The 72,089-nt window shown below is 45.3% G+C and overlaps 2 protein-coding genes and 3 pseudogenes across 2 annotated transcripts; 3 read left to right on the plus strand and 2 right to left on the minus strand.

Moving 5' to 3' along the window:
* Positions 1 to 14,593: 14,593 nt before the first annotated feature.
* On the minus strand, positions 14,594 to 39,761 carry LOC123157582 (protein TRACHEARY ELEMENT DIFFERENTIATION-RELATED 7A). The gene is made up of 5 exons (XM_044575858.1): positions 39,729 to 39,761; positions 17,493 to 17,989; positions 16,267 to 16,435; positions 16,000 to 16,099; positions 14,594 to 14,919 (listed from the first exon to the last, which is right to left on the minus strand). The coding sequence occupies exons 1-5, from the start codon at positions 39,759 to 39,761 to the stop codon at positions 14,831 to 14,833; spliced, it is 888 nt and encodes a 295-aa protein (XP_044431793.1). The 3' UTR covers positions 14,594 to 14,830.
* Positions 36,937 to 44,831, plus strand: LOC123162217 (disease resistance protein RGA2-like; annotated as a pseudogene).
* A 619-nt stretch (positions 44,832 to 45,450) lies between these two features.
* LOC123157583 (putative disease resistance protein RGA1) lies at positions 45,451 to 48,880 on the plus strand. The gene is made up of 5 exons (XM_044575859.1): positions 45,451 to 46,050; positions 46,087 to 46,899; positions 47,020 to 47,124; positions 47,370 to 48,636; positions 48,849 to 48,880. Exons 1-5 carry the CDS (start codon positions 45,451 to 45,453, stop codon positions 48,878 to 48,880), a joined length of 2,817 nt encoding a protein of 938 aa, XP_044431794.1.
* A 5,818-nt stretch (positions 48,881 to 54,698) lies between these two features.
* LOC123163381 (uncharacterized) lies at positions 54,699 to 54,837 on the minus strand (annotated as a pseudogene).
* Positions 54,838 to 64,661: 9,824 nt separating this feature from the next.
* LOC123157584 (putative disease resistance protein RGA3) lies at positions 64,662 to 67,827 on the plus strand (annotated as a pseudogene).
* Positions 67,828 to 72,089: the final 4,262 nt, after the last annotated feature.

A 72,089-nucleotide genomic window follows, 5' to 3' on the forward strand; every position in this document is an offset into this window, starting at 1 on the left:
GACTTGACAAGATCCTAACTCATCAATCGAAGGGTGCACCGAAATAAGGACTAGGTAGCACGATCAGTCTTAGAAGGATGATTCAAAAACCAACATACTAAGAATGAAATTATTATCCTTTAACTACCAAGCAACGAGGTTGCTGGGAGTATTGATTTCACACATCACAATTCATTTGTCGGTATTCCGGTTGCATCAACACGAGGGCCGAGGAATGACTAATGATGGTGAGAAGTATCACTGTACCAAGAGTTCATAGGATGGTGTGCAATTCCTATAACAATCTCGATATAGAATAAGGTAATACTCCAAGGTAGAACAGAACCAAAAGCTGGATTGGCATTTGATCTGCGGAATACAACTACTTTGACCCAATCCTAGATATGGATGAGGTACTGGAGTTTGTTTCTCCTAGTCATTCCGCGATAGAATGGCTTGACGGACCACAAAAGTAGTAGGCATCGATAAACGAACGCACGCATACTCTTGACTATCAATTGATAGACGAAGGTCAGTAGACAACTAAAGAGGGACAACTCAAAGGAACATATAACTTTCTGAGTTGTGGATGCATAGACTAGTATGTCGAACCAAGTTCAACATAATTCTTCCGGATAACCCATGCAGAAGGGTTGAGCTGGCAGAGTCACAATATAGCATGGAGAACTCATCGACAGCACTCTTGTTGTCATCTTTTGGTTCAGAAGAACTCCTGCCAAGAATGGTTCATGGTAATTGGAAGAAGGATGTACCACGAACCTCGAGGACTATCGCAAAGGTTACTACTATCCTAAAGGGACTAGCAAACACTATCAACATGAAGTAAGTAGAGTGAATCTCGGGTTCAAGAACCCAGGAATAGAATGCCTACTAACTAAATGGCATCACAGGATGCTTTCGATAATAAAGGCCAGAATCTTCACACTGGGAACACAAAACGTTGCTAGATTACTAGGTGACTCCCTAAAACACCTAGGGTCATAATAATTATTCCAACATATATGTCGAGGCAATAAAGTACCTCAACTCACTAATTTGTGTGATTAATCTGACCAAAGGCACATCGGAAACAGAAGGAAGGGATTTGCAAATGCATCGGACTATTTAGAAACCTGGGATGACTCCGATAGCATAACGGCTGTAAATGCTCAAAGGATTGGAGACATGCTACAAAATGGTGGCATAGCCACTCAGAAGCACAATATCAAGGTTTCGAGATCAACAATTAACATACGGAAGTAGAAACTGAACTCAAGCTTAGAACCATCAATCCTACAAGTCTGCAGATTAGTAACACGTGATCCTGATAGAAAGAAGAGATAGCCTAGTTCTTAATCCCCGTAGGAAAGATAAGATGACTCAGATCAGAAGGGCATGAGGTAAAGGAGTAAAAAGAGCCTTACGTTCCATCCCACAATCAATTCCCTTATATAACTAAAGAATTTCTAGACTCAACTTCGATCAGTTTGGCTTGGTAATCCTACAGGCAGTCAAGCTCTGATACCAACGCTGTCAGGACCCCGACTCAATGCCACATCGATCTAGCATGTAACACCTCATATCACTTTGCGGCCTCACGCACGGTATTCCCACGGGTGTCGCCTTACCTTTGCCCGGGACCGTTTGCGCCTTTTGGCACACGTATATGACAGTGTCGCTAGCATCCATATGATAAGGAGCCCGGGGCTGACATGGCTAGTCGTAAACCCAAAGTGGCACAGACTTACAGGGACAGGCATCCATGACCCAGCATCGAACGTGTCGGTCATCAGCGAGTGAATCCAGGCTGTAGCACTGGGCTAGCAGGACTCCGGTGAACCGGGCTGTAGCGGGCTAACAGGACTCCGGTATTCATCGCGTGACATTTCCCCGAAGGGACAGACACAGGAACGAAGAAGGACACATGCCGGCCAGCCTAAGTGTTCCGGAGCAGTAGCAAGCTACCATGGCTCGGTGGAAACACTAGGAGACATTTCCCGATAAGAGAGGCTACTAAAGATAAACAACTAGATAGTCAGATCCCACACATACCAAGCATTTCAATAACATACACACAATATGCTCGATATGTGCAAACACAACATGGCATCACAACATGACTCTACGACTCAAGTAATTTATTCAATAGGCTCCGAGGAGCGAGATATTACAAACAGGGGTCTCATGACCCAACATTCAGAGCATACAAATCAAAGCACAAGCGGAAGCTATCATGTCTGGGTACAGACATCTATAAATGAAAAAGGCTGAGAAGCCTGACTATCTATCAGATCCTGCCGAGGGCACAAGATCGTAGCTGAGGTAACAAGCTAAACGTCGAAGTCCACGTGGAACTACTAGTGAGACTGAAGTCTCTCTGCAAAAACATAAAATAGGCAAACGTGAGTACAAATGTACCCAGCAAGACTTACATCAGAACTAACTACATATGCATCATTTTCAACAAGGGGATGGTGGGGTTTAACTGCAGCAAGCCAGCTTTGACTCGGTGGCTATCCTAAACTACGACTGCAAGCGACTCTTTTGAGGTGGCGCACACGAGTCCACATATTCACCATATCAATACACCACTATGGATCCGCTCCCGTCTCCCTACGAGAACGCCATCCATAGCACTCACGCTTATCTTGCGCATTTTAAAGTATCCACTTTCACTTGTCTATGAACTGATATAAGCAATCCAGAAGTCCTTTTCCGCGGACACGGCTATTCGAATAGATGATGTTAACCCTGCAGGGGTGTACTTCTTCATACATGTTTCCACCACTTAGCGTCTGCACACGACATGTGCTCGGCAGACTTCAAGCGAAAGCCGACGTGGGTGTAGACCACGACCTACCTAAACACTCAAGTCTCTAGTCCAGGTTTATCGCCTATTCGGGTTCCATCCATGAGGAGATCCGGCCGGAGTTTCGCTCACAGCCCCAAACGATGTGAACAGGGTTCCCGAGATACCAAACGGGCATCCGGTACACCGTGCCACGTACCTACCGCATCACAGCCCACCCCTACGGTCAGCGCTGTCCACGGCCTCCAGTAAGCTACAAACACCAGAAACTACTTGCAACTCCTGGACAGAGGACTAGGGTGAATAAGAAGTCGAGCGGGGTCATATTTCAGGGCCCAATGCATGGTAGTAGCTGAATCATGGATCACAAACACAGAACTCAGTTCCTAAGGACGGCTTCAATGAGACAACCCACCATGTACTCCTACATGGCCTCTCACCGACACCTTTTACCAAATCGTGTTCACACACTTAGCTCACACATAGTAGGACATGTTCACACACCTCTGATTCATCCTCGATGAATCAGACCTGACTCAACTCTAAGCAGTAGCAGGCATGACAAACAAGCATGAATGAGTAGGCACATCAGGGCTCAAACAACTCCTACTCATGCTAGTGGGTTTCATCTATTTACTGTGGCAATGACAGGTCATGCAAAGGATAAAGGGGTTCAGCTACCGCAGCAAGTAACAGATGAATCGGTGTTGTCCTAATGCAGTAAAAGAGAGCAGGAGCGAGAGAGTAGGATTGTATCGGAATGAACAAGGGGGTTTTGCTTGCCTGGCACTTCTGAAGATAACATTGAGTCTTCATCAGTGTCAACGATCACATCATCGGTATCACGTCTATCGAGAGGGGACAAATACCGGCAACACAGAAGGGAACACAATCAATGCAATGCACAATATGATGCATGATCATGACATGGCAAAATGAATGTGTTTTGGGCTAATGCAACTAGCAACAGATTAAATGAAGTTGGTTTGAATACAAGATTCAAATTCAAACTCCATATGTGATTATTCAAATGCCATTTAATTGATTTGTGCTAAACAGCAGCTATAAGTTGTTCTAACATGCATGAAAATGGTACAGATGGATTCCTTGAATTTTTCTGATAATTTTTCATATATAAATTATCTAATTTGGAGTTACGGTTGAATTTCTATGATTTTTAGAAGTTTTTACAAATTTCTGGAATTTCCTGAATATTTATAAAATGAACTAAATTCCAGAAAAGGAATATTGCGTCAGCATGGCGTAAGGCTGAGGTCAGCAGGTCAACTGGGTCGCCCAGAGTCAAACCTGACGTGTGGGGGCCACACGTCAGTGACACAGGTTAGACAGGGGGGGTTAGTTTAGTTTAATTAAAGATTAGGGGCACTAGGGCCCACATGTCAGTGTCAGGGGGTTAGCTTAGGTGGTGATTAGCTTAAACTAATCACCTGATGGCGGGGGCCCACCTGTCATAGACCCAGGGGAGGTCAAACCCCTGGTCAAACGACTCAATCCCGCCGGCGTTGAGTCGCCGGCGAGGCCGAGGCGGCGGAGGCCTTCGGGTTTCTTGCTCCGGCGACCAAATGGCCGGCGGAGGGCATCTACGGAATGCCCAGGCTCGCGCGCATCTAACAGGGCAAACGGGAGAAGCTAGGGCGGCCGTAATCCTCGCCGGCGTCGAGCTCAGCGGCTGCCGGACCTCGGGCGTTGGCGGGAACGGCGCTACGGTGCACAAGAGGGGAAACGGAAGGGCGCTGCGGCCTCCTGGGGTTGCGGTGAGCACGACGGTGGGCTCGGGAGCGAGCTGCGGTGGCTGTGGCCACGGCCACGCCATGGCCGGCGGCGAGAAGCTCTCGGCCGCGGTGGATAACCTAGCTACGGCGCGCGAACGACGAAACAGAGAGGGGGAAACGGACGGAGAGCTCACGTAGACCCTGTAGAGGTGGACGGCGAGCTTGAGGGAGGCCGGACGGGGGCGGATTTGACGGCGGCGATCCGCGGTGGCCGAGGAGGGGAACGGCGAAGCTGGCAGCATCCAGGGCTTCCGGAGGGCCGTGGATCGGTGGGGAGGAAGAGGGGGTCGAGGCGGAGCCTTTGAGCGCATCGGCGAGGCTAGGGGGTGGCGGTGGCCGCGAGGGAGCTCGTCGGTGGCGGCGGCTCCGTTCGGGCGAGTGAGGGAGAGAGGAAGCAGAGGAGGGGGGAGAGTTCGGGAGAGTGAGGGAGTTCCAGGGGGTGGCGTGGCACGCATGGAGGCGTCCGGGGTGTCGAGGTGGAGCGGCAAGCAGGAGGTGGCCGGGGCGTGCGCCGGCGTGCGTCGGCCACGCGCCTGTGCCTACTGGCGCGAGGAGGAAGGCGACAGGGGGGGGGAAGTGGAGATGGGCTGGGCCGCACAGGAGCTGGGCCGGCTGGCTACCGGGTGAGCGCCAGATAAGTCCTTCTCTCTCTCTTTCATTTCTATTTAATTCTGTTTTCTATTTTCTGTAGTTTGTTTTGATTTAGTTTTAGACACTAAACCATTTTATAAAATCCTGGAAATAGTTATGTGGCTAGGACTAAAATATACCAAACCACATAAAATGTTCCAGTAATTATTGGACATATATTATTTATATATCAAATATATATCCAATGCAAATAGCTATTTATTTAATTCAAAGGCCCAAAATAATTAACTCTGAGATACCAAAAATATTGTTTTGAGTTTTACCTCTTTGCAATATTTTCAGAGACTAAGAGGAACATTTTCTTGGACTTCTTTGAGGAGATTTTAATGTTGATCATTTTTAGAAGGTTTCTGAGGCTTTGAAAATTCCTCAATTCAAATTTCATTTGAATTAAAACATGATACTCACATGAGGTCTAGCCTAGTGCATAACAGGACCAGGGATGTGACACCAAATTTTCCAAAATGCCCCTGGATTCTATTTTGGTGGTCCAGCAACTTTTATCTTGCCTTATTTAATTTCTAAAAATACCTAGTCACTTCCAAATGCCTTGAAACATTTTGTGGCAGTTTCATAATGCACAAAGTATTTATGTGGCCTAGTACCACATCGATCAAAAGTGTTTTTGCAGCCCTAATTATTTCTAGACAACTTCTGTTAATAAAGAAAAGAAAAACACCCCCCCCCCTTCACTGGGCCAACCGTGGCCCAGCTGCCCAGCCCAACTGGGCATCCAGGCCACCAGGCCGGCCCACCTCTCCCTCCTTATCCCCACCCCGACCAGAACCCTAGCCCGTAACCCCCCACTCCTTCCCCTGATCCCTCTCGTCTCCCCATCCCGCCCCCGAGTGGATCTGGATCAGGAGCGGGCACTCCCGCGCCTCCCATCGCCGCCGTGCTCCGCCACTAACGCCGCCGCTCGGACCCCCCCCCCCCCATGCCGGACTGCCTCCTCGACCCCGCCCCGCCTCTCCAGCGCCGACGCCTGCCTCTCCGTCTCCTCCCGCGCGGTGCCTCCCCCTCGACATGGACTGGATCGACGGCTCGACCCCGCGGCACCCCGAGCCCTGACGTCGTGCCGTCGCTGCTCACCACCACCTCGTCGGCGTCCCCTCGTCTTCGTCCTCCTCCCCATCGGACGCCCCCACGCCTCAATGCCCCCTTGCAAAACAACACCGATGAGAACCCCAGTCGTCCTTCCCTTCCCCTGTCCGTCGCGGTGCCTCGCAAGCCCCCTAGACGTGCGCCCGCCTCCTCGTTGCTGCTACCTCCGCTCGTGCCCGACCACTGCCGACCGCCGTTGTACACGCCCGCTACCCCGTTGTCGAGTTGCTCCACCGGCCCTACCAAAGCCCACTTCCAGCCGCCGCCCCAGCCACCTCCGGCTATCGCCGCGCCGGCGCCCTGGCATTTTCCCTCGCACGTGTCCTGTTTGGGCGGGCGACCATGCCCCCTGCGCCCATTAGACCGCTCCAGTGGCCTTTGTACCACTGGTAGCTGGGGCTATATCTGGCCATGAGCCGGGCCGGGCCGGGCTTGGGCCGGGCCTGAAAAAGCCCACGGCAAAAAATTGAGGCCCAGGCCCTCCCAGGCCCTATCACTGGGCCTACTTTTCAAGCACAAGCCCGGCCCATCTGGTAAAAAGCCCTAGAAAGCCCTTAGGGCTTAGGGCCGTGGGCCGGGCCTCTTCCTTAAAATGCCAATATGCCAAGCCCAAGCCCGTCCAGGCCCTACTTGTGGGCTCAAAACTCAGGCCCAAGCCCGGCCCATGGGCAAGCCCATCAGGCCTAGGCCCTGGATTTTAGGGCCAGGCTTGGGTGGGCCGACAGGGCCGGGCCTGAGATGGCCAGGACTAGCTGGGGCCCTCCCGTGTAAAAAAAATGTGCGTCAAAAAAGAATAAAAATAACAAATAACTTAATCAATAGGTTAATTAATTAACTTAAACCTAATTAGTCTAATGAATTTGTTAGTTAGTTAAAATAGCCTATAACTCAAACGTTGACTGGTCAACCGGGACCCCCTGGCCCACCTGTCAACCACTGGTACACTTCTGTGTACACTGTGCTGGGTGCGCCTAGCATTTTAGCTTTTATTTTCGAATTAAAATTAATTTCAGAATAGTACTAAAACTTCTAAAATTCATAGAAAATTAATCGTAGCTCGGATGAAAATGTTTTCTACATGGAAGTTGCTCAGAACGACGAGACGAATATGAACACGCGGTCCGTTCACCCGCCACACGTCCCTAGCATAGCAAATGTTAAACTTTTCCCCTTCGATTCATTTGTCTCACAAACGTCCGAAACCGGGAAAACTTTCCGGGATGTTTTCCCCCTTCGCCAGTATCGCCTAGCACTGCGTTAGAACACCTCTAGCCTCTCTTATTGTCATGTTATGCATATGTTTGCGTGTATTTACTGTTTCTTCCCCCTCTTCTTCTCCGATAGACTTCGAGACCACTGCTGATGCCCCTGTGATCGACTACGTCACCGACGACCCTCCTTCTTGTCTGAGCAACCAGGCAAGCCCCCCCTTTGATCATCCCGATATCGCCCATTCTATACTCTCATGCTTGCATTAGATTTTGCTACTGTTATTGTTTGCTCCTATTTTGATGCATAGCTTGCTTTTGTACCTGCTATTGTTACCTACCTGCTTATCCTAAATTGCTTAGTATAGGTTGGTTAGTGATCCATCAGTGACCCCCAGTACTTGTCCTTGTTGCCCCTGCTTCATCATCGACGACTCGATCAACATGATCAACGACCAGAGCCTGACACCTCACATCACATCACGCCCCTTTAGTTGCTCACGACTCTGCAGAGCTACTATCGAGTGCCGAGGGTGATCCCTCATAATGCACTCCTGATGATAATTATGTGGTGTAGCTATTCGGTCGTGGTCATCGAGGGTGATTTCCTCTTTCACCATTCCTGATACTGCTCGGTCGTTCAACATCTCAAGTGTGAACCTCGAGGGTGGTCCCTCTTACATTCACCTTGATGATTACATTGAGTGGAATCCTCCGGGGGTGATTCCTCGGGTTTTCCCCTTGATGTTTGGACACACAGTTACCATGACTTTACTTGAGACCTTGGTGAAAGTCGGGCAGGCCCAGAGAGCGCCCGCAAGATAATGACGTGGCATGGCCGGGCATTCTAGGCCCTTGTCGTAAGTCCCCGAGACGGGGCGACGGGGTCACTTTCGATCGTGAGTCTCTGCTCGTCTCCGCAAGCTAATAATACACTATGGTTTGGGTATTTGTTCTGAGTTGGCCTCTGGCCTTTACGCACCAACCACCACATGAGAATAGTTATGGGCCTCGACGTTGCATTATCAGCCGAAGCTTTGTCAGACGTCCAGTTCAGCAGTGCAGCACGGCTGGGCCGACACCATCCATGTAGAGGTGGAGCCTGGACCCGCCCTGCGCGCAACGACCCGGAGTGCAACGGGCGATGGGCCCAGACCCTGGAGTGCTTAGGAGGTAGACCGGCGGGGACCTCTCTGCTGAGCCTAGGTAGGGCTGCGACGTGTTGATCTTCCGAGGCCGGGCATTGACCCCAGAAAGGTGTGTCCGGCCAGAGTGATCGAGCGTGTTGGAAAACGTGGTGCACCCCTACAGGGAAGATTATCTATTAGTAGCCGTGTCCACGGTAACGGACGTTCAGACTTATATCCTGATCTTATACAACTATAAATGGATACTTGAGATATGTGGCTCCGGGATTGCTTTCTCGCAGGGAGTCGAGGAAGGATCTCTGGGCTTTAGTGCTACAACATGTTTGTTAATTATAAACTGCTATTCTTTACTCTTCTACATGCTGCAAGATGCTCGGAGCTGCATGAAGATGCTAGTCTTCGATAGGCTAGGCCTTCCCCATCTATTCTGGCATTCTGCAATTCAGTTCACAGATATAGCCTTCCATTTGATACCAATGCATACTTAGTATAGATCTGATGCTTGCGAGTACTTTGAATGAGTACTCACGGTTGCTTTGCTACCCCCTTTTCCCCCTTCTTTCTTCTTTCCGGTTGATGCAACCAGATGGTGGATCCCTGGGGCCAGATGCCACCACCGACGGATACTGCTACGTGGAGACCGCCGAAGACCAGGAGTAGTTAGGAGGTCCTAGGCAGGAGGCCTTGCCTCTTCGATCGTTATTGCTTCTGTGCTAGCCTTCTTAAGGCATCCTTGTTTAACTTATGTATGTACTCAGATATTGTTGCTTCCGCTGACTCTTGTGTATCGAGCTATGTATTCGAGCCCTCGAGGCTCCTGGCTTGTAATATAAAGCTTGTATTATTTTATTTGTGTTTAGAGTTGTGTTGTGATATCTTCCCGTAAGTCTCTGATCTTGATCGTACACATTTGCGTGTATGATTAGTGTACGATTGAATCGGGGACGTCACAGTATGCCACAACCCACGAGTCCCTCCTCGTGCTATTATAGTTAACTATCTATAATGTACTATTTTTTTGTTGCCATTTTTAAGGATCCGCTCCCTGATTATGAAATCTTTTGATCTTTGGTCTCATTGCCACATACTTTACACGTTTTTTGGATAAGTATATCTCGTTGCTTACTGCTCTGTGCTAGCATCAACAATCACCAAAATTAGTACTCCCTCTATAAACTAATATAAGAGTGTTTAGATTACTAAAGTAGTGATCTAAACGCTCTTATATTAGTTTACAGAGGAGTATAAAGAGATAACTTCCAATCCGATGGCATCAACAATCTAGTACTTCCTGCTAATGCCTAGTGTTAATCTGTTAAGTGTGATGCTTCTATCACAAATCCTTTCAGGCTGGAATAGTTAAGTGTGATTCCTAATGATAATTTGCCAATCCTTTCAGGCTGGAATAATTAAAATCCATCAAACCTCTGTATGTTGGAGTTAGTGCTGTGCTGTGGAATCCACGAAGGCCACGAGCATGACCGACGAAGAGGCAAATCTGATCACATTCTTCTAATACTGCAAACCCATATAGCACCATGAATGACAGAGTGTTTCAGGTAAATTTGATGGAGACAAAACTCAACTTTGTACTTTCCTCGTGCATGCATATAGCACTCTCATAATCTATATATTATGCTTGATTTTTTTTCTAGCCTGGCCGCAACCCCCATTTTTATTAGCTTTTGGTAAACGAAAGTAATATCTCAAGATCTATTATCCTTGATTACTTACCTGCTAATTCTCTCAAGCAGGACAACCAGAAGTATGGTAGCAGCGGTCACCGCTGGTTCCTCTTAGGTTTGCAGGAGGGCGCTCCGCAAAATCCCGCAAAACAGCCAGCTAGCACACAGCTAGTACAAATTGATGTGACGTAGTTTAATTTTTCTATAACTGACTTTTTTAGCTTTGAATAGGAAGCGGGCCGGATTCGGGCGCCGCCTTGCACCCCTAGTTCCTCTTGAGATGAGGTTACGTCGACCCAACCTACGGGCTGTGAGCTCGGTTAGGAAAAATCTTTTAGTTTACGTTCCTCATTTATCCAACCAACGGCCCTTCAACAAATATATTTCCTCCAAGCTCTCGAGGTGATTGGTCTATTTGGAAGGTATGCTCTGTTTAATTTTATTCCAGAAACTATGCTCAAAACAAACGAGCAAAGTACTTAAGCTAGCCAAACCTCTGTTCTGCTTCATAAGTGATACGTGAATTGCTTTGGTGACACTACTTAATCTGAGGCAGAGGGAAAAAAAGGCTTCCATCTTCTCCCCTCTCTGTATTTGCCAAGGAAATTGGTTATCACACTAACACTGATTCCGTGTCTGTCAGGAATCAAGTGATGGATGACGTCAGCTGCAGCACCGTTTTGTTCTTAAGGAAACGAGAGTAAGCAGATAACCACTCGTTCGGCTGCTCACTAATTTATGGATACCCTCTTGTGTGTATAGAGTACTTCTTTGGTATTCCGAAAATTATCTTGATTTGAACTCTCATAATCTACTCCCTTCGTTCCTAAATATTTGTCTTTCTAGAGATTTTAAACGGCTACCACATACGGATGTATATAGACATATTTTAGAGTGTAGATTCATTCATTTTGCTTCGTATGTAGCCACTTGTTAAAATATCTAGAAAGACAAATATTTTGGAACGGAGGGAGTATGATGTAGGGTGGAACCCTATGTGGACGATCTTTCACGTTTGGAGTGGATCCTACGGGAAAACACGAAGAACGCGCGGAAGAACACGAGGAAATCACGGGAGGAACGAGGGAAAACACTCAACCAACAAGGAATCGGTCACACAAGTGCTAGATCAAAGAACACAAAGAGATACATGAGATCCAAAGTCAACAAAGGTAAGGATACAAAGGTAACCGATCTTCTCCGTGAGGAGGTCTTGAATCCACAAGGGGATCTTCCCACGAGGGGGTCTTGAATCCGATAGGATCTTCTCCGAGGAGGCCGCGATCTCTCACGAGGAGGAGATCCGATGGATGAGCGAAGCTCTATCTCTAACTTGAGCTAAATCAACGCTAACCCTAACTAGGAGGAGGTGGAGGAGTATATATAGTTATGGGCCACGAAGGGGTAAGTGAAGGGGTACATGGGCTGCGGCCCAACACATGGCAGCGCACAGGCGCCGGTCGTCCGACGGGTACCGGACGTCCGGTGGCTCGCGAGGGTCCGGACGTCCGGTACTTGTCGGACGTCCGGCGATTTGGCTCGGGTGTGGATTTGTCGGATTTCCGGACGTTGTCGGTCGTCCGGTGGCTGATGGTCGTCGGACGTCCGGCCTTGGTCGGTCGTCCGGAGCCTGGGAGTCGTCAGACGTCCGGTCCTGGTCGGACGTCCGGCCGCTGTAGCTTCGGGCAGCTTCTTCTCTTGGTCCTTGTACTTGGTGTCCTCGTCGTCTTGTCCATGGTCTTCCTCCTTGTTCCTGGTCATGCATAGCACATATATTTGAGGTAGTAACCATGTCTCACATGTGGGAAGTGAAGGTTCGGAGAGGAGCGAGTTCACTTTGTGTCCAATGGCGTTTGTTTGAGGTCTCGTCATATGTCCACTTGGGGTTTGGAGAGTAGTCGGAGTGTACATGGGGATGAACGTGGGATGCTCCACATCATCTCCCCCCCCCCTTGGGAAAGATCCGACCTCGGATCGTGATCCTCATCACCATGGAAACGGTTGTCGTAGACGGACTTGTAATTGGACGAAGTTGAAGACATGGCGCCATCCGAGTAGTCCAAGGTGTCGCCGGAGTGATAGACATGCAAAAAGAGCAAACACAAGCAACACTCGGAAATACAATGGTTAGCGCACACAAAGTGTCCATCATGTAAGAATGAGTCCATGCGGCAAGATTGGTCGTGACAAAACGCATGAAGCTTATCAAGATGATCTAGAATGAGATGCAAAGCATTCATGGGAGGAAATGCAATCATTGTGCACACAAATGTGTTGTAAATATGATCAATGCAACCACGGTGCAAAATGATGTCATAGTGAGACGGTTTGTCAATAGCATGAATATAGCAATGGATGCTCAATATGTGTATGTTATCATGCAATTGATGATGGACAATATGATCATGATGTATGAATATGCCATCAAGGAAGATCACAACAAATTTGCTAAGGAAACGCACAAGCTCATATATCATGGATGACATGGAAATAGATGCAACAAGGCAATCATAATGTGAGTCAATCCATGCATAGGGTGCAAACTTGTGGTGAGTATGATAAGTCCATCGAGCATGACATGTATGAGCACAATCAACAAATATGGAGGTGTTGGTGTACTAAAGCTCGATGTCGAGGCATGAGTGGAGTTCCGAAGATGCATCCAATAAGTGCGAGCGCTCCTCAATGTGAAGGTCCATGTAGCCAATCTCCAATGTCGCTCCTCCGTTCAAGAGATGTATCATGTAGACAACAAGAAGGAAACAACAATGAAAGAGTGACCCATCCAATATGCGTATTTGAGGATGTCTCAAAAAGAAGGAGTTCACCTCAAGAAAGTTCCCAAAGATGTTGGAGTTGTACATCATGTATGCCTTCACATAACCAATATGTCGCATAACGGCACCGCCTTGTGAATCCTCCAAAATGAAAGAACATGACAAACACTTGGAAAAACAAATGAGGTTAGCGGACATGCAAAACCTATCATTCGAGTGGTAATATACCCAACAAGTGTATGCATCATGCTCATCATAAGAAAGTAAAAGGGAGCATTTCATAGTATGCAGGCATATGATGTAAGAACAACCAAATACAAGAGGCTCAATCAAACAATCATGCATCACAAGTAAAGTGTCCAAGTCTCCAAGATCAATAAGCATAGCAAGTTGCACTCAATAAAAGGTGATATGAGAGATGCAACTAATGGAGACAAGAGGCAATGATCATGAAAAATCAAGTGAGAGGCATCAACATCTATGTCATCAAGCCAAGAAAGCGAGTAAGAGTGGAACATGGGTGATGCAACATAGCAAGCAATCATAGCGATCAAGTCAAGCATGCTAGTAGTGCGAAGATGTAACATACTAGAAGAAATCATGGCAAGCATGTTATGTGTGCAAATAGTGGGCATGAATAATTCACATGTCATAGCACAAGCATGAAAGCAAGATATGAGGAAAGTAGGTTCATGGTGTTGGCAAGAAGTCCTATGTGAATAGCAATGTAACATCATGACTCTCCCAACACAAGAATCAACAATAGTATGAGGCACATGATAAACATGGCAATAGCAACAGTGATCTCCACCAAGCATGCAAATACACATAGAAGTATCATAATGGTGAATCATGGGTAGATGCAAGCAAGGGTCACAATTGCATGGCAAATGCATAGAAGCAAGTATAACATGCAAAGTGAACACGGAAAAATGAGCATAAGGTGACAAGTGGTAAATAGCCCATAGCCGTGTGAGAGCCAAATAGCAGAGACACTACACCACAACATGGATGTAATGGCATACAATCTGCCGGGAGAAAGCACTTAAGAGGGTAGATAAACTACCGGGATGCTGGTTCTCCCGGCAGATAGAACTACCACAAGAACGGCTGTCGGGGATTACTTCTCCCGGCAGATAAACTATTCCCAGCAGTTTATCTGCCCGGACCCATGAATAAGCCGGCAGTTCATTTTCTCCCGGCGGATTGGCCATGGCATCAGAATGAACACTTACCGGCAGTGAAGGCAGCTTCACTGCCGGCAAAAACATGTTCACCAGACAGTTAATATGCCCCACGCTGTGTTTCACTAGCAAGCCGTTCTAGGCAATATATACCTGATTTATTATCCATTCATCGAGCAACATATACCTGATTTAATATCCATTCATTCTCCTCGGGCAATCAGGAAAGACCACAGAACTTGCACATACATACACTTCAACCAACCTTAAACTTCATTCAATAACACATGCCAGACCAAATACATATGTTTCTAGATACATGTATGAAACGACCATATACAAGGAGGTTGTGCCACAAAAGGTTCTGTACATATGTTTTTAGATGTGTCACACAACCAAAATGAAAATAAAATGGCTTATGTACCAAAACAACCACCAAATAAGCATAGTAAAACTTGCCAATGTCTCTGGGTTCAGCAACCGAGGCATATATCACTTGACCAAATTAACTGTAGGTCTTCCAAACCTCCAGCAGCTTGCAGATCTTCCAGAACTCATCAACTTGTGTACCCTTGGGAAACCTGCAACGGATAGGAAACTCAAAATGGGGCTCTTATTTCAGATTTTAAATTGACACATCAAAGATTTTGACATGCTGCAGTTTAACTCATCAGCATAAATAAAAATCTTCTAAATGTGTAACACTTCATCACAGCAAGCAATCATTATTATATAATTAGAATAATCATATTAATTGAGAGGACTTCTTCAATCAGATCAAGTATTGTTTACATACTAGAGGCTACGATTTGTATCCGTAAGCTGGCCATGTGGTAAAGGTAATGAAATAGGACCTGGAACCTGGATATGAGGTGATGAGAGAACCCATGAAATACATCTTTATCTGAACTGAAGTAGATAAATATGACCATATCTCAACTAATTTTGGAAAGCAGGCCAAATGTCATATCTAGCACTAGTAGACAATAGCTAGTGTAACCATTGAGATTTCCTTGAAATATCAAAAAAGAATCTCCCACAAATTCTGAAGAGCGGCATGTGGCCCTTTTTATCGAAAATGGGGGCCATGTGGCCCCTTTTATCGAAAAAATAACAAATTATGTTACCCTATTTTTGAGATATGGAAAACTAATAGAAAGAAATACTATATTAAAACCGTATTAAAAACCATGGAGTTATTGCCAATACAGATTATTTTGAACCAATCAGATAAAGCATAACTGCAAAAACAAAGAGGAAGTGGTACCTAAAGACAGAGCATGTAACCACGTGGCATATGTGGTTAGCAACTCAAAACTTGATAAACGATTTAAAACAGAATATGTGGCCTTTGGTCGTAGCTGGCTAGTGGCTACAAAGAACACAAACCAATGCATCTTATAAGCTTGCTTGTGGTAGCATTGCTACAAACAGAAATCAATCATTATACATGATATAGTTATGGAAAGAAATGCATCAATTATACATGATATGGAAGAAAACGTATCATTCTACATAATATGGTTATTGAAAGAAATGGATCGATTAGTACTCAAATGTTGACATCAAAGTAACTGAGCAAAGTAAAAGCAACTATATCACTTCTGTTTATGACTAGAACTGAACCAATAGACATCCTATAGGAAGAGCCTGACACTTATCTGCTTCCAACTGCATACACAGAAGCTTTTGCCACTGGGCTACCATGCTCCCGATAAACATTATACAGTAGCACATCCCTTCCTTGCTGAGTAAATCAGACTTCAAGAAACACAAACAAACACCTGAGAATAATCACACAATTTCAACACTATATAACATAATTTCTACATCCGAAACAGCTGAGCGTAAGAAAATTGTAACACTATATTAGTGCCCATTACAAGATTACTAATGGCTGAATGATAAAAATAGCAAAGAAATCTCACCGTTGGTTGAGAAGTACAGGAGGCGGTGAAGCCGATACCGTAGGTGTCACTGCTCAGGCGGGGAAGTAGAGGTGAGGCGACACTGCTTGGGGGCGGGGATGGAGATGAGGTGCTATCCAGACGTAGTCTACACAGCACTGCTTGGTGCAGAGGACGAATAGGAGGCATGCTGCGAGAAAGAGAGGAGTACCAATTACACAACATAACATACAAATCGAAGGACCAAATCAAGGGTGCAGACTGAAATAATGTACTGTACATAATAGAGTTAACACTGAGTTCTAGCTCCAAGTCAAATATCTTTCAGGTGCAAATAGGCAAACATGCTCAGTTCAAAAACAATGCATTGAGTTAAACATTTGTACAGAGTCTCTAGGAATGACATAGAAGATTTCTTGCACATGCTCATGCTCATTTTGTACATGCTCATTTTGTAAACTGCATTACTGTACTTTACAGAGTTGAGGGCATGCAAATTATTGGACAGAGTCTCATTCCATTTTGTACAGACTCCAGTTTTTGTACAACATCTCCAGAATTTTTGCACATGCTCATTTAGTAAACTTCAGTACTGTAGAGAGCTGAGGGCATGAAAATTCTTGGAAACATAAAAACAAAGATACAAAATATGTTTATGTCGTCCACCACTCTACCTCAACGACCCAGCTGGCGTGAAAGAATAAGAAACTATATTAGTAACCACAACCGACAGCATTCTTTTCTAATTGATTTGCTTTTGTGGTGAGAGTGTGAAGCATGATTGCAAATATTAAAAAGCATCATCTCTGGAGAACATAGCGCAGTAGACTAAACAAGTGGGCTGATGACGTAAAATAATTAGCTTTCTTTCATCTCACAACTGAACTACAAAGCTCAACTAAACAACTTAGTTCGGTGTCAACGAATCTAGTTAAGGTATGCACTTGTTAATCACCAGACTTCCCTGTCCTTCGATCTGAAGGGCTACTAATAGTACTTAGTTTTCATCTATGTTTATTTTCAAGTTCTGTTTTCAAACAATGCAAATAACCTTTGAAGGTGTTTGGATCGTGGTTTTGTTGTCATTGTCAGATCAAATTAATTAAAAAGGATGATTTGTTCTAACTGCTAGAATAGTTAAGTGCTACTGTTCGAGATTTTTTTTTGAGGGATGCTACTGTTCGAGATTACATACATGTGTAGCTGCACATTCAGATGTTAAAAAGAGACAGGAGTTGAAATCTCACCTATGAAGAGGATTAGAGGACTCTGGTGAAAGGAAGTATAGGACGCAGCTGCCTAGGGAAAGGATGTTGAGGAGACAGAGCCGCTCGCTGGAGGGAGGACGCCCCGCTGCTGGGGGAGACGACGTAGAGGAAGCTGCCCCGCTCGATACTGGGGAGAAGGCTCGCTCGGTGTGGACCAAGCTCGTGGTGGAGGAGGGTGGTCGCCGGTGGAGTGGTTCCGCGACGTGGCTGGCCGGCGCCGGTGGCGTCGTCCGTGTCCTCGGCGGCGCTGTGATGTGGGGTCGGCGGCGGCGGCAGTCTGCAGCGGTGGGGTGTGGAGGGCGGAGTCTGCAGCAGTGGCGGGCAGTGGTTGGGGCCGACAGGGGCGGCGGGGGCGGCGGTGGTGTGGTGGAGGGCGCGGTCGGCGGTGGTGGGGGTGTGGCTAGGGTTGGCGGCGGATGTGGTCTGGATCGATTTGGGGATAAAGTGGATTGAAGTCCGTGGGTGGGGGCACGGGGCTGAAGGAATTATGCCCTAAAGGCAATAATAAAGTTATTATTTATTTCCTTATTTTATGATAAATGTTTATTATTCATGCTAGAATTGTATTAACCGGAAACATAATACATGTGTGAATACATAGACAAACATAGTGTCACTAGTATGCCTCTACTTGACTAGCTCGTTTATCAAAGATGGTTATGTTTCCTAACCATGGACAAAAGAGTTGTCATTTGATTAACGGGATCACATCATTAGGAGAATGATGTGATTGACTTGACCCATTCCGTTAGCTTAGCACTTGATCGTTTAGTATGTTGCTATTGCTTTCTTCATGACTTGTACATGTTCCTGTAACTATGAGAAATATGCAACTCCCGTTTACCGGAAGAACACTTTGGGTACTACCAAACGTCACAACGTAACTGGGTGATTATAAAGGAGTACTACATGTGTCTCCGAAGGTACATGTTGAGTTGGCGTATTTCGAGATTAGGTTTTGTCACTCCGATTGTCGGAGAGGTATCTCTGGGCCCTCTCGGTAATACTCATCACTTAAGCCTTGCAAGCATTATAACTAATAAGTTAGTTATGAGATGACGTATTACAGAACGAGTAAAGAGACTTGCCGGTAACGAGATTGAACTAGGTATTGGATACCGACGATCAAATCTCGGGCAAGTAACATACCGATGACAAAGGGAACAACGTATGTTGTTATGCGGTTTGACTGATAAAGATCTTCGTAGAATATGTACGAACCAATATGGGCATCCAGGTCCCGCTATTGGTTATTGACCGAGAATGGTTTTAGGTCATGCCTACATAGTTCTCGAACCCGTAGGGTCCGCACGCTTAACGTTTCGATGACAGTTTTATTATGAGTTTACAAGTTTTGATGTACCGAAGTTTGTTCGGAGTCCCGGATGTGATCACGGACATGACGAGGAGTCTCGGAATGGTCGAGACATAAAGATTGATATATTGGAAGCCTATGTTTGGACATCGGAATGGTTCCGGGTGAAATCGGCATTTTACCGGAGTACCGGGAGGTTACCGGAACCCCCGGGGGGTTAATGGGCCTACATGGGCCACGAGGGAGAAGAGAGAAGGAGCCAGGAGAGGGCCGCGCGCCCCTCCCCCTCCTAGTCCGAATAGGACAAGGGAAGGGGGGCGGCGCCCCCCCTTTCCTTCCCCTCTTCCTCCTCTTCCCCCCTTCTCCTATTCCAACTAGGAAAGAAGGGAGTCCTACTCCCGGTGGGAGTAGGACTCCCCCCTTGGCGCGCCCTCCTTGGCCGGCCGCCTCCTTCCCCCTGGCTCCTTTATATACGGGGGCGGGGGGGCACCCTAGACACACAAGTTGATCTACGGATCGTTCCTTAGCCGTGTGCGGTGCCCCTCTCCACCATATTCCACCTCGGTCATATCGTCGCGGAGTTTAGGCGAAGCCCTGCGCTGGTAGAGCATCATCATCGTCACCACGCCGTCGTGCTGACGGAACTCATCCCCGAAGCTTTGCTGGATCGGAGCCCGGGGATCGTCATCGAGCCGAACGTGTGCTGAACTCGGAGGTGCCGTACGTTCGGTGCTTGGATCGGTCGGATCGTGAAGACGTACGACTACATCAACCGCGTTGTGCTAACGCTTCCACTTACGGTCTACGAGGGTACGTGGACGAACACTCTCCCCTCTCGTTGCTATATCATCACCATGATCTTGCGTGTGCGTAGGAAATTTTTTGAAATTACTGCGTTACCCAACAGTGGCATCCGAGCCTAGGTTTTATGCGTTGATGTTATATGCACGAGTAGAACACAAGTGAGTTGTGGGCGATACAAGTCATACTGCTTACCAGCATGTCATACTTTGGTTCAGCGGTATTGTGAGATGAAGCGGCCCGGACCGACATTACGCGTACGCTTACGCGAGACTGGTTTCACCGTTGCGAGCACTCGTGCTTAAAGGTGGCTGGCGGGTGTCTGTCTCTCTCACTTTAGCTGAATCGAGTGTGGCTACGCCCGGTCCTTGCGAAGGTTAAAACAGCACCAACTTGACGAACTATCGTTGTGGTTTTTTTTTGCGTAGGTAAGAACGGTTCTTGCTAAAGCCCGTAGCAGCCACGTAAAATTTGCAACAACAAAGTAGAGGACGTCTAACTTGTTTTTGCAGGGCATGTTGTGATGTGATATGGTCAAGACGTGATGCTATATTTTATTGTATGAGATGATCATGTTTTGTAACCGAAGTTATCGGCAACTGGCAGGAGCCATATGGTTGTCGCTTTATTGTATGAAATGCAAACGCCCTGTAATTGCTTTACTTTATTCTAAGCGGTAGCGATAGTCGTAGAAGCAATAGATGGCGTAACGACAACGATGCTACGATGAAGATCAAGGTGTCGCGCCGGTAACGATGGTGATCACGACGGTGCTTCGAAGATGGAGATCACAAGCACAAGATGATGATGGCCATATCATATCACTTATATTGATTGCATGTGATGTTTATCCTTTATGCATCTTATCTTGCTTTGATTGACGGTAGCATTTTAAGATGATCTCTCACTAATTATCAAGAAGTGTTCTCCCTGAGTATGCACCGTTGCGAAAGTTCTTCGTGCTGAGACACCACGTGATGATCGGGTGTGATAGGCTCTACGTTCAAATACAACGGGTGCAAAACAGTTGCACACGCGGAATACTCAGGTCATACTTGACGAGCCTAGCATATACAGATATGGCCTCGGAACACGGAGACCGAAAGGTCGAGCGTGAATCATATAGTAGATATGATCAACATAATGATGTTCACCATTGAAACTACTCCATCTCACGTGACGATCGGACATGGTTTAGTTGATTTGGATCACGTGATCACTTAGATGACTAGAGAGATGTCTGTCTAAGTGGGAGTTCTTAAGTAATATGATTAATTGAACTTTAATTTATCATGAACTTAGTCCTGGTAGTATTTTGCAAATTATGTTGTAGATCAATAGCTCGCGTTGTTGCTTCCCTATGTTTTTGCTTCCCTATGTTTTTATATGTGTTCCTAGAGAAAAACTAAGTTGAAAAATGTTAGTAGCAATGATGCGGACTTGGTCCGTGATTTGAGGTTTATCCTCATTGCTGCACAGAAGAATTATGTCCTTGATGCACCGCTAGGTGACAAACCTATTGCAGGAGCAGATGCAGACGTTATGAACGTTTGGCTAGCCCAAATGATGACTACTTGATAGTTTAGTGCACCATGCTTAACGGCTTAGAATCGGGACTTCAAAGATGTTTTGAACGTCATGGACCATATGAGATGTTCCAGGAATTGAAGTTAATATTTCAAGCAAATACCCGAGTTGAGAGATATGAAGTCTCCAACAAGTTCTATTGCTAAAAGATGGAGGAGAATCGCTCAACTAGTGAGCATGTGCTCAGATTGTCTGGGTACTTCAATCGCTTGAATCAAGCGGGAGTTAATCTTCCAGATAAGATAGTGATTGACAGAATTCTCTAGTCACCATCACCAAGTTAGTAGAACTTTGTGATGAACTATAGTATGCAAGGGATGACGAAAATGATTCCCGATCTCTTCGTGATGTTGAAATCGACGAAGGTAGAAATCAAGAAAGAGCATCAAGTGTTGATGGTTGACAAGATCACTAGTTTCAAGAAAAGGGCAAAGGGAAAGAAAGGGGAACTTCAAGTAGAATGACAAGAAAGTTGTCACTCCCACGAAGAAGCCCAAAGCTGAACCAAAGCCTGAAACTGAGTGCTTACACTGCAAAGGAAATGGTCACTGGAAGCGGAAATGCCCTGAATATTTGGTGGATAAGAAGGATGGCAAAGTGAACAAGGGTATATTTGATATACAGGTTATTGATGTGTGCCTTACTAGTGTTTATAGTAGCCCCTGAGTATTTGATACTTGTTCGGTTGCTAAGATTAGTAACTCGAAACAGGAGTTACAGAATAAACAGAGACTAGTTGAAGGGGAAGTGACGATGAGTGTTGGAAGTAGTTCCAAGATTGATATGATCATCATCGCACACTCCCTATACTTTCGGGATTAGTGTTAAACCTAAATAAATGTTATTTGGCGTTTGCGTTGAGCATGAATATGATTTGATCATGTTTATTGCAATACGGTTATTCATTTAAAGTCGGAGAATAATTGTTGTTCTGTTTACATGAATAAGACCTTCGATGGTCATACACCCAATGAACATAGTTTGTTGGATCTCGATCGTAGTGATACACATATTCATAATATTGATGCCAAAAGATGAAAAGTTAATAATGATAGTGCAACTTGTTTGTGGCACTGCCGTTTGGGTCATATCGGTGTAAAGCGCATGAAGAAACTCCATAAAGATGGATTTTTGGAATCACTTGGTTATGAATCATTTGATGCTTGCGAACCGTGCCTTTTGGGCAAGATGACTAAAACTCCGTTCTCCGGAACAATGGAACAAGCTACTGACTTATTGGAAATAATACATACCGATGTATGCGATCCAATGAGTGTTGATGCTCGTGGCAAGTATCGTTATTTTCTGACCTTCACAAGATGATTTGAGCAGATATGGGTATATCTACTTGATGAAACATAAGTCTGAAATAGTTGAAAGGTTCAAAGAATTTCAGAGTGAAGTGGAAAAATCATCGTAACAAGAAAATAAAGTTTTTGCGATCTGATCGCGGAGACGAATATTTGAGTTACGAGTTTGGTCTTCAATTAAAACAATGTGGAATAGTTTCACAGCTCACGCCACCTGGAACACCACAACGTTATGGTGTGTCTGAACGTCGTAACCGCACTTTATTGGATATGGTGCGATCTATGATGTATCTTATCGGTTTACCGCTATCGTTTTGGGGTTATGCATTAGAGACAGCTGCATTCACTTTAAATAGGGCACCATCAAAATCCGTTGAGACGACGCCTTATGAACTGTGGTTTGGCGAGAAACCAAAGTTGTCGTTTCTTAAAGTTTGGGGCTGCGATGCTTATGTGAAAAAGTTTTCACCTGATAAGCTCGAACCCAAATCAGAGAAGTGCATCTTCATAGAATACCCAAAGGTAACTATTGGGTACACCTTCTATCACAGATCCGAAAGCAAGATTCGTTGCTAAGATGGATCCTTTCTAGAGAAGGAGTTTCTCTCGAAAGAAGTGAGTGGGAGGAAAGTAGAACTTGATAAGATAATTGTACCTTCTCCCAAATTGGAAAGTAGTTCATCACAGAAATCAGTTCCTGTGACTACTACACCAATTAGTGAGGAAGTTAATGATGATGATCATGAAACTTCAGATTAAGTTACTACAGAATCTCGTAGGTCTTACAGAGTAAGATCCGCACCAGAGTGGTACGGTAATCCTGTTCTGGAAGTTATGTTACTTGACCATGACGAACCTACGAACTATGAAGAAGCGATGGTGAGCCCAGATTCCGCAAAATGGCTTGAGGCCATGAGATCTGAGATAAGATCCATGTATGAAAACAAAGTATGGACTTTGATTTACTTGCCCAATGATCAGCGAGACATTGAGATTAAATGGATCTTCAAGAGGAAGACGGACGCTGATAGTGTTACTATCTACAAAGCTAGAATTGTCGCAAAAGGTTTTCGACAAGTTCAAGGTGTTGACTAGGATGAGAGTTTTTCACTCGTATCTATGCTTAAGTCTGTCTGAATCATGTTAGCAATTGCTGCATTTTATGAAATCTGGCAAATGGATAAACAAAACTGCATTCCTTAAAGGTTTTCTTAAAGAAGAGTTGTATATGATGCAACCAGAAGGTTTTGTCAATCCTAAAGGTGCTAACAAATTGTGCAAGCTCCAGCGATCCATCTATGGACTGGTGCAAGCATCTCGGAGTTGGAATATATGCTTTGATGAGTTGATCAAAGCATATGGTTTTATACAGACTTTTGAAGAAGCCTGTATTTACAAGAAAGTGAATGGGAGCTCTGTAGCATTCTAATATTATATGTGGATGACATATTGTTAATTGGAAATGATATGGAAATTCTGGATAGCATGAAAGGATACTTGAATAAGAGTTTTTCAAAGCAAGACCTCGGTGAAGCTGCTTACACATTGAGCATCAAGATCTATATAGATAGATCAAGACGCTTGATAAGATTTTTCAATGAGTACATACCTTGATAAATTTTTGAAATAGTTCAAAATGGAACAGCCAAAGAAGGAGTTCTTGCCTGTGTTACAAGGTGTGAAGTTGAGTAAGACTCAAGACCCGACCATTGCAGAAAATAGAAAGAGAATGAAAAGTCATTCCCTATGCCTCAGTCATAGGTTCTATAAAGTATACTATGCTGTGAACCAGACCTATTGTATACCTTGCTCTGTGTTTGGCAAAGGAATACAATTTTGATCTAATAAGTAGATCACTGGACATGGGTCAAGAATATCCTTAGTGAGGACTAAGGAGATGTTTCTCGATTATGGAGGTGATAAAAGAACCCGTCGTAAAAGTTTCAACGATGCAAGCTTTTACACCAATCCAGATGACTCTAAGTCTCAATCTGGATACATATTGAAAGTGGGAGCAATTAGCTAGAGTAGCTCCGTGCAGAGCATTGTGGACATAGAATATTTGCAAAATACATACGGCTCTGAATATGACAGACCCGTTGACTAAGCTTCTCTCACGAGCAAAACATGATCATACCTTAGTACTCTTTTGGGTGTTAATCACATAGCGATGTGAACTAGATTATTGACTCTAGTAAACCCTTTGGGTGTTGATCACATGATGATGTGAACTATGGGTATTAATCACATGCAGATGTGAATATTGGTGTTAAATCACATAGCGATGTGAACTAGATTATTGACTCTAGTGCAAGTGGGAGACTGAAGGAATTATGCCCTAGAGGCAATAATAAAGTTATTATTTATTTCCTTATTTCATGATAAATGTTTATTATTCATGCTAGAATTGTATTAACCGGAAACATAATACATGTGTGAATACATAGACAAACATAGTGTCACTAGTATGCCTCTACTTGACTAGCTCGTTAATCAAAGATGGTTATGTTTCCTAACCATGGACAAAGAGTTGTCATTTGATTAACGGGATCACATCATTAGGAGAATGATGTGATTGACATGACCCATTCCGTTAGCCTTAGCACTTGATCGTTTAGTATGTTGCTATTGCTTTCTTCATGACTTATACATGTTCCTGTAACTATGAGAATATGCAACTCCCGTTTACCGGAGGAACACTTTGGGTACTACCAAACGTCACAACGTAACTGGGTGATTATAAAGGAGTACTACAGGTGTCTCCGAAGGTACATGTTGAGTTGGCGTATTTCGAGATTAGGTTTTGTCACTCCGATTGTCGGAGAGGTATCTCTGGGCCCTCTCGGTAATACTCATCACTTAAGCCTTGCAAGCATTATAACTAATAAGTTAGTTATGAGATGACGTATTACAGAACGAGTAAAGAGACTTGCCGGTAACGAGATTGAACTAGGTATTGGATACCGACGATCAAATCTCGGGCAAGTAACATACCGATGACAAAGGGAACAACGTATGTTGTTATGCGGTTTGACCGATAAAGATCTTCGTAGAATATGTAGGAACCAATATGGGCATCCAGGTCCCGCTATTGGTTATTGACCGAGAATGGTTTTAGGTCATGTCTACATAGTTCTCGAACCCGTAGGGTCCGCACGCTTAACGTTTCGATGACAGTTTTATTATGAGTTTACAAGTTTTGATGTACCGAAGTTTGTTCGGAGTCCCGGATGTGATCACGGACATGACGAGGAGTCTCGGAATGGTCGAGACATAAAGATTGATATATTGGAAGCCTATGTTTGGACATCGGAATGGTTCCGGGTGAAATCGGCATTTTACCGGAGTACCGGGAGGTTACCGGAACCCCCCGGGGGGTTAATGGGCCTACATGGGCCACGAGGGAGAAGAGAGAAGGAGCCAGGAGAGGGCCGCGCGCCCCTCCCCCTCCTAGTCCGAATAGGACAAGGGAAGGGGGGCGGCGCCCCCCCCCTTTCCTTCCCCTCTTCCTCCTCTTCCCCCCCTTCTCCTATTCCAACTAGGAAAGAAGGGAGTCCTACTCCCGGTGGGAGTAGGACTCCCCCCTTGGCGCGCCCTCCTTGGCCGGCCGCCTCCTTCCCCCTGGCTCCTTTATATACGGGGGCGGGGGGGCACCCTAGACACACAAGTTGATGTACGGATCATTTCTTAGCCGTGTGCGGTGCCCCCCTCCACCATATTCCACCTCGGTCATATCATCGCGGAGTTTAGGCGAAGCCCTGCGCCGGTAGAGCATCATCATCGTCACCACGCCGTCATGCTGACGGAACTCATCCCCGAAGCTTTGCTGGATCGGAGCCCGGGGATCGTCATCGAGCTGCACGTGTGCTGAACTCGGAGGTGCCGTACGTTCGGTGCTTGGATCGGTCGGATCGTGAAGACGTACGACTACATCAACCGCGTTGTGCTAACGCTTCCGCTTACGGTCTACGAGGGTACGTGGACAGACACTCTCCCCTCTCATTGCTATATCATCACCATGATCTTGCGTGTGCGTAGGAAATTTTTGAAATTACTGCGTTACCCAACAGGGGCGTCCATATTTTCAGGCCAAAAGTCTCGCGCGATTTTGGGCTCTCGTTAGCGCGCGCTTAGGCCCAACTTTAATTTGATCTCGCTCCATCCCACTGAAAAAAATAGTAATGGGTCCCGCATCAAAGATGGCCCCCCGGCAGATAGAATGCCGTTTGGTAGTTCTCCCGGCAGATGTTCCGCCCTCATTATTACCGGCAGTCTGTTTGCCCTTGTTTCTTTAGTTCTACCGGCAGTTAAAATGCCCTTAGGTAGTTGTATCGGCGGTACAAAATGTCCCGTTAGTTTATTTGACCTTGTTCTGCTATTTCTACCGGCAGTTAATTGCCCCCAATTAAGTGTTGTGGTGTAGTGAGATGCGCGTAGTCCTTGCGCGAAGGGAACGGTGGTAAGGATAGTCCACGGGATCCCAAGTTATCGTTGCTCTCAAGAGCTCGTTTCGTCAACTCTTGGGATTGAGAGGTTGACGAGTATATGTGAGTACCTACACAAAACAAAGACAAAGGAAAATTGTGTGTGCATGGTATATGTACACATCATCCATCATGATGCGCACATGCATGTGTCGGTTAACAGAAAATATCCAATGCTCAAATAAATGAGATGTGTGATATAGAAACATGTCATCCATCATGATAGGTTTGTTGTTATGTATGGCATAATGGAGACTCAAAGGATGTAATGCATCATGAGAAATATCTAGAACATTGTTATTCATGGAATGCATATGGTGTACACTATCATGGGAATCATGCAAAGTATGAAATGCATCAAGATCTCCTAATATGTATGAGGAAACTATGGGGGTCTCCTCATGAGCAAGAGTAGAAACATCACGTGAAGAATATTGACAACATCCAAAACAATGCATATTTGGAACAATGTGATCATGGCATGACCTAGTAGATGAATTATGCAAATCATGTAAAGGAAGCATGGCAATATCATCACATGAAAAACAAAAGCCAATGACCATCATCTCGTCATCTATGCCATTAGTGCAAATGGGATTGATTTTAATGGGGCATGCATAGTTACTATGTTGAGATTGTAATGATGCAATATGGGAGATCTCACTCATAGCATATGACAAGTTCAATGGATTGTCAAACATGATGTGACCAAAAAAAATTTCACATGATATCCTATGGAGCATAGCATCACAACTAGGCAACTCAACATGCTCATCATAATATTCATCATAAATAGGTAAGTCAAGGCATGAAGAAGTTTCACTAGCATGAAGCATGGTAATAGGTGGGTCAACATCATTGGAGCAATCGATGTCAAGAGCGTCCACTAGTGGGAGGAGAGAAGCACCGTCACCTATGTTACCTTTGGAGTGTCGCTCATGTGTTGTAGGTGAGGTGTTGAAGATCGTCTCGTTGTCATCTTCATGTTGATGGAACCATGTGGGGGGTGCATCATCGTCCACCATGGCCATCGTCGTCTCCATTGGAGGGATGGACTCATCGAGGGTAGGCATGTCGTCATGTAGGGGACCTAGCACCAAAAAAGAAAACACACTAGGAGTAGAGGTTAAGTCGTTAGAAATCATAGTGGCCTCACATGCCGTGTCAACTACCTCACTCACTAAGTGTTGTGGCTCACTCACTCCCTCAAAGATGCTCTCACTCATATGGTTGGTGGAGTCACTCAAATGGCGCTCAACCTCACATAGGATGTGTGGAATGCTCTCATGTGTGGGGCTAGTGGTGGTCACACTCATCCTCTCATAGGGAATGCTCTCAAAGTCGCATATGGTGGAGTCACTCATGTCACTCATGTGGTGGTGGCTCTCCTCACATGGCACTTGGGGCATCTCGACATATGTGGGTGTCGGAGAGATGTAGGTGCAAATGTCTCCATGCGCGGTCACGTAGCTTGACTCGGAGGAGGAGTCCAATGTGGGCGCCGTCTTCATGGTGTTGAAGAGGTTCGCGCTCGTCGCCGTGGTCGAAGGGGATGGCCCTTGCTCGACCGTCTTGTCCTCGTCTTATTGTTGGAGGCCCATATGATGTGGCACCTCATAGCTCGTCTCCATGACCGAAGGGAATTTCCCAGGCTCGGCCATCTTCCTTGAGGGGCTTCCGAAGATGGAAGTGTCGCCCTCGCTTGTAGTTGGTCGCCTTGGACTTGATGAAGTCGATGCAGGCGTACACGTGGGAAGTAGGCGAAGATGCCGTATGTCCAAAGGCGAAGATGCCTTGATAGCACTTGGCGAAGATGCCGAAGTTGTTGTTGTAGCCATAGCGCCGTCTTGGTGGTGGTCGTCTCGCGGTCTTCTCTTGTGCTTATGAAGCTTGGACTTGGCATGAAGTAGGGCTTGTTGGGACTTGTGCACTTGCGCTTGTGGAGCATCTTCATGATGATGATGTCGTTGTCGTGCTTGAGCTCGTAGTAGATGTCGTTCATCGTCGTCATGCACATGATGCTTGGAGGTGACTTGCCGTTCATGACGATGTGGATCACGAACGTGACGGTGGTCGCCATATACATGTGGACGAGGACGATTTGCACTTGCATCTTTTTCGCGCTCCGAAGACTTGTGTCTTGAATGTCATCGCCTTGAGGATGACGAAGGAGAAGAAGACTTGATCAAGGCTCTAATCTCCTCCATCCTTGCATCTTGCTCCTCTTTATGTGCGGAAAGCTTCTTGTCGATGTAGTCCCTTTTCCTTGCTTCGGAGTGGAAAATGTGGATGGAGATGTTCTCGATGCGCTCTTGCAATCTTGATTGTGCGCCTTTCATTTGTTGTTGGAGATCGACGATAGACACTTTGGAGATGTAGTCGTTCACGCCGTCGTTGTTGTCGTAGACCGGAGAGGAAATGCCTTGCCTATCCATCACAAGACTCGAGCAAATATGAGTGGGAGAAAGAGAAGAACTTATACCAATGTACCTTGACCGATGTTGACAATGAATCAAGTTCACTCAAATGCGGACAATGAAATAGCACTATTGGTACCAATTCTTGTCGGTTCTCACACCTACACAAGTAAAGCTTATGGAGGAGCTCGGTGAGGATAGTGGCATAAAAATTTAATGCAAAATGTTAGCAAGAGTCAATAATGTTGAAAGAGATTTACAAATTCGCAAGTGAAACAAATGGACCAATAGCAAAGAATGGTACACGGAAACACACACACGGATAGATAAATGGGGTCATGCAACCAAGGAATGAGCAAAACATGTGGAATCCACGGAAAACGCTCGTGTTGCACAACTCAAGAGAGACGCTAGCATGATTGCTCAATAGGTGGATACGACACTTGTGCACAACCTATAAGATGCAAAATGGATAAACTTTCTATCCCAAGTATGCTATGTATGTATGGTTCCCGGTGTTTCTCTCAAGATGATCCAAGATGATCGGATATGACAATCTTATGTGCAATGTGATATGATGCTATAGCACTTGCTTACAAGCTCTTTGCTCTCTTTCTTTTGCTTAAAAGCTTTATTTTCTTTTTCTTTTTTTTGTATGGCCACTTTGCACAATGCACAAACCAAGATAGCAATTGTGTATATGCGGGAACAAACTTGAGACACAATGGATGATATGATACCAAGATGATATGGTATGTATGCTATGGGAAGTATGATCACTAATGTGCACAAGTAACGTTGCCGGCAATACTCAAATGGCTAGTCTCGATAGGCAAGTAACGCAAAATGGGCTAGGGGTTAACAATGCAATGGCAAGGGGAATATACAATGGTGTCGTCGAGGTTACCGTCCTTTGTGATGATGAGTGGCGGTGTTCTTGATGTAGATACCAAGAAGATGGAGACTCGTCCCTAAGTAGCCGAAACACCTTAGGAAACGGAAAAACCGCGAACTCAAAATCTCAAATGACAAATGTCAAATGGTGGTAGCGGAAAGCGGTGGTGGTTTGCACTTGGCAATCCGGAAGTGGAATGATGGATATACACGTGTTCGAGTTGAAGTTGCCATCCCTAAGTAGCCGAAACACCTTAGGAGACACAAGCCAAAACTCAAACAAAATTGGGTTAAGTTGGGGTGGAAGTGTATGGTGGGTAAGCCTATGCGGAAATGGTGGTGGTGGTTGATGAAGAAGTGATTGTCCCTAAGTAGCCGAAACACCTTAGGAGACTCAAATCACTATTCAAGCAACCACTAATGCTAAGGGCTAGGTTGCGGAAGTCGGTGGTGGCTATGCGGATGATATGGTGGAGGGCCTAGGCAAAGATGCCAAAATTCACAAAATTTGATGGAGTCAAATGATGTTGGTGGTATTTTTGTGGGATGGGGGATGTCAATAGCTTCAAAACGAGCTAAAGAACGTCAAAATCGGAGTTCGGATGTATTAGTTATGGACAAAACAAAAATCAGCGGAAGTCTGAAACTACAGGTTACGGACGTCCAGAAAGGTCGGATGTCCGGGGCGTCGGACGTCCGGGAAGGTCGGAAATCCGTAAATTCGGTTCGGGTTAGGGGTTCTGGTCGTCCGGGAAAGGTCGGACGTCCGGTCGTTCCTGGGGCTCCGGACGTCCGTAAAACGCCGATCGTCCGGTGGGTCGGTGTCAACGCGAAATGCGAGTTCGGGGGCGCGATTTTGGGCGGAAAATGGATATTTCGGGGTCAAAATTCGCGGGATTTCGTGGATGAAAGATGGGGATACTTGGGGAGATGCTAGATCCACTTGAAACCAAGCAAATCCATGGATCAAAATCAACAAAACATCATCAAACCAACAAATCACAAAAAATTTGGGGGCTATTTTTGGTGGGGATTTTCGGATTTAGGCAAGAACACACAAAATCAAGCTAGAAAAAAAGGGTAGGGGCTCCAAAAACATGATCAACGTGGCTCATGATACCAAGATGATGTCATGAGACAAGCTGGCTCTGATCCAAGATGATGTAGGGTGGAACCCTATGTGGACGATCTTTCACGTTTGGAGTGGATCCTACAGGGAAACACGAAGAACGCGCGGAAGAACACGAGGAAATCACGGGGAGGAACGAGGAAAAACACTCAACCAACAAGGAATCGGTCACACAAGTGCTAGATCAAAGAACACAAAGAGATACACGAGATCCAAAGTCAACAAAGGTAAGGATACAAAGGTAACCGATCTTCTCCGTGAGGAGGTCTTGAATCCACAAGGGGATCTTCCCACGAGGGGGTCTTGAATCCGATTGGATCTTCTCCGAGGAGGCCGCGGTCTCTCACGAGGAGGAGATCCGATGGATGAGCGAAGCTTTATCTCTAACTTGAGCTAAATCAACGCTAACCCTAACTAGGAGGAGGTGGAGGAGTATATATAGTTATGGGCCACGAAGGGGTAAGTGAAGGGGTACATGGGCTGCGGCCCAACACATGGCAGCGCACAGGCGCCGGTCGTCCGACGGGTACCGGACGTCCGGTGGCTCGCGAGGGTCCGGACGTCCGGTACTTGTCGGACGTCCGGCGATTTGGCTCGGGTGTGGATTTGTCGGATTTCCGGACGTTGTCGGTCGTCCGGTGGCTGATGGTCGTCGGACGTCCGGCCTTGGTCGGTCGTCCGGAGCTTGGGAGTCGTTAGACGTCCGGTCCTGGTCGGACGTCCGGCCGCTGTAGCTTCGGGCAGCTTCTTCTCTTGGTCCTTGTACTTGGTGTCCTTGCCGTCTTGTCCATGGTCTTCCTCCTTGTTCCTGGTCATGCATAGCACATATATTTGAGGTAGTAACCATGTCTCACATGTGGGAAGTGAAGGTTCGGAGAGGAGTGAGTTCACCTTGTGTCCAATGGCGTTTGTTCGAGGTCTCGTCATATGTCCACTTGGGGTTTGGAGAGTAGTCGGAGTGTACGTGGGGATGAACGTGGGATGCTCCACATCATCTCCCCCCCCCCCCCCCCCCCCCACCCCCCGGGAAAGATCCGACCTCGGATCGTGATCCTCATCACCATGGAAACGGTTGTCGTAGACGGACTTGTAGTTGGACGAAGTTGATTTTTTTCCCTAGCCTGGCCGAAACCCCCATTTTTATTAGCTTTTGGTAAACGAAAGCAATATCTCAAGATCTATTATCCTTGATTACTTACCTGCTAATTCTCTCAAGCAGGACAGCCAGAAGTATGGTAGCAGCGGTCGCCGCTGGTTCCTCTTGAGATGAGGTTACGTCGACCCAACCTACGGGCTGTGAGCTCTGTCAGGAAAAATCTTTTAGTTTACATTCCTCATTTATCCGACCAACGGCCCTTCAACAAATATATTTCCTCCAAGCTCTCGAGGTGATTGGTCCATTTGGAAGGTATGCTCCATCTCTGTTTAATTTCATCCCCAACTATGCTCAAATCAAATGAGCAAAGTACTTAATCTAGCCAAACCTCTGTTCAGCTTCATAAGTGGTACGTGAATTGCTTTGGTGACACCATCTCCCCTCTCTGTATTTGTCAAGGAAATTGGTTATCACACTAGACACTGATTTCGTGTCTGTCAGGAATCAAGTGACGGATGACGTCAGCTGCAGCGCCGTTTTGTTCTGAAGGAAACGAGAGTAAGCAGATAACTACTCGTTTGGCTGCTCACTAATTTATGGATACCCTCCTGTGTGTATAGTGTACTTGTTTGGTATTCCAAAAATTATCTTGATTTGAACTCCTGCCAGAATTCAGAGACCACACTGTGAGGACGGCGTCAGGAAAATCCAAGCTGTGAAGCAAATCCGTACGAATGCGTGCCCTGGTAAATTTCCTACAAATTGGGTGGATGATATGCTGAAAATATTCAGCTAAAATGCAACGCTAATGTGATCGATCAATGTATCTGCAGGTTGGAATCTCTTAAAGCATCCACAACATTTTTTTTTAGAAAAGGAGGAAGACCCCGGCCTCTGCATCTGGGCGATGCATACGGCCACTTTATTAATTATTCTCACAAGACCTTACAAAGTAATACAATAGTAAGACTAAAGCCGCCGTCTAAGCACCTCTATCCAGCTGATGAAGGGGCGCGGATAGACTGGGCCTAATACCAAACAGACATCGCAGCCAAACCTAACATCTAAGACCTGAGAACCCATCCAGGACGCCTGCCGGGCATGGGTCTCACCGGTCCGGCGTGCACTCAGATGCCGCCGCCGCCAACTGCCACTGCTCCATCTTCAAAACTGTACTGATGCATCAACCTTGCTCGGTCTAGCTATCGTCGACGCCACCACGACGCCAAACGGCACCTCCTCCCTACGCGCAAACAGCTGAGCACGTCGCGGTCGCTACCGATACACCTCAGCGCCATGCTGCCAGGTATCACCAGCTGACACAGCTTGAAGTCCTTGGAAGATCTGTCATGCGTAGCACCTGCCGACCAGGCATGACAAAGCGTAGCACCTGTCGGTCAGGCATGACTTGACATCACCCCCGAAGCTCCGTGCAAGACAAAGCCGCTCCACCTCCTGCCTCTGACATCCAGCACTGCTCCGCAAACGATGCTCCCAAGAGAGAAACGACACCGCAGTGCCACCATCGTCCGATCTGAAACACCAGATACTAGGGTTTCCCCCGGAGCAGCACGAGTGGGGCGACAATAATTACACGACGATGCCTTCATCAAGGTAACGGCGAGAACGCCGCCATCGCCTGCCGTCGGCTCGGTTTTCACCGGCAACCATGTCTCCCCTACTCGCAGCCGGGACAAGATGATGGATCTCGAGATCCGATCACCAAGCCTCTGGTCGGCCATCTCAGGAAGAAGATGACCACCACGTCCAGCAGTCTCACCACGCCGGGCACGCGTCGCCGGCGGCACCCCCATGGTGCCTAGAGGCCGACAAGCCCCGACGAATCCCATGCCTCGCCAGCCGCCATGGCCCAGACCCCGGCACCACCAGATCCAGATCGGATCGGGGTCCGGGGCCCCAAGCCGCAACCGCCGCGGAGGCAGCACCACTGGACGGCGCCTAGCCCTCCAGCCCGCCGCCAAATCCTCGCCGGAGCTCCGCCGCGCCACGCCGCCAAGCTGCCGCCGGAAACTCGCGCCGCCGCCAGAGAAGCCACAGCCGCAGCGCGTTGGAGAGGCCTCAAGCCGTAGCTGCACCGCCGCCAGGCAGAGCCGCCGCCACCCAGCACGCCCTCCGCCGCGCCGCTAGGCCCCGCCCAGCCCAGCGTCGTCCCGCGCCGGACGCCAACCGCGAGAAGAGGGGCAACATCCCTGCCGCCACCAACGCCGGCCGGTCTTTGCCCGGTGGCGCTGTGCGGTGGCGGCGGGGGGAGAGATATCGACGGGGGGGGGGGGGGGGGGACGAGGGCGGCGGCTAAGGTTTCCCCCGAGGACGCTCACGGGAGCGACTCGGGGGCCAGAAACATTGAATCGCTGCTTCTGCCTACTTTACAATGTGTGTCCTGGTAAATATCCCTACAAATTGGGTGGATGATATGCTGACAATATTAAGCTAAATACAACGTTAATGTGATTGATAAATGTACCTGCAGGTTGGAATCTCTGAAAGCATCCGCAAAATGAAGGAAGCAAGGCCATGCCCGTCAAGCAAAGTCAGAACTCCACCACGGCATGTGATCAGTGTAGTGTGGAAGTAGATGTAATATATCAGAACTACTACCTCTCTCAGTTTACAGGGCGTGCGCGTACTCCTAGGTCGTCAATTTGACCAACCTAATACAAGTCATATATTACAAAAAATATACCAACATAAACTATAGACTTTCTACTTTCAAAAGGTATAATTTTTGTGTTATATAGTTTATATTAGGGTGATAAAATTGGCAACCTAGGTATACGCGTAAGACTTGTAAACTGAGACGGAGGTAGTAGTAGATCATGCTGTGACCGTCATCTCTTTCCCTAGAGATTTTTCTCTACATGTGTGCGTCAGTGCGGGCAGATATGTCTTCGATCCATTTTCTCGACATGTAGATGTCGGTAGGAATTTTCATTTCCCTACAAATTTGCAAATTGTCCCTTGGCTGTGAGAGCGTTTGTGTGTGTTGGCACAGCCTGTCCGTGTGCCGTGTGCGTGTCGTTGTTGGGAATGTGGTGTCGCTGAGCCTGGATAGCCGTGTGGTGTGTATAAACACTGGCGCTTGTCGACTGTTTCGTCAGTTAAGGGGAAGGAAATATCAAAGTCTGAATTCCCCTGTTTCCTCTGTTCCCAGTCCCCTTTCTTCTTCTTCTTCACGCATAGTGTTACAGGAATGAAGCCGATGTTTATGGGAGCAAAACTTGGTCTCATTTGAGGAGGAAGCTCTGGCTGACACCCAGATACTCTGAAACTCTAGTATACTGAAGCTTGTCCGTAAAAAAAGCATACTGAAGCATGGAAGCAAAACTTACAAAAATGGTCCTCCGCAATTTACTTTGATGTGATAACGGTTTGTCTTCAGATCTTGTTATGACTATGCAACATAAACTTTCTTTGGTGCATTGAAAAGTCCAGCTCCATCAGAATTCACATGCCCTTTCTTGGGCTTCTAATTTATTTTTCTCCCTCTTCCCCTGAAGTTCTTTATTCGGGTTGACATTTTTGGGTTCCAGGATCTCAACGAACTGCGCATAACATAGTGCAATTATAATCTCTAAGCATGCAAAGTATGACTGGAGGTCTGAAGCGCCAAACTTAGTTCGGCGGCATATGTGCAGTGCAGACGTTCAAAACTATTTAACCAGGGGTATATTGTTAATTCGTTTCTCAACTAGGAGAAAATGCATGCTCTATTGTCGTAGCTATGGATGAGCTAAACGGCTAAAACAAAGGCTTCTTGCCCTTCAAGAGACCCATGAGATGTTCGAGGATGTGTTTTCGGTATTTTTTTGTTTCGCTTAAAAAACAAGAACATCGTACTCCCTATGTTCCCTAATATAAGACCTTTTATCTGTTTCAAAAATGTTGACTACATACATGCTAAAATGAGTGAACATGCATGCTAAAATGTGTCTAGACACGTATGAATCAAGAAAAAGCTAAAAGGTCTTATATTAGGGAACAGGAGGGAGTAAAAGTTATGATTCTTTAAAAAAATTGAACTTTTTTATATTCATGAAAAAATAAAAATACTTTATGAATATTTATTTTTTATGAAAATTTTAGAAAAATGTGAACACTTTTTAGAAATTTTGTAAACATATAAAAGATCATCATTTTTTTAGAAATTTCAAGAAAAGGATTTAAACTCAGTAGTTTTTCGCAAATAATATATATATTTAATTTGTTCCTGAAAATAAAAACCAGCCAAAAAAATGTTTTGCAAAGCCGTTCGTCCAGCCATCGTCAATCAGGAGGCCCACGAAACGCAAAACTGGGAAAGCCCAAGCTGCAGCCCACATCAGGCACCAGAAACCAAACCTTTTCCTTCGATGACGCCTCGCCTATCCCAGTTTTGCGTTACAACGCCGCCGCCGCCGCCTCGCCTTCTCAAGCACCCGCGGATGAAGACCAACGGCGCAGCCCCTCCTTCCACAAGCAGCCGAATACTTCTACTTATCAGCCCCGTCAAATTAGCTGTATGGTATGCGTCCTCTCAATTCAGCGTCAAGTAGCTCCATTCTTCGCCTCAATCTTGCACAAGCGGCACGAAAGTGAGTTACTCACATTATTCTCGTTTTGTGCTTAATTCTAGAGGTACCCATTTGATTTGAGAGAGCGCTCAAGAGGAAGAGAACGTTGGGAAGGGGGTTAATTCAATTCACCACCAGCGTGGCCTTCTTGTTCTTTATGCGGATCCAGCCACCAACATTCAACCATATCGAGGTGCTCTTATTCCTTATCTTGTCTTTATTTAAGCAACTTGTGCGGTGATGCCTTTTTGAAAGTATTTATCCGGTAAAATTTCCTTCGACGTCCCGCCTGTCTCCTTTCCCAGTTTTGCATTAAGGGCATGTACAATGGTGGCATATGGATACATGCCCCGTGACAAAAAGTAATTTGAAGCACCTACATTAATTTTTTGTCTCCAATGCAAGATATCACTAGTGGGCCTCATTAAGAAATAAAAAATAAAAACTCTAGTACACATGCATCTCTACTTTTCACTCTAACCTTTTCAGCTTTTTCTCTTCAAGCACCCGCCTCCTGGAGAGGATCCTGCTTCCCTATCCGAACCTACTTTACGTCATATCCGATCCTACATGGCATGCGAGGCATCACCTTGAGGCTATGCATTGTACATGCGCTTACAACGCCGCCGCCGCCGCCGGACCCTGTTCCTTCGCAAGCACCCGCGGATGAAGACCAACGGCGCAGCCCCTCCTTCCACAAGCAGCCGAATACTTGTACCCATCCCCGTAAAATTAATGTTCGTCCTTTGTCTTCCCAAATTCAGCATCAAGTAACTCCCTTCTTCGCCTAAATCTTGCACATGCGATGCGAAATTGTGTTACTCGTATTATTTTCGTGTCTGTGCTTAATTCTAGGGGCACCCATTTGATTCAGAGAGTGCGCAAGAGGAAGCGAACGATGGGAAGGTTGATTCAGTTCACCACGAGCCCCTTGTTCACCAGGGGCCTTCTTGTTCTTTCTACAGATCCAGCCACCGACATCCAACCATATCAAGGTGTGATGATGTCTTCTCGAAACTATTTATCCGGTAACCATATAGAAAGTAAAGGAAGTAAACAGATAGATAGACAAGGAGCAATGAACGAGCAATTGATTTTGTATCCCATACTAAGACAGTAAGTTCAGACATTCACTATATATAGATCGGGAGGATCTGGAAAATATTAACTTTATATAGCCTCTAAAAATGTTGATTTTTTTAGGAAATAAGAAATATTGGATTTATATCCGACAGTAGCACGTAAGCTTCAGCAACAATCAGTTCTATCAAGCTTATGTGTGTTTTAGGAGAAATATGATGTGTTGAATAGGAAGTTACTCGGCAAAGTCTGGAAGGGCGCCACATGCCCTTCCTATGTCGTTCATGTAGAGATTGACTTATGTGCAATGTTGATCTACCATACAGACCATTTTATTTATACAATCGAATCCTATATGATTTTTACTTGGGATTCATGTGTATTACGTTTCATAGATAATTTTGCATCCACTTGAACCTCTTTGAAAGATTTTTGTGAAACGATCAAGCAACCCAAAATTTTGTGCTCAGTTTCTAATGGGCCTGAAATTTCACCCGTGCGTTTTTCCTACTCATGTGTTTCTAGAACCTCGTGTATCAAAGAGGACTGTAATATTATCTGTAGTTAGATTTTTTATTGACACTTAAAAATGATGTAGTGGCTATTTTTAGCCTATATTAATTGAAGATACATATGCTATTGTGTGTACTTATTCTTGATTTTTCTTAAACATGAATTAGTGTTCACATGAACGTGAAGCATTACACATAAGGAAAGCAGTTGATCCGACCAAAAAAATGCTGTGTCATGCATGTGTAAAGCATTGCACGTAGGAACGAAGGCATTTTGCATCAAAGAATCATTGCGTAAACATGAAACTTGGTCCTGTTACAGTTTTTTCAATCTTTAAACTCCACTGCATGTTCTTTAAAAGAGTTGAAAGTCCTGACACATAATTTGCTATACATTAGGATAGGAGCGCTTCCCATTAATTTCACCTGAAAACTAAGCTTCTTGCTTTTGCATCCCCATTTACCAGGCATTTTTCCGGTAGCCACAGCAGTCAAATCAGTTCTTAGTAATCAGCCATGTTCATCAGTTCTGTTACTTCTGCTCCTCTGCTCTGCTTTGCGATGCCAACTTCTTTTTCCAACTCAGTAATCTGGAGAAAGAGATTCCTTTTTGCCATTCACAATCTGTTGCATTATGAAAATGGCTAAAAAAATTCAATGTTCTTATGAACTTGCTTAACATGTCATTTAAGAAAGTAATACTTTGTAAGGTCTTTGTGAATAGTTAACAAAAATGGTTGCATACATCTCACAGATGCAGAGGCCGGGGGTCATCCTCCTTTAGAAAAAATACTTTGTTACTAACTGTATGAAATTTAGCAAGTTGAAACTCCCTCGGCCAGACACGCTGATCCACACAGAAGTACTGCATGATTAGCAAGTTGAAACTCCCTCCAACCTACAGTTTGTTTAGTAGCTAGTACTATATGATATTAGCAAGTTGAAACCAATTTAGCAGCGTTGCTACGAATTACGCGGGCTGAGCACATGTGAAAGCACCGAGCTGTGTACGTACTCACGGTCTCCAAGCCATTGAGAACCAGCGTGGCCATGTTCTACTACTTCTGACTGCAATTTTATATGCTAAAGCCGCGTAGGCGTAGTCGTATAACATGTGAAGCAAGCAATATGCGTATGCGCATTGCGTTGAATTGGTTCAGAAGAAATTCTGCGGAACCGTTCGAGTTGCCCCGCCTCTTCCTGAAGAGCCGGGTGTGCCGAGTAGGGTTGACCCAACTCTTGCATAAGGTTCTCTCCACTTGCTTTCGTCCTCATCTCACCAACCTCAGCATCCCATAGGAGCCTTGGCGAGAGAGCCCTTTCACCAATTTGGATCTGCTCGACGTTTGGTGTTGCAACGGTACGTGCTCCCCTCAATTCTTGGGTGTTCTCTGTACTTCATCGTGTTGTTCCTCAATTCTTCGGCTGTTCCTCATCGGTCCATGCTTAATCTCCCTTCCCTTCTTTCACATGCTGCAGCTTCTTCTTCCTCCGATCTGCAAGGCCATGGCAGAATCACTGCTTCTCCCTTTGGTGCGCGGTGTGGCTGGCGAGGCCATTGGCACGCTGGTCCAGACTGTGACCCGCATGTGCGGCCTCGACGATGACCGAGAAACGCTGGAGCGCCATCTCCTTGCCATCGAGTGCAAGCTGGTCAACGTGGAGGAAAGGAGCCAGACAAACGGCTACATCAAGAGCTGGATGGTGAAGCTCAAGGCCGCCGCCTACAAGGCCGATGACGTCCTTGACGACTTTGAGTACGAGGGGCTGCGCCGCAAAGCCCAGATCGGTGAGTCCACTTCCCGCAAGGTACTCGGCTACATCACGCTCCATAGCCCGCTGCTCTTCCGTTTTGCCATGAGCCGGAAGTTGAAGGGAGTCCTCAATAAGATCAAGGAGCTGGTTGTGGAGATGAACACGTTTGGCCTTGAGAATTCTGTCAATCAGCAGGAGCCACTACATCCTTGGCGACAGACACACTCCAAACTGGATGAGTCTGCCGAGATGTTTGGAAGAGATGCTGACAAGGAGGGGATAGTGAAGTTGCTGCTAGACCAGCAAGATCAGCGGAAGGTGCAGGTGCTGCCCATCTTTGGCATGGGAGGTCTTGGCAAGACGGCACTTGTTAAGATGGTGTACAATGACCAAGGCGTCCAGCAACATTTTCAGTTGAAGATGTGGCACTGCGTGTCAGACAATTTTGATGTTATTGATCTTTTGAAGTCCATCATTGAATTGGCTATAAATGATTTGCCAGAGAAAGAAAAACAACTAGCTAGAAAAGGAAATTGGTACCTATCTGGCAGCATGGAACTATTGCAGATGAAACTTGATGAAGTCATTGGCCGGAAAAGATTTTTACTTGTTCTTGATGATGTATGGAATGAAGAGAGGACGATATGGGACGGTATATTGAAGCCATTGTTATGTTCCATTGGTGGGCCAGGAAGTGTTATAGTTGTGACATGTCGAAGCGAGCTCTATAATGTACACCATTGAGCCTCTTAAGCTAGCATGTCTGGGTGGAGAAGATTCATGGGAATTGTTTTGAAAGAAAGCATTTAGCAATGGTGTAGCAGAGCAAGCAAAGTTAGTCACCATCGGAAGACGTATTGTCAAAAAATGTTGGGGGTTGCCTCTTGCTCTGAAGACAATCGGTGGATTGCTGAGTTCAAAGAAACAAGTAAAGCAATGGGAGGAGATCGAAAAGGGTAAGATCGGTGATAATGAGATCATGCCCATACTGAAGTTAAGCTACAAACACCTGTCGCCTGAAATGAAGCAATGCTTTGCATTCTGTGCACTTTTCCCCAAGGATTATGAGATGCGTAAGGATATGTTGATCCAACTATGGATGGCAAATGGCTTTATTCAAGAAGAGGAAACAATGGATTTAACAAAGAAAGGAGAATTCATTTTTCAAGAATTGCTTTGGAGGTCCTTCCTGCAAGAAGTGAAAGTCAAATATGGTATCTATTATGGTGGCATAGAATATGAGACAATAGTTTGTAAAATGCATGACTTGATGCATGATTTGGCCAGAGATGTCACCAATGAATGTGTCACCATAGAAGAATTGATGGAACAGAAAGCATTGGTAAAAAATGCTCGTCACCTGCACTTGTCAAAGGTTAAATTGGAAAATAAATGTCAGGTGTTCGATGAAAAAACATCTCTCCGCACTTTGTTAGATACTTCAAGGACACACGAGGATTTGAAATGGCTACCCCATGTATCATTACGAGCACTGCAGAGTGTTTGCACCAGTTTCATTGACAAAAATGCAAACCATTTACGGTATCTTGACCTCTCCACTTGTACCGTTGATGCTAGATTGTTACATTCAATATGTCTATTGTATAACCTGCAAACATTGAGGCTCAATGATTGCTCTGAGCTACAACAGTTACCAGTAGACATGATGGTAAGCCTGGGAAAGCTCATACATCTTTATCTTTTTGGATGTCATAAGTTGGAGCGGATGCCTCGAAACATTGGTCAGCTGAACAACCTTCACACTCTAACAACATTTATTGTGGATACTAGAGCTGGTTGTGGTATTGAGGAGCTCAAAGGCTTGCAACACCTTACCAATAGGCTGGAACTGTACAATTTGAGAAAAATTAAGAGTGTAAAGGATGCAAAAGAAGCCAATATCCATCAGAAGCAAAAACTGAGTGAGTTATTGTTCTCTTGGGGCCTTGGAAGATATGACAATCCTGAAAATGAGGCTTGCAACGAGAAGGAAGTGCTCCAGTCTCTAGAACCTCATAGCGAGATGCAAATTTTGGAGTTATATGGATATGGTGGCCTAGAAATACCAAAATGGATGAGCGACCAACAGATGTTTTATTGCTTACGAAAACTCATAATTTTGAACTGGACAAGGTGTAAGAATATACCTGCAGTATGGTTGTCACCCTCACTGGAGTACTTATCCTTGCGCAACATGGGTCAACTGAAGACATTATGTGATAACCTTCGCATAGAAGGTGGAGGACGCAGTACCCCTCTACAGTTTTTTCCAAAGTTGAAGAAGATAGTTTTGGGACATCTACGTAGTCTAGAGGGATGGGCAGAGAACAGTGCGGGAGTGACATTCCCGGTGCTCGAGGAGGTAGAAATCCTCATGTGCTCTAAGCTTCGAAGTATTCCACTGAGCCCCGTTCTCAAAGTCCTGAACATATCGGATTATCACCTGGAGATGGAGATACAGGATATTCCAAGGTTGCCTACATCCCTTGAAATTTTGCGGATTCAGTGCTTTGGAGGTTTGGTGGCGCTGCCTTCAAACCTTGGAGATCTGGCAAAGCTGAGGGAGCTACTGGTGCATAGCTGCAGGAGGCTGAAAGAGTTGCCTGATGGGATGGATGGCCTCACTTCTCTTCGGAAATTGACAATCACTCATTGTCCAGGGATAGAGAAATTCCCGAATGGTCTCCTTGAGCGGTTGCCAGCCCTTGAATCCCTACGCATAGTGGGCTGCCCCGAGTTGCAAAGACGATGGAGAGAAGGAGGGGAGTATTTCAACCACTTGGTCCATATCCCATATAAATACATTGAAGCAGAATCAGAAGCAAAATAAGGATTCGGAACTGGAGCAGCAGAAGCAGAATCCAGCGAAAAGAGGTATGCAAAAAGGCTCCTCCTCCCCTGTGGTGTTCACTCGAAGTCTGACAATAACTGAGGTGCATATGCCACAAGTCCCTTCATAATTCTATTTTGGTTTAACCATCTTTCCTCAGTATACATGTAACATAAGTAACTCCCCACTGATTACCTTTTTGTTTTGTTTTGTAGGAGCAGCTTACTCAGAAATTGTTTGATCTTCGGTCTGGTTGCGACCCTCTTTGCCTATTTTTTGGACAAGTATCTGCCTTTTTTAGGACAAGTGTATCTCGTTGCTTACTGCTCTGTGCTCGTCTCAACAATCATCAAAATTAGGCGACCCCTTGTTCGTGAGATCAGCTTACATCGACCCAACCTAGGAGCAGAGCTCGGTCATGAAAAATCTTTTAATTACATCTTGTAATTAAATCTTTTAATTACAAATATCTATTCTCCAACTGCTCAAGGTGATTGGTCCATTTGGAAGGTACCCTCCATCTCTGTTTAATTTTAATCCGTGAACTGTACTCGAATCAACTCAGCACAGTACTCAATCTTGCTAAACCTCTGTTCTGCTCCATATATCAATACCAAAATTGCTTTGATGAGTATTTAATTAAATATGGTGACAAAATACTTTCATCATCTTTATTCGCCTCTCGTTTCTCTGTAATCGTCAGGAAAACTGGCATTCAGACTCGATACTGATTTCGTGTCTGTCAGGAAATCAGGTGCGGGATGACACTCCGCTGCAACGCCGTTTCGTTCTTAGGCATGCGACAGTAAGCACACAATTACTCATTCGCCATGTTCACTAATTGATGGATACCCTCTTGTGTACTTCTTTGGAATAAACTTATCTTGCTTTGGACTCCTGCCAGAATTCAGATACCACTGTGATGTCAGCGGAGGAAAAACCCAAGCTGTGAAGCAAATCCGTATGAATGTGTGCCATGGTAAATCTCCATGCAAAACGAAATCGGATTGATCATATGCTGATAATATTCAGGTGCAATGTATATGTCTGAAGCAATCAATGTACCTGCAGGTTGGAATATCTGAAAGCATCCACAAAATGAAGGAACCATCTATGAAATGAAGGAAGCAATGCTCGTCAAGCTAAGTCAGAACTCCAGCACGGCATGGCATGATTGTTGTCTGAAAGTAGATGTGCTAACTGGAACTAGATCATGCTGTGACCGTCCTCGCTCTCCCTAGAGTTTTTCTCTACATGTGTGCGTCGTCAGTTCAGGCAGAGATATGTCTTGATCCATTTTCTCTACCTGTAGATGTCAGTAGGTATTTTTATTTGCCTAGAAATTTTGCAAAATGTCCCTTGGCTCCGAAGCCCATGTCCGTGTGCACAGGACACTGTACTGGTAGTCTGACATGTGAGTGAGAGCGTTTGTGTGTTGGCACTGGCTGTCCGTGTGTGTGTCGTTGGGCATTGACCTGTCAAGTGTTTCATCAGTTAAGGAAAATGCAAAGTCTGAATTCCCCCGTCTCCTCTGTTCCCAGTCCCCTTTCTTCTTCCTCTTCACGCAGCTTGAGTGTTGTTACAAGAACGAAGCCAATGTCCTCGCGGGCAAAATTTGTGCTTATTTGAGAAGGAACAGTGCATGATCTTTGAAACTCTGGGAAGCATGATCTTTCACTATTTACTTCGATCTAATAACAGTTTGTCTTCAGATCTTGTTATGAATATTATGAAGCATAAACGTCTGAACTAGTACTTGGTGGCTGGTGCCTTGAAAATCCAGCTCCATCATAATTCAGATGCACTTTCTTGGGCTTCTAAGTTGTTTTTTCCATCTCCTTTTTCTGAATTTATTTATTCGGGTTGGCATGTTTGGATTCCAGGATCTCAACCTACTGTGCATAAGAGCATCTCCAGCCGCGCCCCCAACAAGGCCCCCCAGGCGATTTTTCGGCCGCCGGCGCGAAAAAATCGGCCCGGTCGCGCCCCCAGGGGCCCATTTTTCGCCGGCTCGGGCCGAAATTGGCGCCGGCGGACTCGCATTATTGTCCGTGTTTTCCATCCGGCGCATTATTGTCCGTGACGCGCATGTGTGGCCTTGACGACGGTCTGAAATGCGCATAAGTGTAGGCAAGGCCGCATAAGTGTAGGCAATAATGCGCATATGTGTAGGCAAGGCAGCAGGCGCGCTTGCTCAGACCGTGACGCGCATGTGTGGCCTTGACGACGACCGTGAAACGCTGGAGCGCCACTTGCTAGCCGTCGAGTGCAAGCTGGCCAACGCAGAGGAAAGGAGCCAGAGCAATCGCTACCTCAAGAGCTGGATGGAGAAGCTCAAGGACGTCGCCTACGAGGCAGAAGATGTCCTTGACGACTTCGAGTATGAGGCGCTGCGCCGCAAGGCCCAGATTGGCGACTCCACCTTCCGCAAGGTACTCGGCTACGTCACATGCCGCAGCCCACTGCTCTTCCGTTTTGCCATGAGCAGGAAGCTCAAGGCCGTCCTCAATAAGATCAAGGAGCTGGTTAAGGAGATGAACAGGTTTGGGCTTGTGGATTCTGTCACTCGTGAGGGGCCGCAACTTCCTTGGCGGCAGACACACTCCAAACTGGACAAGTCTACCGACGTCTTTGGAAGAGATGATGACAAAGAGGGGGTGGTGAAGTTGCTACTAGACCAGCAAGATCAGCGGAAGGTGCAGGTGCTGCCCATCTTTGGTATGGGAGGTCTTGGTAAGACAGCACTTGCTAAGATGGTGTACAATGATAAAGAGGTCCAACAACATTTTCAGTTGAAGATGTGGCACTGCGTTTCAGAAAATTTTGATGTAATTGCTATTGTGAAATCCATCATTGAATTGGCTACAAATGAAAGATACAACCCGCCTGACAGCATTGAGCTATTGCAGAAGAAACTTGATGAAGTCATTGGCCGGAAAAGATTTTTTCTTGTTCTTGATGATGTCTGGAATGAAGAGAAGACGATATGGGAGGATAATTTGAAGCCACTGTTATGCTCCATCGGTGGAATAGGAAGTGTTATAGTTGTGACATGTCGAAGCGAGCAAGTGGCCACTATAATGTGCACCATTCAGCCCCTTAAGTTAGCATGTCTACGTGAAGAAGATTCATGGGAATTGTTCTCGAAGAAAGCATTTAGCAGTGATATAGTGGAGCAAGCAGAGTTGGCCACCGTTGGAAGACGTATTGTCAATAAATGTGGGGGGTTGCCACTTGCTCTGAACACAATCGGTGGATTGCTGAGTTCAAAGCAACAAGTGGAGGAATGGGGGAGCATCGAAAGAAGTAACATCGGTGATAATGAGGTCATGCCAATACTGAAGTTAAGCTACAAACACCTGTCGTCTGAAATGAAGCAATGTTTTGCATTATGTGCACTTTTCCAGAAAGATTATGAGATGCAGAAGGATATGTTGATCCAGCTGTGGATGGCAAATGGCTTTATTCAACAAGAGGGAACAACGGATTTAACACAAAAAGGAGAATGCATGTTCAGTGAATTGGTTTGGAGGTCCTTCCTGCAAGATACAAAAGTTGTAGTCACATCTAGTGCCTATGTTGGTAGCTCTGAATATGAGACAACAGTGTGTAAAATGCATGATTTAATGCATGACTTAGCCAGAGATGTTAGCAATGAATGTGCCACCATAGAAGAATTGACTGCACTACCATTGGTAAAGAATGTCCGTCACATGATGTTAGAGGATGTTGATTTCAAAAAGATATCTGGGTTGTTTGATGGCAAAACATCTGTCCGCACTTTGTTATCTCCTTCAGGAGCATACATAGATTTTAACCGTCTGCCCCAAGTATCATTACGAGCATTGCATTGGGAGAGATCTTACGCCAATATTAAGGTCGTAAATGGAAAACTTTACGGTATCTTGACCTCTCTGATTGTACAGCCAATGCTACATTGCTAGATTCAATATGTCTATTGTATAACCTGCAAACACTGAGGCTCAATGATTGCCATGAACTACGACAGTTACCAGAAAACATGGTTTTGAGCCTGAGAAAGCTCAGACATCTTTATCTTTTTGGATGCGATGAGTTGGAGCGCATGCCTCGAAACATTGGTGAGCTGAGCAACCTCCGCACACTAACAACATTTGTTGTGGATACTAGAGATGGTTGTGGTATTGAGGAGCTCAAGGACTTGCAACAGCTTTGCAACAGGTTGGAACTGTACAACTTGAGAAAAATAAAGAGTGTAATGCATGCAAAAGATGCCAATCTCCATCAGAAGCAAAATCCGAGTGAGTTGTTGTTCTCTTGGGGCCTTACAAAATATGACGAGCCTGAAAATGAGGCATGTAATGAAGAGGAAGTGTTCCAGTGTCTAAAGCCTCATAGCAAGACCCAATTCTCAGAATTATATGGATATGGTGGCCTAGAAATACCACAATGGATGAGAAACCCTCGGATGTTTCAGTGCTTAAGAAAACTCACGATTTCCAACTGGACAAGGTGTAAGAATATACCTGTAGTATGGTTATCACCCTCACTGGAGTACTTATCCTTAGAAAACATGGGTAAACTGAAGACATTATGTGATAACCTTTGCATAGAAGGCGGAGGACACAGTACCCCTCTACAGATTTTCCCGAAGTTGAAGAAGATGATCTTAAAAGAGCTACCTAGTCTAGAGAGATGGGCTGAAAACAGTGCTGGAGTGTCTATCGATAGCTTAGTGACATTCCCGGTGCTTGAAGAGCTAATAATCGATGACTGCCCTAAGCTTGCAAGTTTTGCAGTGAGCCCTGTTCTCAAAGTCCTGAGGGCAACAGAAGCACTCACTTCTGCAAGAAATTCATTCCTGAAGAGGGATGATTCATCACCCGAGGAGAACCTTCCGTTGCCACAGATGGAGCATTTTCCAAGTTTGCCTACATCCCTTGAAATTTTGTGGATTCAAGGTTTCGAATGTTTGGTGGCGCTTCCTTGGAACCTTGGACATCTGACAGAGCTGAGGGAGCTACTGGTGAATAACTGCACTGGCCTGAAAGCGTTACCTGATGGGATGGATGGGCTCACTTCTCTTCGGCAGTTGACAATCGGTGGTTCTCCAGGGATAGAGGAATTACCAAATGGTCTCCTTCAGCGGCTGCCAGCCCTTGACGAGATAAGCATATATGGCTGCCCTGAGTTGGAAAGACGATGCAGAGAAGGTGGGGAGTATTTCCACTTGGTCCCTGTTCGAGCAGAATCAGAATTCAGAATTCGAGTACCAGAAGCAGAATCAGAAATCAGAACTGGAGCACCAGAAGTAGAATCCAGCGGAAAGAAGTTTCTAAGAAGGATCTGCCTTATTTGGACAAGTATATCTCGTTGCTTACCGCTCTGCGATTGTCTCGGCAATCACTAAAATTAGCATAAAAAGGTAAAACTTCCAATCCAATGACATATTCTCTAGTACTTCCTGCTAGTGCCTACTATTAATCTGTTATATGTGCATCTATCAGCGGACGCGCATATCTCTTGCAATCGTGGTTTACCATAGATTGTAATGCCAATTTGTCAATCATTTCAGGTTGGGAAAGCTGGAATACATCAAAGCTCTAGATGTTGGTTTAGTGTTGTTATGTGGATTCCACGAAGGCTTGTTTCGCGAGCATGACCAATACTGCAACTCCACAGAGCACCATGAATTACTGAGTGTTTCAGGTAAAAAATTGATCGAGACAAAACTCAACCTTGTACTTTCCTCTTGCATATACCTCTCTCATAATCTATTATGCTTGACTGTTTCTCTACCATGGGCGAAACCCCAATTTCGTTACTTATCTGCTAATTTTCTTAAGTAGGACAGCCAGAAGTATGGTGCTGGTTCTTCCTGAGAAGAGGATACAACCAGTATCTCGGTGAAGCAGGACAACCCAACCTACAAGCAGAGCTCGGTCATGAAAATCTTTTAATCACATCTCTCATTTCTCCGATCAACGGCCCTTTCAATAAATATATTTCCTCCAAGCGCTCAATGTGATTGGTCCATTTGGAAGGTACGCTCCACTCTGCTTATTTTATCCCCAAACTACGGCCAAATCAACTCAGCACAACACTTAATATAGCTAAACATCTGTTCTGCTTCATATATCAATACCAAAATTGCTTTGATGGCACTACTTAATCTGAGACGATGGCAAACTGCTTTCATCATCTTGACAAGATCCCTTTATCTGTAATCGTCAAGAAAATTTGTTATCAGACTAGATACTGATTGCATGCCTGTCGTCAGGAATAAGGCGCTGGATGACGCCAGCTACAACACGGTTTCATGCTTAAGAAAACGAGAGTTAGCACATAACTACTCATTTGGCATGCTCACTAATTGATGGGTACCTTCTTTGGCATAATAAAATTTATCTTGCTTTGAACTCGTGCCAGAATTCAGATACTAGCAATTTTTGGCGACAGCGTCAGGAAAATCCAAGATGTGAAGCAAAATCTGTATGAACGTGTGCCCTAGTAAATCTCCTTGCAGATTCGGTAAATGATGCTGTCCTATAATGTAACCCTAATGTGAGCGATCAATGTACAAAACTCCCATCATCACCATGGCATGTGATGAGTGATGCCTGAAATATAGATGCAGCATGCTGTGACCGTCGTCGCTTTCCCTACAGATGTTCTCTATATGTGCAGTGTGCATCAGTGCTCGCACATATCTCTTGGTTTGATCCATTTTCTCGACACGTAGCTGTCAGTAGGAGTTTTTATTTGCCCTACAAATTTGCAAAATGTCCCTTGGCTCTGAAGCCCATGTCCGTGTGCACAGGTGGTAGCCTGACATGTGAGTGAGAGCGTTTGTGTTTGTTGGCGCAGCCTGTCCGTGTGCGTGTCGTTGCTGGGCATTGGTGTGGTGTGGCCTGGATAAGAGGCGCGTGTGGTGTGGGTGTCGTCAGTTAAGGAAAAGGCAAAAATCTGAATTCCCCTATCTCCTTCTCTGTTCCCAGTCCCCTTTCAGGCATAGCATGCAGCTTGAGTGTTGTTACAGGAACGAAGCCCATGTCCTCTCGTCGCGGGCAATACTTATGCTTATTTGAGGAGGAAGAGTAGTGCAACTGGCTGACACCGAGATACTTTGAAACTATCGTATGCTGAAGCTTCGTGGCAAAACTGCAACGTGGAAGCAAGAATTGGAAATCGTCCTTCGCGGTTTAGTTTGTTCTGATATGTAAACGAGCGGAGAATGTCGTACCTCGTTGGAGGCAACGGGTGCGTGTTAATATAGGCAGGGGCATCTCTCTGATAAGCATACAAGTTGTTGAGATTAAATCTTGGGAAACAAGGAAGATAGAGAGATAAGATAGAGATCAAGTAGTTACAACAATATAGCTCTATCTATCTAGCCCGACCTGGTTTAGGCCCGTGCGCCCTATGGGCCTAGTATGACATGTTTAACACCCTCTCATAATCATAACTTGGACAAGTTGAGATTACATTTAAATTCCTCAAAACTTCTGGTTGGCAAGGCCTTGGTAAACCCATCAGCAACTTGATCTTGGGAATGAATAAAACGAATGTCCAATTTTTTGGCAGCAACTCTTTCTCTGACAAAGTGAAAGTCTATTTCGATATGTTTGGTTCTTGCATGAAAAACTGGATTAGTAGAAAGGTATGTAGCACCAAGATTATTACACCATAAACATGGAGCTTGTTTACAGCTTATTCCAAGCTCTTTTAGTAGAGACAGAACCCAAATGATTTCAGTAGTAGCATTCGCTAGTGCCTTATATTCTTCTTCTGTGCTAGATCTGGACACAGTAGCTTGCTTCTTAGCACACCAAGAAATCAGATTTGGACCAAATAACACTGCAAAACCACCTGTTGATCGTATGTCATCTAGACAGCCTGCCCAATCAGAGTCAGAGAATGCACTGACAAGAGTTGCTGGTGACTTGCTGAAAGTTAGTCCAATGCTCAAAGTATTTTTTAACATATCTAAGTATGCGTTTTGTAGCTGTCAAGTGTACTGTAGTGGGTGCATGAAGAAACTGACACACTTTGTTCACAGCAAAGGAAATATCAGGCCTAGTCAAGGTTAAATATTGTAATGCACCAACCATACTTCTATACTTGGTGCTATCCTCTTGGTTCAAGAGTTCTCCCTCTGACAAGGACAATTTTTTTGAGCTGGACAAAGGTGTTGATGCTGGCTTGCAACCCTTCAACCCTGCTTTAGCTACAAGACCAGTTGCATTTTTTTCTTGGGTGAGATGGAGGTCATCTCCTGCTCTCTTTACTTCAATGCCAAGAAAATAATGCAGGTCTCCCAGATCCTTAAGAGCAAATTCAGAATTCAAATCTTTTAACAATCCTGTGACAGCCTCATCTGATGAACTTGTGACTATGATATCATCAACATAGATAAGTACAAATATGGAGGTATTTGACTTATTATAAATGAATAATGAGGTTTCAGACTTGCAAGGAACAAAACCAAGTGCCTGAAGTTTTGAGCTCAACTTGGAATACCATGCTCTAGGGGCTTGCTTTAGTCCATACAAGGCCTTATCAAGCTTGCAAATATGAAGGGGTTTATTTCTGTCCTCAAACCCAGGAGATTGTTTCATGAACACTTCCTCTTCCAGAACACCATGGAGAAACGCATTCTGTACATCTAGCTGTCGGAGGCTCCATCCCCCGGACATGGCAATAGACCAAACAAGACGGATAGTGGTAGCCTTTACAACAGGACTAAATGTATCCTCATAGTCTAAGCCATACATTTGCTTAAAACCTTTTGCAACTAGCCTATCTTTATAGCGGTCAATGGTTCCATCGGACTTCTTTTTTATTCTGAAAACCAATTTACAATCGATCACGTTTTTACCTTTGCCTTGATGTGCAGAAACTAGATGCCAGGTTTTATTTTCGTGAAGCGCCAAGCACTCTTCTTCCATGGCCTTTTTCCACCGTGAATCATTCAAAGCTTTTGCAAGAGTGTGTGGAACATTATCTGCACCATGTGTGTTACAAGCATATCCAAATTTTGCTATATGTTTATAGTTTTTGGGTTCAATTACTCCCCTTTGAAGTCTGGTCCGGGATGGCAAAGGAGCTGGCACATAAGATCCTACGCCTGGAGCAGCTGCAGACCCCAAAGAAGACCTGTCGGGCGCGGGCAACGGAGCAGGATCGTCTGCGGCCAAAGTATGTAGCGTACTGGAGGAAGGCGGCACAGAAGATCCCGCGCTTGCGGCAGCCGCAGCGGCCGACTCATGATTGGCTGATGATGAGGGGGGGGGCCCGCAGACGACGCGGGACTCCGCGCCTGGATCCTGCCGCGACGCGCGCCGCGTGCAGTGACGAGGTTCGGCGCCAAACCGACCGGGCGCAGACGTCACGTGGTCAGCCCGCGCGGGAGCGACGCGGTCATCAGGCTGGCGCGGAGAGGCGTGGTCGGCTGGATTGCTGCTGTCGTGGCGTGGCACGGCGCGGGGCAGTGCAGATTCTTCTGTCCCGTCACACGTGGAGCCCGCGGCTGATGCGCCCCGATCCCGAGGCAGATCCGCCTCGATGGTGCTGCTGCATCCAGGAGGCATAAAATGACATTTTTGGCTGATTTATGCATCATTTTTTGCACCAATTTTTTCTGCTCCATCAGAAAACTCATCACCATCATTAGTAGGAGAATTAGTCAGTAATTGATCATTAGTATTAAAAGCATCCCCATTATCAAGACCGGTGAGATGAGATGGTAAAAGAAGGATTTCCTTTTGAAGGAGAGCGTCGACGTTTGGGTGGAGATGTGCAAAAGGGAAAACAATCTCATCAAACACGACATCACGAGAGAGGTAGACACGACCCGTAGATACATCAAGGCATTTTACACCTTTATGTTGTGGACTGTAGCCAAGAATGACACATTGCTTTGACCGGAACATGAGCTTGCGATTATTGTAGGGACGAAGATTTGGCCAGCACGCACAACCAAACACTCGAAGTGATTTGTAATCGGGCTTGGTGTGAAGGAGGAGTTCTATCGGAGTTTCATTGTTGATAACTCGACTAGGCAAGATATTAATAAGATGAACTGCGGTAAGAAAGGCTTCATCCCAGAATTTTAATGGCATAAAGGCAGCTGCAAGGAGAGCTAGACCTACTTCAATGATATGCCTATGCTTACGCTCAGCGGATCCGTTCTGTTGGTGAGCATGGGGACATGATATGTGGTGAGATATGCCAATCTGTTGGAAGAAGGAATTGAGGTTTCTGTATTCCCCTCCCCAATCAGATTGTAAAGCTAGAATTTTGCAATCAAACTTTCTTTCTACAAGTGCTTGGAAGTTGTGAAAAACTTGAAACACATCAGATCTTTTTTTGAGGAGATAGATCCACGTGTACTTCCTGAAATCATCAATGAAACTCACATAATAAGTGTGGCGCCCAATTGAAGTGGGCGCAGGACCCCAAACATCAGAAAAAATGAGTTCAAGAGGTTTGGTGGAAACACTTGTAGATACGGGATAAGCTAACTGGTGACACTTAGCACGTTGGCATGAGTCACAAATAGTTTCACAATTACGCTCACCAACAAACGGGAGCTTATTCTTTCTAAGCAATTTCTCAATCAAAGGAAACGATGCATGCCCTAATCTATCGTGCCACCATGTTGAAGAGACTTTGGTGACACCATATGCTTGTTTATTCAATCTCCTAAGCTCCGGAATCAACGGGTAAAGCCCTCGAACGCGTCTACCTCAATAGAGGATTTTCTCGTGACCTGATCCTTGATCAAAAATAAAAACGGATGAAATTCAAGGAATACATGATTATCAATGGCAATGAACGTAAAGGAGATTTTTCAAGGCACTAGGGACATGCAAAAATTTTCTTAGACCAATATTTTTGTGGGGAGTTTTTATTACTGAATGACCAATATGACTAATGCTCATACCTTCTCCATTGGCGGTATGGACTTGGTCTTGCCCGCGATACTTCTCGCGCATGGTCACCTTCTCCAACTCCCCTGTGATGTGATCTGTCGCGCCACTGTCCACGTACCAGTTCGTGTCGACGCTGTAGGAGCCGTATGCTGCCCCCGCAACCTTCTCATCTTGGGAGGATTATTCATCTTCCTCATAATGATACCAGCAGTCCCGCGCGGTGTGGCTGGGCTTGTCACAGATTTGGCAGCGCGAGACGTCAGGAACATCGCGTGGGCGGCCTCCGCGGCGACCCTTGTTGCTGTTGTTGTAGGGCCGTCCGCCACCGCCGTTTCCGCCGCATGGAGGAGGGTTGCCGTCGCCGCCTGATGACTTGCCCTTGGTACGCTGCGGCCCACGGTAGCGGGATGAGCCGCCGCCGCGAGAAACCGCATTTGCAGAGGTTTTGAAACCTCCAACGGATCCCGCCGCGCTGTAGAGGGCGAGGCATTGATTGAAGTTGCTCATCTGAGCGTAGAGATCGTCGAGGCTGATGGGGTCGGCGCGGGCGTCGTTGGCGGAGACAAGAGGCTGGTACTCCATGTCGAGGCCGAAGGTGATGTAGGAGATGAGCTCATCATCATCGATGGGCTTGCCAGCAGCTGCGAGCTCATATGCAAGGGACCTCATGTGGGCGAAGTAGGCGGCCACCGACTGCGTCCCCTTCTGCGCCGTGGAGAGCGCGACTGTGATGTTGTTGACGCGCGCCCTGGACTGTGAAGAGAACATGTGACAAGGGCTGCCCAAAGCTCGTGTAGCGTGGCTATGGATGTGACCTGCACAAGGACTTCCTTGGTGAGGGTATTGAGCAAGTATCCAAGTACCTGCTGCCCTTCTCTGAACCAGATTGGGTAGAGAGGGTTGGGTGTTTTATCCTCCTTCCCATCATTGTCCTTCGTGGTGAGGAACTTGGCGGGCTCCGCCATAGTACCGTCGACGTAGCCGAAGTAACCAGCACCTCTCAGTTGCGCTGTCGCCTGCGCACGCCATAGAGCGTAGTTGGTGCGGGCGAGTTTCATTAGTAGAAAAGGGGGCAATGGTCCAGGCCGGGTCAGCCCATTAGTCCCGGTTCAATCCAGAACCGGGTCCAATGGGTGCATTGGACCCGGCTCGTGAGCCCCGGGGGCCGGCCGGGCCACGTGGGCCATTGGTCCCGGTTCGTCTGGACCTTTTGGTCCCGGTTGGTGGGACGAACCGGGACCAATGGGCCTGGCTCCTGGCCCACCACCATTGGTCCCGGTTGGGGGCATGAACCGGGACCAAAGGACGACCATTAGTCCCGGTTCATACCACCAACCGGGACTAAAGTGTTGTTCCTCGTTGCGGCCAGAGTTTAGTCCCACCTCGCCAACCGAAGGGGGCTCACACTGGTTTATAAGCCCCTCCCTCTCTGCCTTGTTGAGCTCCTCTCAAAATGAAAATAGATGCCCTTATACAGGAAATTTGACCTAAATTCATATTGAATTTCTTTGAAGTTAGTAGAAATTTATTATGAATTTAGGTTAAATTTTCTCTATAAGCGCATCTATGCTCATTTCTGAGTAGTTTTTTATATAGTTTTTTTCCTGCTATATTTATTGTTTTCTATTTATTTCTGAGTTGTAATAAGTCATTAAAAATAAAAAAGATTTTAGTAAATTTAATCACAACTATTTTTTCTTCTATTTATTTTCGAGTAGTTTTTTATATAGTTTTTTTTTCTTTTCTGCTATATTTATTGTTTTCTATTTATTTCTGAGTTGTAATAAGTCATTAAAAATAAAAAAGATTTTAGTAAAGTTAATCACAACTATTTTTTCTTTTATTTATTTCTGAGTAGTTTTTATATAGTTTTTTTTATTTTCTGCTATATTTATTTTTTCTATTTATTTATGTGTGGTAATAAGTCATTAAAAATAAAAAAGAGGCGCGTTGCTAGTTAATTCGCTTCAAACCTTTCGGAATAGTGTAAACTGCACTGCACATAGCTCCGTGCAATCTACCCTATTCCTCAAGGCTTGAAGCGAACCAACGTGCAGGTGAGCATTGAGCCTCTTCTTTATCGTCTCTGCACTCAGGGCTTATAAACAGCTGCGAGTGCCTCTCGCTTGGCGAGGTGGGACTAAAAAAACAGCTGCAAAAAGAATCAACTAAAAACAGCTGCAGAAAATAAATAAATAATTAGACGGGTCCATTGGTACCGGTTGGTGGCAACAACCGGGACCAATGCCCCTCTTTAAAAAATAAAGCAAAAAAAAGAAAATAAATAATGCAGAAAACAAAACAAAAAATTTGGGGAAAAAATAAAAATAGCAACAATAAGTATTTTGTTGTAAGTAGAAACAAAATAAAATAAATAAAGCAAAAACAAAACAAAAAAGGTGTATTCAAATTTGAAAACTAATGGCACTAACAGAAAGTTTATATTTTTTCTAAAACTAAAAGCAAAAAGAATTAAAAAATAAAGCAAAAAAACAAAAGAAAATAAATAATGCAGAAAACAAAACAAAAAAAAACTGGAAAATAAAATAAAATAGCAACAATAAGTATTTTGTTGTAAGTAGAAACAAAATAAAATAAATAAAGCAAAAACAAAACAAAAAAGGTGTATTCAAAATTGAAAACTAATGGCACTAACAGAAAGTTTATATTTTTTCTAAAACTAAAAGCAAAAAGAATTAAAAGAATAAAGCAAAAAAAAGAAAATAAATAATGCAGAAAACAAAACAAAAAATTTGAGAAAAAATAAAAATAGCAACAATAAGTAAAAAAAAGTGCCTCCTACTAGGCCCCCACGACCTGAATATGACTAGAAACCCACCTTGGGCCAGGATTTAGGCCCGCAGGTGGCCCAGTAGGCCCATCAGACAAAGCAGTAGTAAGTAGGCCCGTAAGCCTGCAGTGGAGAGGAGCTCGAGAGGGGTGCGACAGTGAGGCTTATAAACCACTGCGCCCCTCTCAGCTAGCGAGATGGGACTAAACTTTCGTGCCGCACCGTGGCAACAAACGACCATTGGTCTCGGTTGGTGGCTCCAACCGGGACCAATGCCCACCCTTTAGTCCCGGTTGGTGGCACCAACCTGGACCAAAGCCCTCTGCTTCCCGCCCTTTGGGCTGCTGAAAAGAGGCCTTTGGTCCCGGTTGGTGCTACCAACCGGGACTAAAGGGTGCATTGGTCCTGGTTGGAGCCACCAACCGGGACCAAAGAGTTTGCTATATAAGGAAAATTTCAGAACCGCAACCCCACTTCGATCTCTCCGGCCTCCTCCTCGATCTCCCGACGCCGCGCGCCGTCGCCTGCCGCCACCTCGCCGTCGCCGCCCCGCCCCGACGCCGTCGCCGCCCCGCCCCGCCCTGCCGCCCCGACGTCGCCGCCCCGACTCCGTCGCCACCCCGCGCCGCACCTCGCCGTCGCCGTCGCCGTCGACCTAGACGTGAGCAACTTTTTATGATTTTTGTTAGATTTTTTTAGATTTTTTTTGTAGTTTATAGATTTTTTTGTTAGATTAGATGTGTAGTAACTTAGATATGTACTCCCTCCGTCCGAAAATACTTGTCATCAAAATGGATACAATAGGATGTATCCAGAACTAAAATACATCTAGATACATCTCATTTTATTCATTTTGGTGACAAGTATTTCCGGACGGAGGGAGTAGTTCATAGTATGTTAATTTAGATTGTGTAATTAATTTGTTCATATTGTATTAGATTTTTTTTCTATTAATAGATTTTTTTGGTGTAATTAATTTGTTCATATTGTGTTAGATTTTTTTTCTGTTAATAGATTTTTTTTCTATTAATTTGTTCATAGTATGTTTGGTGATATTATTGTTAATAGATTTTTTTGGTGATATTTAGATTGTGTTAGTAAGTACTATAATTGAACTAGCTAGTTAGAAAAATATAATTACTATTTTATTTAGATTTTTTTGCTGTAATTAATTTGTTCATATTGTGTTAGATTTTTTTCTGTTAATAGATTTTTTCTGTTAATAGATTTTTTTCTATTAATTTGTTCATAGTATGTTTGGTGATATTATTGTTAATAGATTTTTTTGGTGATATTTAGATTGTGTTAGTAAGTACTATAATTGAACTAGCTAGTTAGAAAAATATAATTACTATTTTATTTAGATTTTTTTGGTAATATAATTAGTTAGAAAAATATTAGTTAGTTAGAAAAATACTAGTTTATTTTTAGTAAGTACTACTTTATTTATTTATAGTAATTAAGTGCTTAGTAGTTGAACTAGATAGCTAATTTAATTAATAAAACTACTTTATTTAACTATATATAGAAGTAGTTTGTAGTAAGTGCTACTTTATTTATTTACTGTAAGTGCTACTTTATTTATTTTTAGTAAGTGCTACTTTATTTATTTATAGTAAGTGCTTAGTAGTTGAACTAGATAGTTGATTTAATTAATAAAACTACTTTATTTAACTATATATAGAAGTACGTAGTTTCCGCATCAATGTCGGCGATGCCTATCCCGCATCCTTGTCGTCATCGACTCGGCGGTGGAGGCCTGCTTGATCAGGGCCATGTTCGGGACTGGGCTCCGCCGGGCTGGTATTGGGAGGTGCTACCTTCTGGGGGACGTAGGTTGGTGAGGAGGCAGCCCATTGTTGACCCGATCCTTGTTTGGTGGCGGTCGCGTGGGACAGTGATGGTGCCGAGGCTTCCGAACACCGCGGAGGTGGTACGTCACCGTGTCAGCGAGCAGGACGAGCACGTCCGTCGCTACATGGTTGCGTTGGAGGGTAGGTTCGACAATACCTGGCAGGTTCTTCAAGGATCTCACTGGAGCTATGATCCTGTGATCGTTCCTTATCTTTGGGTGTCCACCGCCCGCGACGATACCCGTCGGGCACTACGGTTCTAGCTATATTAATTAGCGATGCTATATGTATGATAGTATTCGAGGAGTATTCGACGATGTACGGACACAAGAGATGATGTACTTTTGGTTATAATTGAATGCTTGCTAATTTGAATACTACTTTATTTTACGATTTGGTTTTGCTTATTGAATGCTCATATTGGAAAAGTACTCCTACTTTGAATGCTAAAATTGAAGAGCACTCCATGCAGAAATCTAGGAGCCCCCCTCCATCATCCACGCAGTCGTGGGGGTAGCTTCTCCTTCATTCCCGTGTGCTAGACAATTTGTTGTAATAATGCACTCGGGAATGAAAGGAGGAGCTACATACCATCACCGATAGTCAACCCGTGATTAATAATAATGATCTAATTTAGGTTTTTTAGTACATATATTTAATATTTGAATTATGAACTTAGGCCGAAAATGTCGTACTCGGACGATGAAAACCGCCCGGGGGAGTGCGACTGGTGCCACGATGACCGAGGTATGTGCGACAGGTTCATTGAGCTGGACGAAGATCGGCGCTTCAACATTAAGCTCGAGGAGATCTTCGATGTTCATACGGTACGCAACGACGACAATAGTTTTTTCATAATTAAGCACGACTTCAACTATTTTGACGTGTATTTTTCATCTTTTCCAATTCGACTAGCTTATCCCATGCTTTGCAAGACACTATGTCTTGGAGAGGATGGGTTTTGAAGACCATGAAAGTATGGAAACCAAAAAAATTATCCTAAGTACCCATCATGGTGTGGATTTTCAAGTAAAGCTGTACAATGCTCAGAGTGTAACCCATTTTGGTTGCAAAAACTGGGAAGCACTTTTCAAGATGTATGGTTTTGATGAGGGTATGCTTGTCACCATGGATCTTGGTGATCCTACAATCGCGCAAGAGAGACCTTCGATTTTCGTCCTTGTGGATACACCTTCAATTCTTCCCCCATGTGAGCTTAACATAGTTATTAAGTAATTTATATTGTTTATTTCAAAATAGTTGACAACTTATTTCCATTGACAGCTTATTTTCATTCTTCAAAGAATGTGCGGAAGATGGTAGACAGAACCTACTACACCGAAGGCTCCGAACTAACTTATCAGGAGAAAAATCATCTGGTCGCATTTTGTATTGATCTTGAGAATTACAATATCTACAATCAAACTCCTCAACATTATGGTCAATACGTGCCACTAGTGCATGTGTTGAACTACGGTAACTACTCCCTCCGTCCGGAAATACTTGTCAGAGAAATGGATCAAGATGAATGTATCTAAAACTAAAATATGTTTAGATACATCCATTTCTCCGACAAGTATTTTCGGACGGAGGGAGTACCATGGAGATACCCTGGTAAGATTTTTTACTATTACGACAGCCGTGCATATTTTTGCACACTTCTAAAACTAGTACATCATTGCTAACTACGAAGTTATTACTATGTTTTTCAACAGATAATCCCGAATGATTGTGTGCCTCATCTGATGTATACGCACGATAGCCTTCATGTTTTGAACATACAACCAGGTCTTCCTACGAATCTGAACTGTCCATACTGGGTTTCTAAAAGAAGTGGAGACATAACAATCAAAGAATGGAGAAAATGTATGGACAGTCGTAAGGAGCTTCTTGGAAGCAAAAAGCAGCGAAGGGCAAGAATTGGAGACAGGATGATCGTCATTCTTCATAATGGAGAGTCAGGGTCTATATTGTTTTATGCTATTTTACCTTAAGGGTGTTTAGGTCATGTCCTACATGATACTGATGATCATGTGCTAAGAACAATTATGTAGGGTCGGGTTCGATGACTATGAGGATGATGATCGTATGACTTATTATTAATAACGAGTAGAAGTTGTATGATGATGCATGATTAGTAGAACTTGTTATTATATATGATGATGTATGATGCGAGCATGCATGAGTTATATTATATCAGCGGGTGAAATGAACATATATAGCAGCAGCGTTGGTAAACCAAGGACGAAGATATAAGAGAGGACACTTCTCTCTATTAGCTAGCTAATAACAACATAAAAATAATCCCCAAAACACCTAAAGCAGCCACTTTTCTAAAAAAAACACATGGACTTTTGGTCCCGGTTGGTGCCACCAACCGGGACCAAAGGCCCCCTGACTGGGCTCGGTGCACAGGGCCATGTGGAGGCACATTGGTCCAGGTTCATGTTTGAACCTGGACTAATGGGTGGAGGTATTAGTAACGACCCATTAGTCCCAGTTCATGAACCGGGACTGAAGGCCCTTACGAACCGGGACTATTAGGTGTTTTCTACAAGTGTTTCCTGGTGACCTGCCCGAGGGAGGCGACCTGAACGGAGCTTGAGGAGGACGACATGGCTGGTGATTGGTTTTGCTAGATGTAGTGGATAGAGGAGGCTCTGATTACCATGTAAATGAGCGGAAAACGTCGTACCTCGTCGGAGGCGACGGGTGCGTGTTAATATAGGCAGGGGGCATCTCCCTGATAAGCATACAAGTTGTTGAGATTACATCTTGAGAAACAAGAAAGATAGAGAGATAAGATAGAGATCAAGTAGTTACAACAATATAGCTCTATCTATCTAGCCCGACCTGGTTTAGGCCGGTGCGCCCTATGGGCCTAGTATGACACGTTTAACATGATAACAGTTGGTCTTCAGGTCTTGTTATGAAGCATAACGGCTGAACTAGTACCTAGTGGTTGGCGCGTTGAAAATCCAGTTCCATCATAATTCAGATACACTTTCTTGGCCTTCTAAGTTTACTTTTTATTCCTCTTTGTCTCAAGTTGCTTAGAGAACTGCTATACACACGATACAGTCTGGACAATTTTTGGATTACGCAGCACATCAAGCCGTTCCTGTGTTGAGCGCAAGTGGATAGCAACGTTGAAGCCAACGTCGTGTGGAGTTCGGCCAGCTATTGTCGTCCACATAGTAGTTTCGAGTTGTTTATTCGGGTTGACATGTTTGGATTCCAGGATCTCAACAAGCTGTACATATTTATTTATTTTGCGGGAGAAAAAGGATTTGTATTAATCAACCTGAATCAAGCTGATCCAGTACACAAAGATTTACAATCCCTTCAAGGCCAGAACCCAGCCAAACTGCAGTTTTTATGTCTGTACGAGCTATACGAGCAAGCTCGTGACTAACCTGATTCCTCTCACGTTTAATAGCCTTCACCTGGAACCTCCTATCACCCCTGGTTAGCATTTTGATCTCCTGGACTAGTGCAGCATCCTTAGATCGATCAACAGCAGCCTGGCTGATCATCCTTGCAGCTACTGAGCTGTCCGTTTCAATGATAAAAGGCAACGAACTCCATTCCAGCGCAAGAGAAATTCCCTCTTTGCACGCCTCCAACTCAGCTCGTAGTGCATTATCACGTGCAAACAAGTGTCTGCATGAAGTGAAGATAATGTTGCCGTCGCTGTTCCTCAGGACCATACCAGCTCCACCATTACCCGCATGCTCAGAGAAGGCACCGTCAACGTTCAGCTTTAGCCATCCAGCAGGGGGAGGCTCCCACTTCTCTGTTGGTCGCGGGTCTGCGCCTCTCGTGCTCGGCGCCGGTGCAACAACTACACCAGCTAGGCATGCCGGGTCTGTGAGCACCATTTTGCCTTTTACAACGTCTCCCATTGGGTGCTGCTGAATACAGAGAAGCGAAGAAATATAGCTATGCAAGAATCTGCAGGAAACTTCAGTGGGAGGCGGTTCCTTGTCATGAATGATCTCATTACGAACGTGCCATGATCTCCAGAATATCATTAGGGCCACCATGCAATTCTAAAGCATACAAGTATGACACTATGAGTGGAGAGCAGACATTCAAAATAATTTAAGGTACTATTCTGATTTGGATAACGAGGCCACACAATTCATCCCAAGTCAGTTAGAGGCCGTTTGACATATATTTAGAAAATATAAGGAAGAGGACTTTTCTCGCAAACTGAACCTCAATAGGTTCACTTATTAAATAAACTAGATAAAACCCCGCGCGTTGCTGCGGAATGACTATAATATGTTCATGTGAAACCAATGAATATCCATGCAAATAATCTTGTTACATAAATAGTTCTGACCTGCAATTTTGAGGCATCTGGAAAGGATTCCCTTAGAACTCTCACATGTCGATGCACAGAATGATCAGAGATTAATGTTATGTTAGTACCATCCGACAGAAAAATCCTTAGGAGTAAATATACAATTCATCGCAAAAAATATATATACAATACCAGAAACGGCTGAGAAAAAGTTCCCTCAAAACTCTGAAACTTTGCTGCATGGATGAACGTTTAGTTAGCATGCCACACAAAAAAAAATTAGCTCTGGCAAAATACAATACCAGAACGGGCTGAAAATTGCCCCCACTTAACCAAATATAATTCCATGTCGTATGAGAAATAAAAAATATGAGTTGTTCGTGATTGATTACCTGCCAAAGCATGAAGATGTTGCATGGGATAATGATGGATGTAAATGTCCAACATGATTCTTTTTTCCTAGTAAAAAATCACATCAATCTGGAGTATTTGGCCGGTGGGAGAAAGGAATAGAAGAAAAGGATTGCCTGGTCGCTCGTGGAGGCTTGGGGCCTATCGTTTTGCTCCGCTCAGTCGCCAATCGCTAAGCCGATGCGACCGAAGACCAACCACACACGCGACGCATGCTTAGCCACAACACGCGATCGAGCGGCGGCAGCGGGCCGGTGTACAGCACTTGACGGTGCCGTAGCGGCTCCAGCTCACAGGACGGCTTGGAGATTGGATGCTTTGATTTCGAGACGGTTTGGAGAGACATATACGGATTGATCGGACGAAGGCAAGAAGAGAATTAGTGCCATGACTGGGTGGCGGGCTCTTGATTTTCCATTGGTGGTGCCATGAAGCTGGCTTTTAATGGGAGGGGAGACTCAAGGGATCAGCTTTGGTGGAGCACCATCGCCTGTTCGCATGCCCAGATGGTAACTGAATTTAGACGGGGAGGAGATGGGACTGGAAGGTGTGTGCCTAATTAAAAAAGGAAAACACTAAGAATAAGACTCATGTGCATGCTGACGTGGCATTAGGCTGATGTGGACAATGTGCATGTTGAGAGAATTAGTAGTAGTGGGGATCAACTTTTTAAGAATGTAAGATGGGGATCACATTAGGGGTTAGGCTCGTGCAAACGTTACGAATTAATTTGGGTAACTCCCAAATATCATTATAAGCCCGTGTCCAATGATTCAGGGGTGAGTCTCGGGTCAATGGCGAAAGGGAGAGGGAGGTTTAACACATTCATCATTTAACAAAATGACAAAATAAAATATTGAAATTAATTATTCAATTAATAATATCATGTTGATGAGATGCACATGATTAGGCAAAATATATTAGGTACTATTCTGGAATTGTTTTTCTTAAACCTGTTTTTGTTTTTAGAATTTGGAGTTGAAAATTTTAGTGGTTCTACACTTATCTTGTGAACATTCACAAAAAAACAAATGTTTTTCAAACTTCAAATTTGAGTTTTCTGAAATTGGAGCATGGTAACACAAAGGCCATGGGAGCAGCAGCTATTCACCCTCATTCACGTATATCACTCGACGACGACCGCTAAACGCTGGAGCTCCGTCTGTGAGCCGTCCAGTGCAAGCTGGCCAACGCGGAGGAAAGGAGCCAGACAAACGGTGGTGACTGCATCAAGAGCTGGATGGAGAAGCTCAAGGCAGTCGCCTACGAGGCCGACGATGTACTCGTCGACTTCCAGTATGAGGCACTGCGCCGCGAAGCCCAGATCGGCAAGTCCACTTCCTGCAAAGTACTCGGCTACGTCACACACCATAGCCCGCTGCTCTTCCGTTTTGCCATGAGCAGGAAGCTCAAGGGAGTCCTTGATAAGATCAGGGAGCTAGTTGAGGAGATGAATATGTTTGGTCTTGAGAATTCTATCCATCGTCAGGAGCCGCAACTTCCTTGGCGGCAGACTCTCTCCAAACTGGATGAGTCTACCGACATCTTTGGAAGAGATGATGACAAGGAGAGGGTGGTTAAGCTGCTGCTAGAGCAGCAACATCAACAGAAGGTTCATGTGCTTCCTATCTTTGGTATGGGAGGTCTTGGCAAGACAACACTTGCTAAGATGGTGTACAACGACCAAAAGGTCCAGCAGCATTTCCAGTTGAAGATGTGGCACTGCGTGTCAGACAATTTTGATGTTTCCGCTATTTTGAAATCCATCATTAAATTGGCTAATGGAACTTGTGACCAGGCTGACAGCATCCAAATATTGCAAAAGAAACTTGATGAAGTCATTGGCCGCAAACGATTTTTTCTTATTCTCGATGATGTATGGAATGATGAGAAGAGGATGTGGGAAGATGAATTGAAGCCACTATTGTGTTGTGTTGGTGGACAAGGAAGCGTTATTGTGGTCACATGTCGAAGCAAGCAAGTGGCCTCTATAATGGCCACTGTTAAGCCCCATGAACTAGCATTTCTGAGTGAAGAAGATTCATGGGAATTGTTTTCAAACAAGAATTTAGCAATGGTGTAGAGGAGCAAGCAGAGTTAGTCACCACAGGAAGACGTATTGTCAATAAATGCGGGGGGTTGCCTCTTGCTCTGAAGACAATGGGTGGATTGCTAAGTTCGAAGCAACATGTAGAGGAATGGAAGACCGTCGAAGGAAGTAACATTGGGGATAATGTTGGGGGCAGGCATGAGGTCATGCCCATACTAAAGTTAAGCTACAACCACTTGTCATCTGAAATGAAGCAATGTTTTGCATTCTGCGCAGTTTTTCCCAAGGATTATGAGATGCAAAAGGATACGTTGATCCAACTATGGATGGAAAATGGCTTTATTAAAGAAGAGGCGACAATTGATTTAACACAAAAAGGAGAATGCATTTTCCATGAATTGGTTTGGACGTCCTTTCTGTAAGATATGAAAGTTGTAGACAATTATTCCTCGGGATATGAGACAGTAGTATGTAAAATGCATGACTTAATGCATGATTTAGCAAGAAGTGTTAGCAATGAATGTGCCACCATAGAAGAATTGATTGAACAAAAAGCATTGGTAAAAAATGTCTGCCACGTGCAAATGTCAACGGATAATTTTGAAAATACCTATGGTTTGTTCGATGGCAACACATCTCCCCGCACTTTGTTAGCTCCTTCATTGATGTATCAGGAATTTAAACGTCTACCACATGTATGATTACGAGCATTGCATTGGCAGGGTTTGTCTCGCACCAGTTTCAAGTTCGTAAATGCAAGACATGTATGGTATCTTGACCTCTCCAATTGTGACGTCAATGCTAGATTGCTAGATTCAGTATGTCTATTGTATAACCTGCAAATGTTGAGGCTGAATCATTGCACTGAGCTACAACAGTTACCAGAAGAAATGATGATAAGCCTGAGAAAGCTCATACATCTTTATATTTTTTGATGTGATAAGTTGGACCGGATGCCTTGAAACATTGGCCAGCTGAACAACCTTCTCACACTAACAAGATTTGTTGTGGATACTAGAGAGGGTTGTGGTATTGAGGAACTCAAAGACTTGCGCCACCTTAGCAACATGTTGGAACTATACAACTTGAGAAAAATAAAGAGTGCAATGCATGCAAAAGAAGCCAATCTCCAGCATAAGCAAAATCTGAGTGAGTTGTTGTTCAGTTGGGGCCTTGATATATTTGACAGGACCGAAAATGAGGCATGTAATGAGGAAGAAGTGTTCCAGCATCTAGAACCTCATAGCAAGATCGAAATTTTTGAGTTGCATGGATATGGTGGCCCAGAAATACCACGATGGATGAGAGACCCTCAGATGTTTCAGTGCTTAAGGAAACTCGCAATTGCCAACTGGACAAGGTGTAAGAATATACCTGTAGTATGTCTCTCATCATCACTGGAGTACTTATGCTTACACAACATGGGTAAACTGAAGACATTGTGTGATAACCTTTGCATAGAAGGTGGAGGACGCAGGACCCGTCTACAAATTTTCCCAAAGCTGAAGGAGATGGTCTTGGTAAACCTATGTAGTCTAGAAGGATGGGCAGAAAACAGTGCGAGGGTGGCCATTGATAGCTCATTAATATTCCCGGTTCTCGAGAAGCTAGTAATCGACAGATGCCCGAAGCTTGCAAGTTTTCCACTGAGCCATGTTCTCAAAGACCTGAAGTTAGAAGGATCTTAGTTGGGAGTGGAGTGTGTGTGTGGGATATTCCAAGGTTGCCTACATCCCTTGAAATTTTGTGGATTCAATGCTTCAGAGGTTTGGTGGTGCTGCCTTCGAACCTTGGAGATCTGGCAAAGTTGAGGGAGCTACAGGTACATAGATGCAGGAGCCTGAAAGGGTTGCCTGGCGGGATGGATGGCCTCACTTCTCTTCGGAAATTGAAGATCTCTTATTGTGCAGCGGTAGAGGAATTCCCGAATGGTCTCCTTCAATGGTTGCTAGCCCTTGACCGCCTAATCATAGGAGGCTCCCCCGAGTTGCAAAGACGATGCAGAGAAGGTGGGGAGTATTTCCACCACTTCGTCCCTATCCCAGATAAATACATCCCAGCAGAATCAGAATCGGCATAATTAGAACCGAAATCAGAATTTAGAAATGGAGCACCAGAATCAGAATCCAGCGAAAAGTGGTTTCTAAAAAGGCTCCTCCCCTGTTGTGTTCACTCGAAGTCTGACTATGAGTCTGACAATAACTGAGGTGTGTATGCCACAAGTCCTTTCCTTGTGCTATTATGGTTTATTATCGCTCCTCAGTACATGTAATATAAGTAACTCCCCACTGTTTTTCTATTTTGATTACTTATCTGCTATTTTCCTTAAGCAGGATAACCAGAAGTATGGTTCCAGCAGTGACCGTTGGTTCCTCCTCAGTGTTAGAATATAAGTTGAGTTTAAATATAAAGATAAGGAGTAGAGATCATGTATTATTTGTCTTGTACTCCAAGCCTCCACCCCCTCCAACTTGTCACGCCCAATATGCGACCCTATCCAAAAAAAACTCGAAGGTCCCACCAAGGATAGACCCGCATATTGAAACACTTTTGCAAGGTGGATATCATTACATCAACATTACAAAATTGTCACATCCTAGCTAGTTCATGCATTAGAGTGTTGCATCATGTCCATTTTTCTCAACAGAAACTTGAAATGGGGATGACAGAACCCCCAGCCCCCTCTGAAACCAACTAGGGTTTACTAAAAATATTTTCAATGAACCTGAAATGCCCTTCTAAAATGTCCATCATTTTTGTCTTGGTTTAGAACCCCTGCCAAAAGTGGTGCACAATTTTCTAGGTCATCCTAAGGTCTTTGAATTAAATCATAAGTATTTGAGTTTGGGCATTTAAATTATATAAATTATTTTAAATGCTCAAATAATCCCAAACTAAAATGTTCCATGCTGGATATATCCCAGTTAGTGGCCATGAGCAGTTTGGGAAATTTTGGAGTTGTTTAGGTATTTTTAGTAAGTCCACAAAGTTACAGAATAATTAAAAAAGATAAATAAGAGAGAGAGAGAGAGAGTGAACTAACCTGGCAGCCCGCCTAGCCAGCCCACCAGCCGGCCCAGCCCAGCAGCCGCTCCAGCGAGCTGCTTGCCTTCGCCAGGCAGGCAGGCAGGTGCTCGACGGCGACGCCAGCGCGCGCCACGCAGCTGCCCGCCGTCCTGCTTCACCCCCTCGCCTCTCTGCTAGCCTGGATGAGCTCCACGTCGTGCTTCGAACCCTGTGGACACACCCATTCGCCCCCAGCTCCTCTCCCTCGCTCTCCCGCACCATGGCCGACGCCACCGCAGCCGCACCCTCGCCGTAGTCGCGCTCTCCATCATCCCCGCGCCGCGCCACCGTGTCCAGGAGCTCCGCCGCCCTCCTATCCTTCGAGCTAGTCGAGCCCCGAGCGCTCGCGTGCCCCGAAGCCACTGCACTGACCTCGCCGACTCCGCCGTCACCGGAGATCCCCTTCGCCGTCGCCGCCGCACCAGCTCGTCCCCGACCGCGCCGTCTGGTTCCTCGAGATCGCCGTGAACCCAGCTACCTCTTCCCCCTTTCCTCTCTCACTCTCATACACCACAGCGAGCGCACGGAGCTTCACCGCACGCACCGCCGTCGAGCTCATCACCGACGTGTCTCCGGCCAACCACCGGCCACACCACCGTGTCCATCGCACTCACCGCACCCGCAGGAACCCGTAGCATCACTCCACGCGCCTCGCCGTGCCCCATAGCGTCGAGTTCGACCTCTCCCGAACTCCGGCGACCGCCAAAGTCGTCGCCGGCGCCGTTTCCGGCCACCCCAAGCCCAACCAACACCACCAAGAGCTGCGGCTTGGCCCCAGCTACACGTAGATGCCCTCCGCGGCTCTTTTGGTCGCCGGAATGCACAAAACCACTTCCGCCGCCGCGTTCGGCCTCGCCGGCGGCTAAACGCCGGTGAGTTGACCCCGCTGACCCCTCATTTGACCATGGGTGGGCCCAGTTTGACCCCCCTGGGTCAATGACAGGCGGGGCCCAGCCCTGTTAACTATCAGGATTAGTTTTAATTAATATTAATTAAACTAATTACACTGACACAAAGGACCCACTAGTCAGGGTAGACCTGGACTGTTCCGTTGACCGCTGACGTCATCCTGACGTAATGCTGACGCAGTAATTTATTTACTGGAATTATTATTACACAGGAAATTCCAGTAAATACCACAAACTTTGAAAAATCATAGAAATTAATCTATAACTCCAAATGCAAAGTTTTATATATGAAAAATGATCAGAAAAATCCAATCTATCCATCTGTACTGCTTTCATGCATGTTTAAGCAAGCTAATCTAATGTTTAGTGCAGAACAAGATAAAACACTTATAAGGGCCATGTATGAGTTTGAAACTTGAATCTTTGATTCAAAATGGTTCAAACCCATCTGGTCTTAGTTGCATTAGCCCAATACACTCATTTTGCCATGTCTCATGCATGCATCATATTGTTGCATATTGTTTGGTGATGTTGTGTATCGGTGCTCTTGCGGCAGGTTCTGCCCCCGAGGAGTACCACGATTACCCTAGCGAAGATCAATATCAGTGCATCGACCCATCAGGCAAGCAACCAACCATTTGATCATATCGATACAATCCCATGTTCTCGCTTCTGCTCTCTTTTACTGCATTAAGACAACACGTTTCAAACTGCTGCGTGCTACGGTAGTTGAACCCATTTCCTCTGCATGACCTGTCATTGCCACAGTAACTAGATGAAACCCACTAGCATGTGTAGGAGTTGATTGAGCCATATGTATGTGTTGTTCCTACCTTGCTATGCCTGCTATGCTTAGAGTCGTGTCAGGTCTGGTTCATCTGGGTGATGGACTAGAGTGAAATGATCATGCCGGTAATAAGAGTGATGCGGTGAACACGATTTGGTAAAGGTATCGATGAGAGGCCATGTAGGAGTACATGGTGGGTTGTTTCATTGAAGCCGACCTTAAGCACTGAGATCTGTATTTGTGATTTAAGATTCAGCTACTACCATGCATTGAGCCCTGAAATATGACCCCGCTCGACTTCGTATTCACCCTAGTCCTCTGTCCAGGAGTTGCAAGTAGTTTCTGGTGTTTGTAGCTTACTGGAGGCCGTGGACAGCGCTGACCCGCGGGGTGGGCTGTGATGCGGTAGGTACGTGGCACGGTGTACCGGATACCCGTTAGGTATCTCGGGAACCCTGTACACATCGTTCGGGGCCGTATGTGGAACCCCGGCCGGACTCCCTGTGGATGGAACCTGAATAGGCGATAAACCTGGACTAGAGACTTAGGTGTTTAGGTAGGTCTTGGTCTACACCCACGTCGGCTTTCGCTTGAAGTCTGCCGAGCACATGTCGTGTGCAGACGCTAAGTGGTGGAAACATGTATGAAGAAGTACACCCCTGCAGGGTTAACATTATCTATTCGAATAGCCGCGTCCGCGGTAAAGGACTACTTGGTTGCCTATACATTTCATAGACAAGTAAATGGATACTACTAAAATCCTCAAGATAAGCGTGAGTGCCGAGGATGGCTCTTCCGTAGGATGACGGAGGTGGATCCTCGGTAGTGTATTGAAGTGGTGAGTAGTGGACTCGCGTGCGCAAAACCATTTCAAGTTGGTGTATCGTAGGATAGCTTAGCCAAGAGTCAAAGCTGGCTTGCTGCAATAACCCCACCAACCCTTCTTGATAATGTGCATGTATGTAGGATCTGATGTAAGTCTTGCTGAGTACCTTTGTACTCATGTTGCTATAATTTACATTTTTCAGAAGACGCTGCAACCCCTTCTGATGGGTTCTTCGTAGATGTTGACATCGATGAGTAGACTGAGGCCCAGGTGGTGACCCTGAGCTTGTGAAGGACCACGTAGTATAGCCAGGCTTTCCAAGCCTCTTTTATTTTACTAGTTGTCTGTACTCAGACAAGTTACTTCCGCTGTTGGCTTGTATGTCTGTATGACTTGAATGTGGGTCGTGTGACCCATACTTGTATGTATGCTATGTATGGCTCTCTGAGCCCCTAAATAAAGTACTTGTGTTGTAGAGTCATGTTGTGATGCCTTGTTGTATTTGCACATATCGAGCATATTGTGTGTATGATTGAAATGCTTGGTATGTGTGGGATCTGACTATCTAGTTGTTTATTCTTAGTAGCCTCTCTTACCGGGAAATGTCTCCTAGTGTTTCCACTGAGCCTTGGTAGCTTGCTACTGCTCCGGAACACTTAGGCTGGCCGGCATGTGTCCTTCTTCGTTCCTGTGTCTGTCCCTTCGGGGAAATGTCACGCGATGGATACCGGAGTCCTGTTAGCCCGCTACAGCCCGGTTTACCGGAGTCCTGCTAGCCTAGTGCTACAGCCCGGATTCACTTGCTGATGACCGACACGTTCGATGCTGGGTCATGGATGCCTGTCCCTGTAGGTCTATGCCACTTTGGGTTTACGACTAGC

Source organism: Triticum aestivum, chromosome 7B, assembly GCF_018294505.1.
Source record: "Triticum aestivum cultivar Chinese Spring chromosome 7B, IWGSC CS RefSeq v2.1, whole genome shotgun sequence".
NCBI classification, from domain to species: Eukaryota; Viridiplantae; Streptophyta; class Magnoliopsida; order Poales; family Poaceae; genus Triticum; species Triticum aestivum.

What these genes read in the sequence shown, in the direction of transcription:
- LOC123157582 (XM_044575858.1), bottom strand. Translation starts at nt 39,761, where the DNA reads ATGGCCACGCTGGTTCTCAATGGCTTGGAGACC. An exon ending in TTCTCAATGGCTTGGAGACC is followed by an intron (nt 17,990 to 39,728) that starts GTGAGTACGTAC and finishes TAATTCCTTCAG; the next exon opens with CCCCGTGCCCCCACCCACGG. An exon ending in GTGTATGCAGTTGGAAGCAG is followed by an intron (nt 14,920 to 15,999) that starts ATAAGTGTCAGG and finishes TATCCGTTGCAG; the next exon opens with GTTTCCCAAGGGTACACAAG.
- LOC123157583 (XM_044575859.1), top strand. Translation starts at nt 45,451, where the DNA reads ATGCGCATATGTGTAGGCAAGGCAGCAGGCGCGCTTGCTCAGACCGTG. An exon ending in GCTCTGAATATGAGACAACA is followed by an intron (nt 46,900 to 47,019) that starts GTGTGTAAAATG and finishes ATGATGTTAGAG; the next exon opens with GATGTTGATTTCAAAAAGAT. An exon ending in GATCTGCCTTATTTGGACAA is followed by an intron (nt 48,637 to 48,848) that starts GTATATCTCGTT and finishes CAATCATTTCAG; the next exon opens with GTTGGGAAAGCTGGAATACA.